The 72,089-nt window shown below is 36.1% G+C and overlaps 1 protein-coding gene and 1 pseudogene across 1 annotated transcript; one reads left to right on the top strand and one right to left on the bottom strand.

Annotated features, from left to right (window-relative positions):
* Nucleotides 1-6,510: 6,510 nt before the first annotated feature.
* On the bottom strand, nucleotides 6,511-19,471 carry LOC139736265 (uncharacterized). The gene is made up of 7 exons (XM_071646996.1): nucleotides 19,236-19,471; nucleotides 14,303-14,614; nucleotides 12,816-12,944; nucleotides 12,196-12,264; nucleotides 11,140-11,316; nucleotides 9,691-9,852; nucleotides 6,511-6,743 (listed from the first exon to the last, which is right to left on the bottom strand). The coding sequence occupies exons 1-7, from the start codon at nucleotides 19,312-19,314 to the stop codon at nucleotides 6,511-6,513; spliced, it is 1,161 nt and encodes a 386-aa protein (XP_071503097.1). The 5' UTR covers nucleotides 19,315-19,471.
* Nucleotides 19,472-22,407: 2,936 nt separating this feature from the next.
* On the top strand, nucleotides 22,408-25,721 carry LOC139736266 (elongation factor 1-alpha 1 pseudogene; annotated as a pseudogene).
* The last annotated feature ends 46,368 nt before the right edge of the window (nucleotides 25,722-72,089 follow it).

Genomic DNA, 72,089 nt, shown 5'->3' on the forward strand with positions numbered 1-72,089 from the left:
TGATCTTGAACTTTAACATTGGAAACAGTGGTAGTCTTTACTTGTTCCTTGTGGAAAAAGGCATCCAAAATGTACAAACAATAACTTGATGAAAATAATCGAAACGCGTGAGCAATTATAGATCGATATGCATTAAACATAATCGATTTACATTCAACAACATATTTTATAATGTGTTTCATCCAATGTCAAATATCAACTTATATGATGAATAGTGAAGAACAAAATCAACAACTGAGCTATTATTTTCTTCTTCATAGACAATGACAATGACATCAGTTGGCCGCATCTTGGTTTGTTTTTTGTTTTGTTTTGTTTTGTTTTTGTTTTTTGTTTTTTTTAAACTGAACTTCTTCCCCATAGAGCACTATTGATCAGCAGAGTATCATTTATTTCCGCTTCTGACGAATTAAACAACATACCAGCTTACATTTAAATCAGATTCTAAAAATTTTGTATAAGATAAACAAACGGCTGATGTTTTTGACGATCGGGACAAATTCAATTGGTCTGGATTTTCCTAAACTACCAGTAGATAATGTATACAGAATGAATTCTTTATTTCTGTCAAGACAGTGTCCGTGCACAGTTATAAATCACTCAGGAATGTCCCGTTTGCACTCTTGTAAACTTGTGAACCCTTTCATTGTAGTTTGACACAAGAATTTTCCTCCAGATGTACATTCCTCCTTCATGTCTCACCTTCACAAACTATCTGTACGTAAATGCATAGACGTTCGAAGGGGCTTGTCAGCATGACTCTGTAAAACAACCAATCTAATTTTTTACCTTAACTGTTAGAACACCTCGTTCGTATGCTATTATTGGAGTAATTATATTTCTGTTATTACCATATAAGCGCCTTGTCTTCTTTTATAATCATTGTTATTTCATATTACGCATACGAATTTACCTCACCAACGTTAAGTGTAGGAGGATTCCATTTACTTTTGTAGACATAAATTTAGCGAGACTACATGATGTAACATTTGTTCTATTGTATAACATAAAAATTCTTTATCTTTGTCAAGACTGTGTCCGTGCACAGTTAAAAATCACTCAAGAATGTTCCGTTTGCACTCTTGTAAACTTGTGAACCCTTTCATTGTAGTTTGACACAAGAATTTTCCTCCAGATGTACATTCCTCCTTCATGTCTCACCTTCACAAACTATCTCTACGTAAATGCATAGATGTTCGAAGGGGCTTGTCAGCATGACTCTGTAAAACAACCAATCTAATTTTTTTTTAACCTTAACTGTTAGAACACCTCGTTCGTATGCTATTATTGGAGTAATTATATTTCTGTCATTACCATATAAGCGCTTTGTCTTCTTTTATAATCATTGTTATTTCATATTACGCATACGAATTTACCTTACCAACGTTAAGTGTAGGAGGATTCCATTTACTTTTGTAGACATAAATTTAGCGAGACTATATGATGTAACATTTGTTCTATTGTATAACGTAAAAATGTATCAGTATCATTATTGTTATTATCAACTCACATGCACTGCACACCCCCACACATGCACACACTCACATTTACATTCACGCACAGACATTGCAACGTACTACACAAAATACATGGCCCCAGAACAACCATTCTCAACTTTCCACTCAAATCCTCATAATGACTCATAACAACGATCATCCTGACCAGGGTATCATAAGTAATCATAGTAAATACTACACTATTTCGGACTTCAATAATATGTTCAAATCTTCACTTGATTCCACTGCAAGTCATGTTAATAATTCCCGTAGTAATTCCACAAATAGGAATGATGACATTAATTATAACCCCATTAAAGATTTTAGCTTATTCCACTGGAATGCTAGAAGCTTAAATAAAAATTTTGATTCATTTGAACTACTTCTTCTTTCTTTACAAAATTTTCCCTTTTCCGTAATCGGTATAACTGAAACTTGGCTAGGGCACATGTCTCCAAATTTGTTTAGCCTTGATAGATATAAAATATTTCGCTCTGATCGTAAGAGAGGTAGAGGGGGAGGGGTAGCCCTATATATATATAACGAATTGCGAGTAAAAATAAGAACTGATATTGATATTGAAGGTTGTGAAAGCCTGTTTGTGGAAATCATCAATGATAAAATGAAAAATAAGATAATTGGTTTTATATACAGGCCACCAAGTCATAAAACCGAAACGTTTTTAGAAAATTTTGATGAATGCCTCAACACGATTACACAAGAAAATAAGGAAATTTATATTATGGGCGACTATAATATTGACATGACGAAAATATATACTTTAGCGGTAAAATCAAAAACTATTCTTTTTTCATATGCTTTCCATTCCCATATTGATAACCCAACAAGAATATCCCAAACATCTAAAACCTTGTTGGATAATATTTTTTCTAATAACTTTTCTGTAAATAAATTCATTAATGGTATCTTATATTATGATATATCTGATCATTTACCGATATTCATTATTCTTCATTATTCTGAAAACGTCAAAAGTATTTCAAAACCCAGGCCAGTAATGTACAGAAAAGAATCAGACGAGAATATTGAATTACTTAATCTTGATTTAGTGAAGGAAGAATGGCAAGAAGTGTATCTTCAAAATAACGCCGATAAAGCTTATGATATTTTCCTAGATAAACTTTTATATTATTATCGAAAAAACATTCCTTTAGTTAAGAAAAAAACACGTGGAAAGAACAAACATCCCTGGATTACAAAAGGAATCATCAATTCAATAAAAACCCGTAATAAATTGTATAAACTGGCGATTACTACCCACAATATAAAACAGTTTACAGATTACAAAAAGTATAGAAATATACTCAGTAATTTGATTCGTATTTCTCGTAAAATGTATTATTCCGATAAGTTTGATAATCAAAAGGATAACGTAAATGGCTTATGGGAAACTATATATGAAATAACAGGTAAAAATAATAAGGAAACATCGTCCGTTTTTTATAATGACAACAAAGAACTCACAAACCCTGATGAAATATCTGATGCTTTTAACTCATACTTCGTAAATATTGGCCCCCAATTAGCTTCAAAAATAAAAAACAAACATGTTCATTCAAACTTTACTGAATTTCTTCCACCAAACTGCGACAAATCCCTTTTCTGTACCCCAACAGATGAGGAAGAAATACTGGAGATTGTTAACAGATTAAAGCCAAGTAGATCTAGTGGCCATGATGAAATAAGTGTTTATATACTGAAGAAAATCATCAAACAAATAACCACACCTTTATCTTACATTTTCAATCTTTCACTGTCTTCTGGAATATGCCCAAACTCATTAAAAATTGCGAAAGTAGTTCCAATTTTCAAAAGAAAAGACGACCCTTCTCTTTTAACAAATTATAGACCAATATCTTTATTACCTAGTATTTCTAAGATTCTGGAAAAAAATTATTCATAAACGCCTGTACATTTTTCTTCATGTGAATGACCTACTTATACCTAATCAGTTTGGATTTAGAAAAGACCATTCCACCGATTTAGCTATAATTCAATTGTTAGATAAGATTACTGAATCTTTTGCAAATAAAAAACATTTTATAGGAATTTTCATGGATTTATCAAAGGCTTTTGATACCATAGATCATGATATATTAATTTACAAATTAAAAAGATATGGTATTCGTGGTTTAGCACTTTCTTGGATTATTGATTATTTATCCAACAGAAAGCAATATGTACTATTTAAGTCATCTAAACTTTCAAACTGCTGTTTTTATGTATAAATATACATTTAATTGTCTTCCAAAAATTTTTGATGGCTTCTTCACTCCAAATTCCACCGTTCATTCATATCCAACACGTCAGTCGTCCGATTACCATCTCGAAAACCCCAGAATCATTTTAGCTCAAAAATCATTAAAACACAATGGACCAGATATTTGGAATTCTTTACCCCCTAATGTAAAACAATGTACGTCGTTGAACAGTTTCAAACGAGAACTAAAAAAACACCCTCATAATCCAGTATACTTCTGACACATAAATATTCATACCACCTGGTCAACAAACACCCTAAACAATGAGTTCACGGCCATAACTGAAGTAACATTCACCTCATCACACTGATACACAAAATAACACTCAACGTACAAACCAAGATTCATCCCAACACAATGCACACTGCAATGCACCGCACTTCCTTCGCACAATTACTTCCCACTCAGTGAGTGGCAAGATTTTCTTTATGTATCTCTTCGTTGTGCCCTTTGCACAATTACCCCCCACTCAGTGAGTGGCAAGATTTTCTTTATGTATCTCTTTACCTGGGGCCATCTTCCTCGTCAAGCTTAGCTTATGATGATGGTCCCCTGCATTTCATTTTTATCATTTCCTATTGCTTCCTTTCATATATGATATTCGTTCTTGAAAAAAAAAAGAAAATGTATGTAAGATCCAAACGTTACGAATATTAGCTGTGTAAATGACTATGTAAGTATTTTGTTGATTTGTTGATTTGTATTGATTTTGAAATGCAGAAATAAAAACTGAACTGAACTGAACTGAACTGAACTGAACAAGTTAAACGTATCATAAATGAAATCATTCAAAAAAAAACATGAAGAGAAAACATAAGAAACAAAACTGGGCATGAAGTATGTTCTGTCAGAAGGCATACTATATCGTAAACCTAACAAGACAAATACTTGGAAGAAATAATGTGTATATGAGGCAGTCCGAAACAGCTACGTAGGTTTCAATGTCATACTTTCAAGGATATGTGCTAATACAGGACTGTCACACATTTAACCTTGAAGTTGCGTGCCCACATACATTAACAAAAACTCTACGGTCTGTGCTTGTTTGAAGTTGTACCTATAATTATGTATGAGATGTACAATATAGGATATTGATATATGTGCACTACGATAATACAATACAAATCTAATGAGGGTGTATACCAACATCTAACCTACCTTAAAAAGGAGAACCAAATAACAATTAAAAAAAACTAAATACGATGCCCCGTACACTCAACATATTAAAGTAATACACATAAAATTGCATAGCAAATTTTGAATCCCCATGGGAAAACATTCATGCTTGCATTTGATAAAGGTGCTCCCTGCCAAGGTCATACTTGTGTGATTCTAAATCATGAATGTGCATCGATCTATATTCACACAGCGCACGCGAAAATATTTTGGCACTCAAATTCAGAATCTGAGCAATCAATTTTATCTATGGAACCTCTATTTCGTTTCCGCCTAATCAAAGTCATGCATGAACATTCAATTTCCAAATGCGAACATTGCATTTTCTACACGTGCATCACATTTGCACGATAGTCCTCGTTGAGCTTGTCTGGGCGTTCAATTTCATTTTCAGGTGATCGACTTTGTCTAATCAATAAGTGCATGGAATAGATTTTTGAAGAAGGTGAAATGGGATAAGGATAGGGGAGGGGAGGAGTATTCACAACCCAGAAAGCTTGCATAATATTGCTTAAATGTACTATAATTATGGTATTGTGTTCATGTATTCCAGGTCTTTCATTTCAAGAAATATTGAGTTGTAAAGTCGACCTGCAACAACAAGCTGTGTGTATTGTATACTCCTTGATGACACCGAATGCACTAAAAAAGATACACCACCCAATCACACAATGTATCAGTTTCAGGACAAACTGACATACGATGATCTCACATAGTCCTGCAAAAGGAATTCAATAAGATTACAATGAATATCATGCAAGGCGTATCTAATGTTCAAGTACCTGAATCAATTGTGTTGGTGATGCGATAATGAGACCACCTGTTCCTAATACTATTTGCTTGTATAGCATGCAATGTGCTAGAAAATGATAATGATGTCCTGGAGAGAACCACAAAAGGGTCTTTGGACGGGTGATTTTACCAGAACTTTGTCATTTTTGCATGGATAAGTTGAGAGAAACCTTTTATGTGAGTGAATTGTGACCCAAATACAGTGGTGGCGTTTTATTTTAATATTTTTTTCTTCATTCTTTTAACCATTCCTATTATGGTTTCGTGTTTATGGAGGGACAACATGTTTCAGTGTCGAGTTTCTTTCTTGTTGTTGATTCACCCATTTGAAGGCAAAATTTGCGATTTGACTTGACTTTTATTTTTGTGATGATAAATCTCCGTACGACATGATTCTGTCTCGTTTCATTTTTCTTCCCTGATTCAGAGAAATGCAACTGTGTGGACATCTGTCAGAGATTTCACGATAAAAGCGGTTTGGAAATGACAGAGAAAACACATAATAGCTGAAAATTATCTTTACCTATTCTCATGAACACATATTAAGCATGATTTTCTTTTTTCAATGGGTAGGGTAAAATATACTTTTCTTCGTATGACTTAATCAGTACATTGTAGTTGGATGCTATAGCAAACAGATGTGAATACTAAATGAGGATTACCATGGAATAATCTCTTTGATAAACAACGTGGAAAATGAGAAGTCATGGGAAAATATTCTCACACTCTTTTGTGTGAATTAACTTTTAGCCGTAACGATTGAGTTAGCCACCCGCTTTCTGGCGGTATTTGATAGTCTCATCACAAATCTGCAGGGCCGACCATAGAAACTGTAGATACTTCACGTCCTTTTCTAAGTCCTCCTCATTATCCGTAGTGGTGTAGTTATCAAACATCCAGATTCTCTTCTTGCCTCTGAACCTTGATATCTGATTTCGAACAGTCTTCGGATCGGCGATATCATCTTTGTGGGTTAGCACAGTCAGTGAATTTGTGCCTGAAAAGAAATACGATAAAAAAGTAGAAAAGACAAAATGCAGACTTTGACAATCTAATACTAGCCGATAAGTGAGAAATCACATATTCCATCCAAATATCAACGTGGGATACAATCCTCAGATTATTCCCTCTCTAATTATGCGACCAATATTTTGCTACGCCTATGTAACAAAGGATAAAACCCTCAAGAACTAATAGAAAGTGTCACTGTCGACTATAAAAGAGGAGTACGCTTGTCAGAGAGTGGTCACAGATTAATTCTATTTTGTAAGACATGCATGACTGTACTTTAAAGAAAGAGAAGGTTCCACCAATATGTGTGTAATTTATTCACAAAGAAGGATTTTAAAAATGTAGTTCCTATAGTGTTCTGAAAGACGATGGAATTTTACAACTCAAAATGTACATCGAAATATCCTTTGTATTTCTGTTTTGCTATCTCCATTGTCATGGCGACTGCGTTACATGAATTATGCGCATTCAGTCAGTCAATTGAACACCGCTCTAGAGAAATCAAGCCGGATGCCCCGTAAATCTTGTGTACGTGTGCATTTCAGTGCTCTTATGTTTGTCTCAGTGACATCATTTTGCATCCAATAACGTATTTACTTCATTTGTTCATTGTGATTTTACACACCATTTATTATCTTTCTCCATTCTTGATTTTTTATTGATATTGACTTAATCCATTTGGTTAATTTAAATTGGAATATGTATACATCGACAGTAATGTGCAACTGATAAATTTCCTTTGCAATTATGTGTGAATAATAGTATTTTTTTTTTGGGGGGGGGATAAAAATCAGGAGATATTTTCATATCTAAAGCCAATTTATTATGTCTGATTCTGTGAAGAAAGCAGATGCCATCTCTTTGGTTCCATTTTTGTTTTTTACTTTTACGTTAACAGCCACTAAATAATGTGAAAGACCTTATGACTAAAGATGTAAGAGACTCTGCGTATATGTACATACCGAGATGTTGCTTTGCCATGTTGCAGAACTTTTTAATGAACGTCCTTCCATCTTCTCCAATGTCTGGTCTGGAAGTATAAAAAAAATATTATTTTACATTTGCTAGATACTCAGCATAAGTTGTGTCTTGTGATAAACACATGACATCACTGGACTGACAGCCCATACAGTTTCCACGCATTAGTACATGTTGTTAGCATTTAAGACCTTACAGACATTTAATATTTGTCTAATGTTGCCCCAAGGAAAGGTTGACTAGCCTGCATTCATTTTAATATAACGTAAGCATAGTTTACAATGAGTTCCAATTGCCCTGGGCAAGTAAAAGAGTTTTTCACATCTTACTTTGCTGCCAGACATCTTTGATACCAATGGTAGCATAAAGGAGCCACTTGTCCGCAGACCGTTTATTAGAATACGTATGATAATGAGTTCTTTTGTCTCTGTTTCTTTAAGCTTGCAATGGTCTTGCACTCGTTTTCATCATTATTATGATATGAATTATTATTGTGGTGAATTTATTCAATAAAAATCAAATATTACACGGACTCTGTCAAATGACCTTCATTATGAGAAGATGTCATTGTAACAAAACCAAGTCGTATGTTAAGTCTCTATGTTATGCAAACTAAAGGAAGAAAAGCATAGGGACATTGACAAAGTAGCCCGTCATTCATGGAGAAAGTATCGTGCAACGTCTGCATTTTATTTTGGAGTCTTGTTTCTCTTATATTCCAATAATCATCGTATGATACAAATTATTCTAACTGACCTGACAACACAAAGGCATACAAGACTTTCTTCCACAAAGATAATATCTCCGGGGAGAGATATATTCAAAACAATGTCGCAGAAAACAAATAAACAGTAAAATGGTGACGAATTGTGTCAGATTAAGTGACGTCGTGCGAGGCGATGTCATTATAGGTATCCAGGTCACCTCACAATCAAATGTGATTATTAATTATGAAACTACTATCTGCAACCACTAGTAATGTTAAGAACTGCATTGACATCCTCTCACAACAGAACCCCTTCCCAAGTCCAAGTGCTTTATTACGTAGTTACAGTAAACTTAAACATATTAAGTTATTAATTAATGTAACATGATGTATTAACCCGGTATCATAAAGAAGGAAACTTCTTACTTTGGATAATAGACAAATACAGCACAGTGACATTCTTCTTCTTTTCTTTTGACGCCAACTTCCAGATGATTTACTCGGAATATTCCATCTGGAAAAAAAGGAAAATACAGAGATAAAATAAGTAGACCTAATCCTATTTTATGGCAGGACTGTACCTTGACTATCTTATAGACAGCAATAATGATGTCGCAAACTAAATCGTTGTCATGACAATTGTGGAAAATCTCCAGAAATGAAATATATGCATGATGTACCTAGTGGACAATCTTTATTCCACTACCTGTGTAGAACATCACAAAAATATTGTTCTATTGAAGCTACAGTGTATAATGAAACAAATAAATGCAGAAAGATTTAAACGAAAAAAAAAAAACAACAACAACAACACACACACATGTAGAGCGTCCGTAAATTCTAAATAAAGGGGGGGGGGGGACTTGCAACGGAGACTCCATGTGGCCAAAATAAAAAAAAAAAAATCGTGGGATTCGGACGGCATACAAAAACAGATAATACATTCTTGCGGGAAACAGTGGCACAGTACCATAAAGCTGCACTATTAACAGACATTGGTAGAATTGAGGTAACTAAAGTAGATACAAAAGGAAATGGGGAAAATTGGGTAGACGAAAAGTGAAATTCCAATAGTTGACAAAATCCTTTGTTGATTAAGTTGCTATAGTACATTATTTCACTGACTATAGTACTTAAAGGTAACGATTATATTTATTTAAGGAATACGTACCACAGGGCTTTTGTTTGTTTTTTTGATTGAAGTTGTGCCTTCAAGAATAATTATTTTATTTTCAAGTTGTGTACTTACTGCACTCCTCCTTTAGGCGTTCCAAAGTGTCAGATGAGAAATCCTGTATACCACATGTGTCAATCAAGTCGATTCTCTCTGCTAATATGTGGTGGAAGCGGCGACGGGTCCTCCTTCCTCCGTCTTCTTCAATTCCTTCTTTAGTCACGGTGGAATAATTCCCTGTTAGTGGATAAAGGGACACAGAAGGCTCATGATATAGTACATTCAATATTAAAGTGGAAGAGAGATCGCCCTTTACCTTTCTTTCTCGTTTTTTTTTTTGTTTCCATCTTTTTCAACCATCATGACTTCGAAGTCTAGCTTACAGTTGGCATACATACAAAGAGGGTAAGTTGGTATGAGTCTTAGTCGGTAAGTTGTTCGTCTGATTGAACTACCATCTTGTATTGCGACGTGGTTGCAGATAAGGAAGACTGTATTCTGTTGGTGTGGTTGAGTATATTAATTATTTAATTGCCTTCATGCCTCACTTGCCAATAACGTGTTCACTTCCTTGCAGCCCGGCAAAGAAAACAAGAAAAGGAGTATTGGATGTTGTACAAGCAATATCGGATTGGTGTAAAAGTGTCCTTGTTACCGAGTGTTTTCTTTCTTTTTATGCTTTTTTTACGAGGCAAAGTGTATGTCAAGGAAAATAAATGTAATAATAGCATAATTACAATTCTAATAGTTATGACTTATAGCACGTAATGTAATATTTCTGTTCCTAGTTGCATCTAATATCTAACGGAGTGAACTATGCCGCATCGGTTAACGTTTAACATTGCTTTATGATCTTATCTACTAACCTAAAATCCTACACAAGAGCACATACGATGTAAGAAAAAAATAAACTGCGCACACCAAAGCTATACCGATCGATTTTTTTTTCTTTTGGAGGGGGGGGGGGGGTGGGTGGGGTAATGAGATGAAAAAAAAAGTTATATTTAACGTGGCATTATTTTGCCTATCAAAATAATCAATAATTTGATGTACTGTCATCCTTTTACTATTTACTGTTTGTTTGTTTTTTGCCTGTTGTTGTACACGGGAGAGCAGGGGCCATTTCATGAAGGGTTTTATCATTTTTTTTTTTTCTGACAAACTGTTATAAGCTACTGAAATCCTTGCATCTGGCTGGATGAGGGCAAATTTGTCCTACAAGTTTTTCGGACAAAACGCTTCTGAAATGCCCCCAAGAACTGATTACTTTTGAAACGGATGCTGGGACAGAATATGACTTTTTCAATGAAAACATGATAGTCTGTGATATCACCCTAAGTTTTATAAATGATCACCATGCACAAGCGAAAAATGCCAAAACAGTTTTGCTGTACGACATAAAACGGTATAAAACTCATCAAGATGAGCGCACATGACGTGAAATGAAAAAAAAGAACATTAGCGCTCCCGTTGTTTTTCAAAGTGTGACAAAATTCGATTGACAAACGATTAACAAACAATTACCATTCAGGGCGAAGTTGAGCGAATTGATGAGACATGATTTGCCAGCAGCAATTTCACCGAAGAAGCTGATGTTCACCTTCGATGGTGCATCGAAACGCTTATCATACCGTGCCTTTCCTGGTTGGTAACCCCTGATTTTCTGTCGAAGTTCGTCTCGTTGTTTCCGCAAACTGTTCACTATGAGCAACAAAAAAAAAAAAAAAAATCATGATGAATAATATTCAAGTCTAAATACTGCCAATTATTGCAGATCGTTAGGGACAATGAAGCATTACGAAATCGTTTTGCTCTTATCGTGAAGTTACGATTGTCGTTGATTTCTCACATTTCATTTTAATGTTTTTCTTGATCATGAAAGTGCATTTAAGCTGACAAAGAAATAAAGTGAGAAACACAATTCCAGTTGAAGTAAACCCAGAAACATCCCTTCCTCTCAACATATCTTAAAATGCTTTTCATAGACAATTTTTTCCTTGATTCGGTTGTAGATTTTTATGTGGTATCCATTTAAATATATCCTCCGGATGAAAGTATAGAGTTAATAATTATCATTCTGAAAATGTACTGAAATAACAGAAATTGGATATCATTGACAAAAGATTCAGGTATCCTATAAGATTATGATTTCAAGCCTACCATTCAGAAATAATGAACACGTTGAAATGAGAGAATATTATATTTGTGTGTGTGTGTGTGTGTGTGTGTGTGTGTGCCAGCGTGTTATTTTTTATATCATATACAATGAGAGAAATAAAGAGAGAGAGAGAGAGAGAGAGAGAGAGAGAGAGAGTTTAGCTTCCTAATGCCTAAAGCTGTAGAAAATATTGGGTGCTCCCATTGCTAGATGGGAAGAGTGCAACTGTTTGTAATGTCACAGTGTAGACAACAGCATAAAGAGAACTCTACGAATCGTTGTATTCTTTCACATTTATCACATCTATGAAGATAAATCATTAAGTCAGATGAAATACTGTACTAAATTCTAGAGCAATTGTATTAGTGCCCAATCCCCTTCTTTGACTCAAATCCTATATTTAGTTAACTTTTTTCTCATACACAATTCTGCTTCCACGTCAGCCGGATCTGGTTTGGGTGGTCTCCGCCAGCAGGGATTCCAGCCACATCCTGTAAAATGATACAAAGGTGAAACATTTTAATGTATAAGATTGTGTTCAATCTGTTATTGGGAGCTGCGCGTTTAATGTTGACTCTAGAGGGGGCCTTCCTGACAGCACTGCTGTTATGTGGAAGAATTCACTTCCGCATTGTTACATTCTTTCTAATAGTAAATGGAAAACGTGTAGGGTATGAGAAAACGTTTCTTGTGTGCGTTTGTGTGAGCTTAATTTTGTAGTGGGGAGCACGATTTATGTGTTGACTCTAGCGGAGGCCTATCTGACCGTACTGCATGTATAATTATGTGCGATAATCCACTTTCACGATGTTACAAAAGTAGAAAGGCTGATGACGTATTCAAGTTTATCGTGTACACTATAGTGCATTGCCTATTGATTTTAAATCATGTATGTTCATGTTGAAATTGTGAGAAAATATTTATGCAGAACACTTTGTTTCAGAATAATCATGCCTAAAACAATTCGAAGGAACTGATTTGTTTGATAATTATATCGTTATTCTTCTTGATATTTGTTGCAATAAATGCTAATTATCAATACCTTTCACAGGTAGGTAGTCCGGATAATACTTTTGAAGGATCTTTCCAACAAGGCAAAACAGAGTGACAAGGGCAACAGTAACACCGATGACTAGTCCAATGATGAGACCAGAATAGTCATGTTGTCTTGCTGTATTTTGTAATGGGTAAAGTAAAGAACGAAATTAGTAATATTGCATCTTCATTCAGTTTCTTTTGCCGTGCTACACAAATACTGCAAAATGTTATGTTTACATCGTGAAACTCACCATCCAAGCTTTGATATGTATTGAACAGAGTAAACTCCATGGTTACTCAAGTTTGTGTTTTTTTTTTCATTCCTGAGGAAAACCCCGTAAGAATTTTGCAAAACCCTCACTTGGATAATTATGTAGAGTCTTCTAGTACAAACCTTGTAACAAATCTGCGTATTTACTTAACAGCTCTCCCAAGAAATTTTTGTTTCTTTGTTTAAAAATACTATCCAGAGATTCGGGTTTTCTATGGAAGAACGTTTGAGAAATTGTATTTTTTATCTTGTCCTGTCCCTTTGTCTCTTGGTTAATATCGTTTTAAAGGGAGCATTTTACCTTCATTGCTTGCATCTGAAGGCTGTGAAGAGAGGCCGATTTAAAATCGAAAATTTATATCCTACCTCAGAACTATTCCCAGTTAAATGAACGACTGATCATTCGCCAAACTGAACGAAATGCCATTGTCTTCAGCTTTTTGCAAGCTGAAAGACAGCCACTAAACCGTGCATCACAAAACGAACAAAAAGTGGCACACACTGATTTTGCGTGAGGACTGAAAATAAGTGAAATGGGTCAACCTAGCCGAACTTGACTTTTTTCATATTTTCTGAAAGAACAATTCTTCTTCTACATTATGCTAAAAATTGGGATCATAAAACGGGCAGGAAAGTGTGTTTTCTTAGCAGTGTATCTCGATAATTTTTGGTAGAATAATGTGATTAGGTGTGTCTTTAGAGTCCCCTTTCCATTTCTGAAAAACCTTGTACACACTCTTCAATTTCAACTGTAATAACTTTTGAAAGGATAATGCTACTGCTTTGAAAGTAAGCATGAATTATGAACGGAATATGTTAACTAGGCATGCTCAATTTCAACGTAATTTAATAATCTTTTCATTGTTGTTACTCCGGTGGTTTACTTCCTGTTTTTTTTTTTTTGTTGTTGTCCCATTCATCGTACAGCCAACACGGCTTGGTAAAGATTAAGCGCTTGAATTGACACTGTGCTTCAGACATGTCAGAGCCTCTTTTCTCAGTTCACACTTTTCCTGAGTTTGTGCTTTCTTTCCAATATTTAGATTTGAGTTATACACCATTTTAAAGCTTAAAGTCTGCTCTTTCAGAATATGGTCTTAACTAAAAATTCATGTCTGGCGACTTTTTGTTTGTTTTGTGGTGCAGGTACACATATGTAAAATCTCTTTTTCCACAAACCCCTCATGATTATGACATGATGCCATTTTTTTTTTACTCACGTGTAACCGTCAGGAAGGTGGAATTCGAGAAAACCTCAAAATTTTCCAGCAAAATTTGGCAGTGGTAGCGACCCTCATCTGCCATTTGCAAGTCGGTGATGACGAGACTAAAATTCCTGTTCATTTCGAAGCGTTCGTCCTTGCTTACAAAATTCCCATCGAAGTATGATGCCTTCCTCATCTGTAAATGCTGATGTGAGCTGTTCTCCTTGACCCAGATTGCAGCGAGTGGCTCCTCTTTGAAGTGACATGGAAGTCGGGTGTCTTCCCTTGTCCATACCTGGAATTTGGGAGTGGTTGTTACCATAGAGGCTAGAAGATAGGAAATAAAGAAAAAAATCCTTTTCAGGGATGGCTTTTGCAAGTACATTCAATAATATAATGAGAGCTTCAGCTGTTTAAAATGAAAAAAAAAACAACAAACTATTTATGCGCCTGAACTCCTTGCCTGAAATTAAGCAAAAAAAATCTATGTTTACAGCCTTTTCTTATTTTTTTTTCGAATTCCTCGAGTTTCAAAAAATGGGTAGGTTAAAGGAAAAGTACAGTATTGGTGGAGGCCAGGATTAGGCATTTAACTTTTTTGTGAGGTACCAAGAAACTACTTATGAAATAGTACAAAGCATACCTTTCTAAGACGAATTCAAAGTTTATTTGCTGAAAATTGGTTTTCGAATAGCTGAGACAACCAAAAACAAAGTGATATAGAGCGATCATAATAAGATATGGGTCCCACACTTTATTAGGATTGCTCTATTTTGCGTATCTCGGTCATTTCAAAACCAATTCTCATCAAATAAACTTTGAATTCCTCTTAGAATCACATGCTCTTTCTTATTTCATAAGAGGTTTGTAATTATCTCACCCAATAATGTTAGAAACCTGATGTTACGTCTCAATGGAACATATACTTTCCCTTTAAGCATTATTTTGAACGTAATCTAGAGTTTATGTATTGAAGTGAAGTGGCAATGGCAGCTATTCAAACACTGTTTAAATTGTTTGATTCCGAGGGTTTGCTTTGAAACACAACAATAGTACTGACTGACAAAGAAAACGAGACGTTGATTCCTCTCCGTGATTTTTATAGTTCACCGTGATGAAATCACAGAAAAGTAAAGTAAAAAATCGAAGTAAGATATCGCTACCACTTTCAATAATTGTTATCTTGACAATGCAATCACCTGACAACTGAACTGTTCTTACCTACTGCGATGTTCAATACTGATATCACTTTTTAAAACATCCGTATCTATTATACATGTGACTGCTTCACTTCAAACAGCCTAGTTAGCACATTTATAACATCTAGAATATCAGGATGCAAAACGATTCCATGTAAAAAGAAAAAAAAAACAGAATTACGAAACACAACAAAACACCAAAGCAAAGAGAACATAATCCATAGCAGCAAAACAAAAAGAAGCAACAAGAAAAAAAAAATGTCCAATGATGCACTCTCACCTGCAATCTTATCACACCACACGCCGTAATCTTCAAACATCTTGAAAAAAAAAAAACACCTTTAGAATGATATAATAAACATTGCTTTTGAAACCAATCTCAACCTAACATTATTATGTTACATTGTTTGATAACTTCCATTTTGCCTACCTGAATAAAAGCCTACCTGCCTAATGCACTTGTTACAGGAAAAGGACCACGTGCGTGTTCAATGCCTTCAATTTGACCTCAAATTAATTGATTAAGTGTTGTGTTGGTATGTTCATTCCAGAGCAGATGCAATATGCGTCTTAAACCACGTTTGTGTACGATCATTTCGTAATGTTCTGTACTAAGTGTAAACTCCCGCCTTATTCATCACGTTCATAAAGTGCAAGGTTCAAAGTGCGTTTTAAAATCGCAACTGCCTCAGCGCTGCCTCTTATAATCTCAATAGAACAAGCGATTAAATGCTTCGGTGACTGTGTGTATTATTATAATTGCATTCAATATGTCGCCAGACATATACCAGACAGGACCCATAACAAATATAGAAATAGGGCCTAACTACATGATTGTTCTCTCTCTCCCTCTCTCTCTCTCTCTCTCTCTCTCTCTTAAAACGTATGAGGAGTAGCCTCAAATGCACATGCACGTTGGCACGTTTGATCATCTCATATCATACTACACAGTAATTGACTTCTGTGTGGTAATTACAGAGATTTACGAACTTGAACATGCATAACATTCACGCATTCTGTCTGCTTTGCTTAAAAAAACCCCTACAGACTTGAGAAAAAGATTTCTAGAATTAGTGTATATTCCACATGTTTTTTTTCATTTCTTTTTGTTTTATACTCCCACTCTAGAGCAACTAATATTTTTGTGAGAGAGCATCACAGTTTCAAATTTTCTAACATGATGTACAAAATGTCAACTACATTCACGCTATTCCTAGACAGACAGACAGACACAAACACACACACACACACACGCACACACACTTAAAAAATACACCTACTTCCATGATGCTTCTTGCTTTATCAGATACAGCCAGGTTCTGTCGTCCCTATCATCTCATCAGAGTTTGGTACATGATTTTTTTGGTTTACTATGACAGTTTATTTCTTTGTTGCTGTTGTTGTTGTTTTCATTTTTTATTATAAGATACATACACAAGCGAATATAACATTACTTACCCCTAGCACTGTCTGCGAGCCATGAGACATAAAGATGTCATCTTGATAAAAAAAAAATCATGTGCCCGTTTTATAAGATATTACTGCAACATCGTATAAGGTGTTTGCATTAATTCATGCTATTCTTAGGAGCATCACATATTGCAGCAGAACTTTGAGAATAAATCCATGAATCTGACCAATTTAGAGATAAACTTAGGATGATGTAATGAAAAATATATGACTCACGATATAAATAGTTATCTAAGAACTTAACCTTTCAATGGGGAAAAGAATGGGTGTTGTGATTCCCCCTCTCAATTGTTATTCTGGATTATGTTGAATACTTTTGTTTTTTTTTCACAGACTAAAAAAATGTTTTAGGGTGTTAGGGAGCACATCCTCAACGTTTAGCAGCCCTTTGTAAGGTTGAGCTTCAGTGGTAATCTCAAGAAGCAACGCAAAATAGAATCTAAAATGGATAGATCCTATTTTGTGGTTTACATTATTGTACATGTAAGCAGCTTAAGCGGGAAATAATTTATAAAAATAATGACTTATCCTTCCAACTTGCACAAGAAGATCACCATGATGTCATATCTAACGAACTCTCTAGAATATGAGACAACTTTTTTGAATCTAGTATTCGACATATTCTTTATATTTTGTTAACGAATTTACAACTCCTTCAACTCAGGTTGACTAAAAATGTTACCCTACACAAGCACGTTTTTCAAGACTGCATAAATCCAACCTTACTTATTATGTCGTTTTTACCCGTTTTCAAAGCATACATTTCAACAACATGTCGGATCAAAGTTTTTGTGTATTTCAGAGCCTGAAACTATGTAGCAACGTTTTGTACTACAGTATGTACTTGGCAAAACATGCGAACACGACGCCCTTGTTCCACCACAGAAACTGCTCTATCTGGTTCCTGTGTGGAGCGCATTCAGTAAGGGCCTACAATCTTTGCACAATGCACATGAGCATATCCGCATCGTACGTTATGCAATTTTGATAGGAACAATCCTTGTAAATGTTTACGTACTTTTTTAAGGAAGGCGTTGCTATCATTTGTATTATGCAGACTGGAAATTTACTCAGCTGACAACAGAATTAAATTGTATCACAGGAATTTTGCAGAATATTCAAATTTATTCCATTCCACGTAATAATCAGTCTCGATGTCCTAACTTAAACGGAATACCTTGTAACATAGCACGAAATTGAATATGTTCTTACATCAATTACACTTACGCTTATCCTAGAAATTAGAAATAATGATCATCGATAGAATTCTGAAACCAAACAAGGAACATAAATTTGTGTTTTTGGATGAATTTGGACATGCAAACCAAGGAATCACTGCTCAATCAGCCTAAGCGAAAGGAGAGTTTTGCACATACTGCCTTACCGTCACATTTGTGCAAAATGAGTGGAAAATTGTTTATGCGTTTGAAACAACGTATGACGTGTAAAATAATCTGTCTTTGTGAAGCAAATATAAATTACCGAAATTCGTTATAGTCACCTTAGATTGACAGGTTTATATTCATTACATCTTTTGTTTAGTGTTTAGAGATAAATAAGGCTAATACCGACAGTGATAACACAAACATTAACTGATGATTCTAATAAAAACCTTCCGAAATTTAGAGTCAGATTGTTCTGATTTATGTCTCAGCTCTCCCTCCATCAATCCTTTTCACAACGCCAGTTCTGTTACTCTCGAAGATGTTACATACCACTGGTCTGATTTCTATCTTTAATTTTTGTTTGGTGACAATTAAGTCAATAATGTTTGCTTCTACTACCACTATCAGTTGACACAGATCAAAATATGACAGATTGTGGCATTACTAAGTGAACCCGCTGTTAACGTTGTAGAGCTAAAGTTTGAGAAATTGTCTCACCTCAACTCCCCTTTATTCTGGTTTTATGTAATTCTCGTAATTTCTATAATTTTTATATGTCTCCAAAATAACATGACATAGAGAGAGAGAGAGAGAGAGAGAGAGAGAGAGAAAGAGAGGGAGAGAGAGAGGGAGAGAGGAAGAGAGGGAGAGAGAGAGAGAGAGTGAGAAACAATGCATACACCCATTTCTACCTCGTGCACAGAAACAGTTGTAAGGGGAATGATAATTCCAAAGCTAATAGGCACCATTTTCTCTTTCGTTATATCTAATTTATAATACTGTATGGCCATCAAAATATGCCAAACGTTCTTTCGTGTAAGCAACGACACAAATCTTTACCTTGTCTTATAGTATGTATAGTACATATCAATTATAAAGGTTACCGTCACTTACCTTCTGTAACGTGTAGGTAGACTACAGAAGGAATCACTACTGATTGCAGCAGAAGAAGCTTAGTGCAGTATTTATCCATCACAAGATGATTTCCTTTTTCATTTGTCAAAATTAGTATCTTTAATTTTCCCTACACAACCTACAGAGCGTCGACTTTCTGCTGACATCGGTATACATACATACATACGTAAACAGTCCGTCAACTGATCAGTTCTCTCTTACGCATGCAGACCCACATTGTGCATAAACTGCTACGCGTTGTGCTGCCTTGTGGTTGAGTGGTTCTGCGTAAGCCCTATGAATGGATTGTGGTTGCACTACTTTAGTGATACCGGTATGAAGAAACTGTATTTAGTGCGTGGAACGTATGGTTATGTGCACATCTTACTACTGGCGGAGTGATGCATATTGAGATCATCTCTACCTCATCGTGATTTCATATTCAGCCTTTATGAACGTGCATATTATTACTCCAAAACAATTTTAACTATTTTCTTTTGGATTCGTATTTACACTTTAATGTACATATTTGCATAATACGTAAATGTAGGTACAAAGTACTCTGATTGAGCTTGACAGCTCTACTGCGTTTCATTTTGCATATGAATATGACTTGGTCTCTTATACAAGAATCGACGCCATTGAGCCATTGCATGATACAGACTCGTTGTTATTTATGTTGTTTGCATGTGTTAAATGCGTTTCATTCTGGTATGCATTTATACACACATGAACACATTTAAATGGCTGAATTTTAAACAGGCGTCTTCCTTCTGTTTGTTTGGTCATAATTTAATCTTATCCACATAGAATAATTGGATATGCTGGTTAATTATGTGTTGCTACTGAAGGTTAATTGTGGTGGACACACTAATGAGGGCAGTGTCCGACTTTGAGTTTTTGTTTTGAGACTTTGTCACCTAAATGAGAGACGCTGTAAAATCCCAAGTCATTTTGCTTTACTATATAGTCGGGTACCTAAGGGGGGGGGGGGGTCACCGTGCTTCCCCCAGGACTCCTCGAAACTTACATTTTCAGGATCCTCATGACATACCAAAACATAATCAAGATGTTAACAGGAACGAAAAGTGGCTGTTCTAGGTGAAATTTAATGTATTCTATTGTTTTTTATAATTTCTTATGTATTTCTTTGTTTTTTAACTTTTTCAACTTTTGCTTTTTCTTTGTTTTTCGATCAGAAATTGTCACTGACCACTTTTCTACCATAATTAGCACAAGACTAATCAATGAAAGTGATTACTGTAAAAACAATCAGGTTTTCATGACCTTCATGACAGAGCACCTGTTTTCCATAGGATGTACACAAAAGCACAAAATTGTGCCCGTTTTGAGACGACATTCCGTTTGAAAAATGGGCGTGACTTCGCACAAGTATGCGAGGAAGTTGCAAATTTGGTCTCGAAAGTTGCGTGAGACTTGAACAAAACAAATTCAAGTAAGTTTCGAGGAGTCGGGGGGGGGGGGTGCACAGTGACCCCCCCCCCCCCCTTAGGTACCCTACTATGTAGACCCTACATGTACGCACATACATACATATATATATATATATATATATATATATATATATATATATATATATATATGTAGCACACCCTGTTGTCGTGGAAACAGAAGAAATACATTTATGTCAAACGCACCCACGAAGTTAAGCGACTGGTTTATCAAAAAGAAAGATATGGATAAATACTAATAGTAAAGTATACCACCTCCTTAAGAATGAGATTATGTGAAAATTGATTTTTTTTCATGCAACATTTACCCTTTAAGGACGGGGGGGGGATCCGTCCCCCCCCCCCTCAAAGTTTCGCGCTATAAATCTGTCCCGAGGCTTCTTGACTTTGTTTGTTCAAGTCTCGCACAACTTTTGAGACCAAATTTGCAACATCCGCGTATACTTTTGCGAAGTTACGCCCATTATTGAAACGGAATGTCCCCGCAAAACGGGCGCAATTTTGTGATTTTGTGTACATTTCCTATGGAAAACAGGTGCTCTGTCATGAAGGTCATGAAAACCTGATTATTTCTACAATTAATCACTTTCATTGATTAGTTTTGTGCTAATTATGGTAGAAAAGTGGTCAGTGACAATTTCCAATAGAAAAACAAAGAAAAAACAAAAGTTGAAAAAAGTTGAAAAAGTTAAAGACAAAGAAATACATAACAATTTATGAAAAACAATAGAATACATTAAATTTCACCTAGAACAGCCATTTTTCGTTCCCGTTAACATCTTCATTATGTTTTGGTATGTCATGAGGATCCTGAAAATGTAAGTTTCGAGGAGTCCTGGGGGGATGCACGGTGACCCCCCCCCCCCCCCCTTAGGTACCCGACTAATACTGTAGTGATAGTGATAGCGATGTAAGAGGAAATTTAACATGTGGATGCCATGGCAAGATCACAACATTATCTTGGAACTTTGTGTATGGTTATGCGAAAGAAACATAATAAGTGATTTCATTATTACATCACTACAGAATGCTTCCCACCTTCCTCATGCACCCACAAAAACCTGAAAAACACAAGAACAAAGCAAGATAAAGCAAAAGAAAACACCAATAAACACAAAATAAAAAAAGATACCATTAGCAAAATGACAAACATGAATTTACTCATATCGATAGCTGCATCAAAGAAAATGCAGTACAAACACACAAATACTCATTCTCGCTGCATCTTTCTAACTGCTAGAGATATCTTTTCTGATTATTCTGTATTCTTCCTTGAGGGTCTGTGGTGATGTTGTCGTTTCTTTGTTTCACTGACTCAACATTGTTTTTTTTTTCATTCATTTGATATAGAGGTATGCGAAAGTGAACGAGTTAAACATTCTCATAATATGTCACTACCATACAAACATTGATAGTATTAGCCGTTCAACTGTGTGAAGTAAATGATGTGATGACGTACGACATTACAATTCTTTTCTACATATGGAATATCATTTCCTCACACCCCACCTATTCCTCCCCCCACCACAAAAAAAAGACAAAAAAAGAGAAATGTATAATTGCACCGGAATTTTCTACTGCACTTATTTATCAAGAATTAGGTAATGAGGTATGTAAACGCGATCCCATATCTTCGTATGACGGGTATTACATTTCCTGTTTCGCACCGAGCTAATATGCAGACCCCAAGCACCGCCACGATGGAGAGGTGAAATCTTTTGAAATATACTACGAAATGATGAAGCTTTGCATGGCAACAATGTGGGGATTAGTGTTTAAAGAAAAAGCGTTTTTAAAACGTTTGTGAGATCCACCCTCCCACATGCCCCAATTCTTTCACAGTACATGGAAATCACCCTCTTTTGTATCTTATCTGACAAGCCAAAATACTTTGAATCTTTCTGGAAAAAATATAAGGGAGTGGCCTTAAATCAAAGATTTTAATCTTAGTTGCCCACTCGAGCCACAAACAGATAGCCTTTATGGATAGTTGGTGTGTGTGTGTGTGTGTGTGTGTGTGTGTGTGTGTGTGTGTGTGTCTGGCTGATGTTTAACCCACGCTTGTTCACTTTCGATCACAGTGTGTCCTTTACACTTGTATGTAATTATTTTCTTATACTGCACTCTCATACTCTCCTGTCTGTTGTCTTCATGACAGTAAAAAATGAAAGAAAAGAAAATGTCTTAAAACAACGAAATCTAATTTTCACGATCTCATTCTGTGCTTAATGCCAGAAACTGACTTCACCAATTAATCGCTGTTATCATTGACATCGCCAGCAAGACATATACATTTGTCTTCCGCACTCTGCATACAGATCAGTGAGGAAGCATCGTGGTGAGATCCACGCCTGGTACTCTCCAGTACTCAACTACCACACCGCCAACGGCGTAGCCAGGATTTCATCTTAGGGGGGGGGGCGGTTAGTCTGCGAGGGAGCGAAGCGACGGAGTCCGAGCGAGCGGAGCGAGCGAGGGGGGGGGGGAGGGTGTGGGAGGGGGTGTCCCCCCTCCCACGGTAAGAACTTTTTGCATTTTGATGTTGTAAATGGTGCAATTTGATGCATGTTTTTGCGCGTTTTATCGACGTGAAACATTCCCACTTGTTTATGGTAGCAGTTTATTTTGATGTAGATTATTATTGAACAATTTGCCTATAAAAGGGTATAATTTAGATACACTTCTTGTATTAATTTTTTCACTGAATATCATGAACGCGACTGAACCCGAGTGAGCGGAGCAAGCGAGGCGGGGGGGGGGGGGAGGGTGTGGGAGGGGGGTGTCCCCCCTCCCACGGTAAGAACTTTTTGCATTTTGATGTTGTAAATGGTGCAATTTGATGCATGTTTTTGCGCGTTTTATCGACGTGAAACAGTCCCACTTGTTTATGGTAGCAGTTTATTTCGATGTAGATTATTATTGAACAATTTGCCTATTTAGATACACTTCATGTATTAATTCTTTTCACTGAATATCATGAACGCGACTAAACCCGAGCGAGCGGAGCGAGCGAGGGGGTAGGGGAGGGTGTGGGAGGGGGGTGTAAGAACTTTTTGCATTTTGATGTTGCATATGGTGCAATTTGATGCATGTTTTTGCGCGTTTTATCGACGTTAAACAGTCCCACTTGTTTAAGGTAGCAGTATATTTTAGTGTTGATTATTACTGAACAATTTGCCTATAAAATGGTATAATTTAAACACACTTCTTGTATTAATTCTTTTCACTGAATATCATGAACGCGACTGAACCCGAGCGAGCGGAGCGAGCGAAGGGGGAGGGGAGGGTGTGGGAGGGGGGTGTCCCCCCCCCCCTCCCACGATAAGAACTTTTTGCATTTATATATTGCAAATGGTGCAATTTGATGCATGTTTCTGCGCGTTTTATCGACGTGAAACAGTCCCGCTTGTTTAAGGTAGCAGTATATTTTAGTGTAGATTATTATTGAACAATAAATTTACCTATAAAATGATATAATTCAAATACACTTCTTGTATTAATTCTTTTCACTGAATATCATGAACTCGACTGTACCCGAGTGAGTGGAGCGAGCGAGGGGGGAGGGGAGGGTGTGGGAGGGGGGTGTCCCCCCTCCCACGGTGAGAACTTTTTGCATTTTGATGTTGCAAATGGTGCAATTTGATGCATGTTTTTGCGTGTTTTAACGAGTTGAAACAGTCCCACTTGTTTAAGGTTGCAGTATATTTTAGTGTAGATTATTATTGAACAATTTGCCTATAAAATGGTATAATTTAAATACACTAGTCTTCTTGTATTAATTCTTACACTGAATATCATGAACGCTGTCTGTTCAGCAATCAAACAGAAAAACCATGCACACATAGGGGCATATCCCCTGCCACACGAAGGTGATTTTGCGTGTTCAGACCTGAAATTCAGCGATCTGGTGCGAATTTTTGGTGCAATACTTTTTCATCGAAGTGTTAAAATCACGGAATTTAGCTCTTATTCCCAATGTGCACCATCTGTATGTATGTATAAAGTCTAGTGAGGTAGAGCTTAGGGGAAGGGGGATTCCCCCTCCCGCTCGTGGAGCTTTTGCGTTTTTAGAATTGAAATAAAGCGATCTGGGTATAGCCACAGTCTACTTCTATGCATGGCGGGGGGGGGGGGCGAGCAGGGAGAAGGCGTGGGCGAGTGTTATCTCCACCCTTCCCTTCCGATGGAGCTTTTGCCTTTTTAAGGTTGAAATTGAGTTATCTCGTATACGCATATTTGATGAAATCAACATTTGGGAAATCGCCAAAAAAACTGATGGGGGGGGGGGCTGAGGGGAGAAAGGGTCGATGAAAAGGGGAAACTCCCCTTATACTTGAGGGAACCTTTGAGTTTTCGGAATATAAGTGATAAGTCTTGTGCAATCAGAATTATTCATAATTTTTTGTAAATCTAAAAAGTGTACTTAGCTAGGGAAAGAGGCACAGAGGGGGAGGGTTTGGGAGGGGGATACACCCTCCCAAGCACGAGAGATTTTGCATATTTTGAATTGAAATTCAACGGTCTGGTGCACACTTTGAGTGAAATATTCAATAAAAATATCTTATTTGATGAAAGGTTGCAAAGGAGACCCGCTTCATGTGCATGCATACAGTATACACGCATTTTTTTTTCCGCCTCCCAAATCCCCGGTCCAAATCTTAGGGGGGGCGACCGCCCCCATCGCCCCCCCCCCCCCCCCGGCTACGCCAGTGCACACCGCCCACTTCGCCTGTAAATTTGACACTGTAAACTGGAAAAAAAAATCGACCGGCGGTCGGGGATGAAAATGGAGGACCACCCAAACATGGTCAAGAGTGGTGATGCCTGCTTGGTCAAATTCGTGCCCTAGAAGCCGATGAGCGTGGAGTCCTTCGCTGACATTCAGCCGCTGGGACGTTTCGCCGTCCGCGACATAAAGCAGACTGTAGCCGTTGGCGTGATTAAAGCTGTGGAAAAGGACGACGGCTCTGGTGGCAAAGTCACCAAATCTGCTCAGAAGTCTCAGGAGAAATAACTTTGTAATAACATCATGTAAGCTCAAGGCCATACCAATTCACAGCAGAGATGTCTCATATCTCAGGTGTTAATGAAACATTATTTTTGTGCTTGTAGATTTTGAAAATAGAACACCAGAAAGATCACAATTTTTAAAATAGTTTTTGAAGTTAAACTACGCGTACACGAGATCAGAAATGCGTCGGTACACGGCATCGCGATAACATAATTCTTAAAAGTTCCCAAACAAAACCCCACTTTTGACTCGGTGTTACAAAAGTAGTTCAGATTTCTCTAGATTTCTTAATGTATATCAAATTATATAGTTCTCCCCCAGCCAAATCGCGACTTTTCGTTATTTTTCTTATCATCAGTATTAGTTGTAACTTTCCTCAAGATACCTTGGTGAAGATTTCAAATATATTCTCTAGAAGTCTTGATCCTTTAAAACATTCTTTCAACGCGCATTTTCTCACGGAGATGTCCATTTCAATGTGCTGATCATAAGAACAGACCTTAGTCGACTTTACCTAGTATGTGTGTCATGCATGTTAAACGTGTAAAGTTATGAGAAGTCAAATGACACAGCGTTTGCATATTGGAGAGATCGATGATGCAAATCACAGTTGACATATGCTGAGCTATTCAACACGACATGATTAATCGTTAACCCAGAGACAACGAACTTGTATACGTACAAAATAAATGAATGAAACTGGTCATAAATGCGTTTCCTGCTGGTGTTTCTCTATGAAGTAAATGTAACCTAACTTGCAAAGGTCAAACTAGTATCTAACGTCTAACCCATCAAGTCTTCAAATCCATTTTTTTTTTCTTTTTCAGGTGGAGGTGGTTTTGTGCCGTATTTTCTTTTAGAATTCATTATCTAGGTGAGAATTTTGAACGATGTACAATTGCTAATTTTCGTACCTTATGACATTCTTTTCCTTAGAACACGCCAGGATGATCTTAGAAACCAAATTTTTCCATGTCATCTCAAAGATTGGTAAATTTCCTTTCAGGAAATATATGGTTTGGTTAACTTTTGCCTGATATTTTTCATTTCACAAGAACTAAAAGCGTAAAAATACGGTAAAACGCTACTTTCACAATAATTTTTGTTTTTCAAACTATTGATGTGCAGTTTTTATGGTACGTGGCATCTAATATCTGACCATGGTCTGGATCTGACATATCATAGGTATGTACCACAAAATTATAAGAACTTTATGAGCACGTATGAAATTACAGAGAACAGTCTTGAACAGACGAACGTCCGTGATGCTTTTATTTCTATCGCTGCTGCAAATTCTACTTTGTTGTCCCAACTGTAACGTATACGAAAATTTGGTGTTCCACCTAATGAACATATCCTGCAAAAATTGTACGTCTGCTGGCTGTACATGGGACGTAATATTCTTTTATGCAAAATCATACTCAGTTTTCGTCACGGACGTGCTTCCGCTATTTTCTAATAAAGATCGTAACCCATGAAACGTTATTGGCGATATTATTCTGAGTCGTAATCAACTAAGATCTAGCCACACGATAATATGTTTGTTTTGAGTTTCTGTCCATCCTTTGTCAAATAGGAACCGAAATTATATTTTTAGACGAACATCCGAGAAAAAAAGAACGTCCGTGATGATTAAAACGTTTTCGAGTGGGACACCATCTTGCTTTGATGGCGAAGGTGCATTTTACCTTTGGCTCTCTAGCCGAGGAGCTGCATGTCATTTTTGGACTGAGGTACGTCCGCAGTTTTTGGACCATGCAATTCACCAAAAACCAAGCAAATGATTAATATTTTCTCTGAAAATTCACCTCCTGATCCCCCTCTGAGCAATTCAAATGTTGTAAGGATGTCAAATCTCTTATAATTTGCATTGACAATACCTTTTCAATTTTTTGAAAAAGTTAGGAAGGCTAGGTACTCCCTGCCGATTAGTTATCCGTCCTGGAACATGACCCTAGTAGTTGAACGAACGTCCGTGACGTATGCAATCCCTCCGATAGGGATAACTTGTCCCGAAAGTGTCCTGTATTCTTTATAACTTTTGGCCCTAATAGCGACAAATAAAGTTTTAGAAAGTAAACAATGAGTTTAGAGCAGTAGTTTCAGAATTTTTAAGGTGTTATGTGATCATGATGAACAAACAGTTGAACATTTACTCACAATTTTACGCTTGTTTTCCCTCTAATTATACAAAAACAGCTAAACACTGAAAACAAAGTTATAGGAAAATTGAATTTTGCGTAATCTGTAATTTCTGTGCATTTAAATGTCTTTCTAATGAGGATCTGGAGACAATTTGTACTGTTACAGGTTCTGAAAGTTTCGCTCACGGACGTTCTGTCCGAGAAAGGAAATTTCTGATAATTACAAATATATCACTGCACATAAAGTTAATGTTAGTTGAAAATATCACCAAATCACCGAGCCGCTCATACCCAAAAGTGAATAACGTTCAGCACTCAATTTACCTGTAATAACAAACGGAAAACGTTTTGGTCACGAATGTTCGTTGGTAGAATAAGTCAATGGATTACATAGTAGGAGAAAGAGGATCAGTGCCACTTTTTAGTGACAGGTGCTCCAAGTGTTTATCTTTTGAGTATGGTAGCTACCGTCTCAAACAGAACACATCCAGTTTTGGTCTCCATAATGGACGTTCGCTGTAATTGTCATGATATTAAATGTCTTAATTCATTCTTGTTTTTCTCTTCATGACAATTTTTCTCTCATTCCCTCAATAGCCTGAACATGCTGCGACAGAAAAAAAAAAAACGAAAACAAATCCGAAAAGTGCTACGCAATCACATTCAGGATAATGACGGAAGAAGTCTGTAATGGGCATGTGTTGAATAAGAAACGGAAAAGTTTCAAAAGGACGTGGAAGCAGTTGAATGAAAGTGACTGAGAAACAGAGAAGGGATCGAGCTCCAACACACAGAGAAAAGAATTGCCAGTGCACTCCCGTTATACCAAATTCCTCTGGAGAAGTTTTTGTTTGTTTGTTCATGTTTTTTATTCATCGAAATGCCGCCACAAGCGAACAAAAATAATGCAGTATACAATTATTGTCTGATGAAAACACACAAATCCTCCTTTTATCATCACATGGTGTTGTTTTATACTCATCAATGAAAAGCTATGTTCATTTGTAATTCTTTCCCAGATTTTTTTTTTTCATTTTACATAATAAGAGACAGAGAGATCGTCAATTTGTTTGTGCTTACTTTGAAAACACATGTTAAAAAAAGTAATGATTAAGAATAGGTTTAAGGTTGCACTTTGAAAAACAAAAGTTTGTTATTCCGAAAATGAAAAAAACACAATTTAGTCAATTCAGGGGGTTTATTATTAGAAATGTTCTTCGAAAAATATATATTAAAGATCATTGTTTTTAGGTCCGTTCTTCTAAAAGTGGAATGGGCCTGATATTCGTTTAGGTGAAAACGGTTATTATGAGGTTTTAAAATTTGGAGGATTTTAGTTGTTAACTTGTTTCTCCACATTTGGATAAGCGAACATGATTTTTCATGTTCCAATTAATAAACCTTTCGATTAGCCTTCGGAGATTCCTATCATTTACCGAATAAAAAAGCTTCATAATTATACGAACTCTATCAATTTTCGTATTGACAAACTGTATGAATAACGAGCCTCCGAAATGACGCGCTACAAAATGTTTGTTATAACAAACCATTGTATCATATCGAAGTCACAAACATCCATCCAAGTTATATGGACTTATTGTGTCTTGTTATGGCGGAACTTCGCAGTATCGAACCTATTATCATTTCTGACTAATATACTAACACAAATTCTCCTAGGTAACAGTGTGTAACACAAGGAGCAAACACAGAGGGATTTCTTCCTAACGTATTCGTTTGCCCTCCCCAGCTAAACTTCGTATTTCTATAACGGAGCACATTTCTGTTGTTTTTCTATATTAATTCTTTGTCATAATTTTAGCTGTGACCATGTTCGTTACAAGCAAATTTTGCATTGTAGACTTTATATAACAAGTTTAGGACCTGAATATTTACTTCATGATAACGAAATTTTGATAAATATATTCGTTCTCAAGGATGGACTACGCCACTGAGATTACACGTACGTTTGTACGTTCATTTACAAGAGATGGAAAAATTGTTTTCTTTGATTCCTCAGTATGAGAAGATAAACAAGCTTATATAATTGAGAATTGGTAATATCTATTCAGGATTTTGCAGAGGAGTTTGTTCTCGACATGAAATTGCTGTTTGTTGTGAGTAGAATGCGTTTCCAACTCAAGAGAGCGGCATTGTTCAATATCTTGTTTGTTCCGAACGTCCGTGAGCTACATGCGAACCTCCGTGATGAAAACTTTGCTATGTTGTTGGGTTATAGAGACTGCCCAGATCAGATACATCCTAAAAAGGTATGTTATTATTTGGGAGTGAGGATTAAATTATGGGATAGTGAAATAAGAGGTCAAAATATTGACTTTCTGTAAAATGCGCGTAAAGTGGAGTAAGTGCTTAGCGGAAGAGCAATATTTCCACAGAAACGACGAATCTAGTTATATCATCAGTTGTCTACCACTACGTACAGGTTAAGAGTACAAGCTTAATATTCTGCAAGCACGTACTGTCCCTTAAGATATTTCGTTAGGATTGTGAATTGAATCAGATCTTTGCAAACTATGTTAAATGGTATTCAAATGTATGTGCAGTACTATTCCTCACGGACGTTCGCTGCTCTGGACATGGTTAACTTCCTCGGTGAATAAAAACATGTTCCTCTGGGAAAATCCTAGTATAATTGGGTTCATATAAAAGCTTGAGTTATACTCTTTCAGGTAAGATGAATGATTTGGAGAATTTCCTACTTTTTAAATTTTGCCTTGTTTTGGCTCAATTGTACATCTTTCAAGATTCTGACCCATCTATTGATAGTGTTTCACAGGACTGACTGGTGGTGCTTGATAGCACTTGACATTGCGTCGCAATATCCATGGGCATCAACCACAGTGTGTACATTTATACTGTACAGTGTACCTGTACAGTACTAGTCCTATCGATTAATGATCTTGGTAGGGTGACACACCTGGGATTAGCACAACTTAGCAGGATTAGATCGCTAAGTAGGCATCCGTAAATACATAGTGGATAGAATAACAGAAAAAGACGATTGAACATGAATTGACCATTCTCATGAGCGAATCTTGGCGCTATGTCAAACACCAATGGAGAGTCATCTTGGTTGTAGAGAGTTACTAAGTCACACATTCACTGATCTAAATGTAATACGGAATTTTACTTTGGGAAATAGTAATCACATGAGTAAAATAAGTTTTGTATATTTATGATAATAATTTTACATGTATATGTATAGAAATAAAATATGTCCCCCCCTAAAAATTAAAAACTGGATCTCTGCATTGTTAACTTTGCAAAATTATTAAACCTTAATGCTACTTCTGCATGTTAGAAAATAACATCTCTGCTATATTTTGCAGTAAATCCTATTCAATTTGATTAAGTGGTCACAGAGAAAAGGAGATTGTTGTGAACCATGTCATGTGTCTGTTCCTTCCATGTTAAGCACTTGGATGCTCTCGGAACTTCATATGTGTGTACACAATGGACAGAGATTGGAGGGAAGGGTTCCTGACATGCTCTACAAAGATCCTCATTTCACTTTGATGACCACAGAAGCAAATCGGATGGGGCTTTCTGTAAGATGTGGATTATAAATTATACAATGTAGTTTCATACCCTGGATTTGAACTTGAATTGATTCAATATTTTTCAAGTTATCGTTGCGGTGGGTTACGTTGTATTTTTTTGAGGGGGATATACGGTATGTAGGCCATAATAATAATAATAATAATAATAATGATAATAATAATAATAATAATAATAATAATAATAATTATATATATATATATATATATATATATATATATATATATATATATATCCCTTTTGCCCGAGTTCACAGTGCAATTCATAATGGTTCAGTTCATTTATCTTACCGAAGAGAAACTAGTTTTACCAGGCGGAAACGCCCTTACTGTGACCGTTATCGTACAAAACAGCTGAGATATGAGTGTATGCAATTGTAGTTAAACAATGAAATTCAATGAGTTGACAGGGGATAGGGTTAACAGACGCGACGGATATTTGTTAATGCTTTCCCTCATTGTAACTCAGGCATACAGAAGATCAGTAGGATATCGAGATTCTGGTGACAATCTAAACAGACAAATACACACAAACACGCACACGTTCACAGACAAACACAAATTTGACATTATGTGCGTTTAGAACGAATATCAAATTATCTCAAGAAGGTGTGTCAATTGACCGGGTTGTATATAAGCATAACATTGATATTATAATTTATCACATTATTGGAACAGTGACTACGACTCTTTCTTTACCAAAACTAACGCCTACATGACATGACTATTTAGTGGCGTTTTTTCTATGTGTAAAACTGTAAATTTGACATAATTCTACATTTAAGCGTAATCGAGGAAGGTAGCGTTTGTAACGTGCTGGTGTAATGGTACATTGCTGGGATCCTATTTTTTATGTAAATTGATCTTAGGCATTGCGTGTAACCCAAGGCTCTAATTAGTCTTTACTTACTCTCTTTTTCGCTTTGATGGTATATGCGTATGCCAGTTGTTTGGAAAACCACGTTCGATCAGCCAATGGTATTGTTCACGTTCCTTTTCATCGCATTGCGTGATTTGTTGCGTGTATAATTTGTGTTTGATTGCGTACGACAATACTGAAATCGTGCAGACATATCTTGGTGCAAACAGAAAATATTTATTGTTAAAGAAGAAGTTTTGTCACAAAACGGCAGGCAGTGTCGATATAAAAACAACACACATGCTTGGAAAATAGTTATAAAATGAAAAATAGGTTTATAACTTATTATATACACCTTTACAAAGCCTTTAGTTATTTATAATAAGGAAAATTTGCACACGGTTTATTTCATCACACTCGAACTTAGTGCAATGTTGGGAGCACAGACACGCTCCACCATTTTTCACTTCCATACTTCCGCCGCGTTGTAATTGATCACTGAATATTAGCATTCTTTTGTTAATTGCCCATAGCTTTTGAATCAGTCATGTGCACCTAATGGGGGATGATGGACGAGAGCTATGGTAATTTTGCATACTTTACAGTGGTAACAAGCAATGCAGATTTAGTAATTTAAAGCCAGTGTATTCTTAGGTCTGCAGGTCTTGTCTGTCTTGGATCTTGCTCAGGTGCAAAATTGCCTGCTTCCCACTTTTTGTAAGGTGCTGAATACGGAGAGAAAAAAAGGGGGAAAATGATAGAACAAAACGTACAGAGTGCAACGAATTGAGGTGAGAGTTCATAAATCGTACTGGCTTCACAAAAAAAAAAACTGTCTTGAAAGAAAGAAAAAGAAAGACAATACAAACACGTTATCTGTTAATTGCATTTGCTGCAGGAAAATAATAGCCACTGGTTTTCATTTCAAGATTTGCAGGGCATTGTTATGTTCAAAGCAACATATTAAATTTTTCATCAAACTTTCTCTGACAATCGATATTAATAGGCACCAATTCTGGGAAGCTCGTATCAATCAAAAGTCGCGCGTGTGTGTGTGTGTGTGTGTGTGAGAACGGGAGAGAGAAAGAGAAAGACAGAGGGAGAGAAAGCAATGTTCTGAATAATACATGATTCTGCAGTCGTACATGTTACCACGTTGTACAGTTGAAGAGCGATCTTAGATTTTGTTCCTTCTGACTTCTTGAATGTGACTTTCCCGAAGCCAAGGTCGTTTTGCGATTTTTTTTTTCTCTACCCCAGTGTAAGCAGCAATGTGACTGGCAAGGACTCACACGGAATGCATCTTTTAGCATGAATTGTGTGAACCCTTTACTCAGTGCATTGCTAGTCGTGCACGTGATAATAAATTATTACATACATAGATATGTTATTGTTTATATCATGAAGATAGTCGAGATTTTATTTCTTTTTTTGTTTAATAGCTTTTGATTAAAATGAAACTGTTGTCCTCGTTACATTTATTCCAACCTGTTTGTCCACATCCCCCTTTTTATGCAAATATTGATTCCCCATTTTTTGTTTATGTAAAAAGAAAATATATATCGGCTTGTGCTATTTGTCTTTTACAGAACTTTTTTTTTCAATCATCCAAACAAAGGCTCATGGTGTTTCATCGCAAACGTTTGGTATGGGCTTGGAATGTTGTTAACAGAAAAAAAAACAAACACCCAGTCAAAGTATATTGGGTATTGACCGATCACAGTCAAAGATGGTCAGTTGGGCCTATAGAACTCTGGGTAAATTTTATCCGACCCAAGTGGTGAAACGGGCAAAAGAAGGAAAGAAAAGAAAAGACATATATATATATATATATATATATATATATATATATATATATATTATACACGTATATGTATCGCAAGGAAGGGAAAACTGACCAGAAACAAATAACAAATAGCCAGAACCGGTCTAGTAATCCGGAGGTCTCGGATTCGAATCCCGATGAAAACCCATTTTCTTTACTCAAAGTTCTCACTATATATATATATATATATGAATATATTATATCCTACGAAAGAGTGAAAGTCTCCCATGTCATTGCATGTTCAAAATATTGCGTGCTCCGTATTTCAATGCTTGCTACACAAATTTTCATTAATCCATAACGGATTTGAGAAAAAGAGCCTGCTCATCAACATCATTACTCGAAATCATTGACATTGCCTTGGGGAAAATGAATAAGCTATTTACAACATTATACACCTAAACAGAAACATGCGAAGCAATACCCTTTTGCATAGGGACTTTTAAAGGAATATTTTCTGAATGATGTAATATGACTGTCATAGGTTTATTCTTAGGCAAGTCACCGATATCTGAACATCCAGTCGCACCTTTTCAGTGCCTCCCAGAGGAATTCTAGATACTCAATGTCTTTCTCAACGTCTTCCTCATAGTTTGCTTGGGTATAGTTTTTAAACATCAGGATTGCAGGCTTGTTATCCCACCATCGGAAGAGACTGTAGATATCCTGACGAACGGCCTTCACATCAGGATATTCGTTCTTGTGGGTTACAAAGATGATCGGACCAGCTAAATACGAAAAAAAAAAAGAAACAAACAAACAACAATAATATAACCGCCACCTGACCGCGCTAGGTCTTTATGGTTTAAATCATATGGCTGATATCTGAAAGTTGATACGGGTTAACCAACATGCCCACCACAAACACGTGGGATATCATCTCGAGATTGTTTTCACCACTGCAACTCCATGATAATAAGCATGTTATATTTCTTTATGTTTTGTCTCTCGACAGGCATGCATGTGATGGAAATGCAACCTACTGAGTCGTGGAGTCGTAAGAGACACTGTTTACAAATACTCCAAGAATTGCTTTGGACCTTCAAGAAACACGCATGAAATAACTGGAATCAAATCAAGCAGTTCTGGGTGGAAATGAATGGAGAACTATAGTCAGAGGGAAACAATCGTGTTTAAGTGATAAAGAGAGAACTTGCGCTTTCGATTGGTATTTATCAATGAATTCATTCAATTGTTGTTTATTCATGACATTATCAAAGTTCAGGACAATATGAACTGAATACAGGTCCCAAAATTAAATACGCACAAAACTGGAGTGATGTAATATTTTACATCCATATTACATTTAAGCATAATAACCTTACAATATATTTACTACACAAAATCAACAAAATAAACATTGTCCCGCTCATGCTTCAACAACAAATCCTAGAAAGTTTATAGCGACCAGAAACGACGCAAATGATACCAGACTTTTGTTTCCCTTGCTGTCATGTGAGTGGTGGCCACAAATCTGCTTCCCTGCAAAATGCTTACCCCAACCAACACAATAATTTGTTGCCGAACTCAGTTACACTGTATACTATATCTCTCTTTTTCTTTTCTATCAACTTGTCCCCATTCCGGTATCTCCTTCTTGGTTCCTTAGATAGTGTCTGTCTTGTTGTGTTCCTCTTGTGTTGTCTTCGTCGGCTAAGTGATACTGAACATATTTGCATGATCAAGTTTTATTTTTTTTTTTCGAATCTGTGTGTATGTGTTTTGTTTCTTTCAGTTGAAAATAAAGGAACATTGTAAGAAACAATAACTTGCAGTGGCCGCTTATATTGATTATGGTCTCCTCCACCTGTAGGCTCCCTATATACCTGAAGACAAGATATAGGACCCCTATAATTATATACGTATTATTTACGTAATCATACATATTTCTTTTGAGTACTCTAGTCTGTATGTTAAACGTGTGAGCATTGTTGTTTTTGCCATAATGATTTGTAAAAGTTGAGAAAAACAAACCCACTGAAATTCAAACTAAATCTGAAACTGTTTATCACCTTCCACATTGTGAATAACCTATACATGGCGTCAATATATTAGACTTTGAATATCATCGGTGCATGGAAACTAAATCATAACGCACTCGGAACGCACATCATCTAGTTACGCATAAGACGTAATACAACCAAAATGGTTCGTTAATGCATTTCCTTCGTTACGCAAAATAACGCTTCAGAGAGGGCCGGAATGTGTTCACAGCATGTCAACTATTGGCAACATGTCAAGACCTTTATGAAGCATGCCTGTATTAGATATCGCCCTCTACGTTATCCCGAATGACTTGTAAAGACGGAAATCAGATCTGACGTGATAAGTATTCTAGATTCAAGATTATTTTTCTTTTTTTTTCATTTCCATAAAATAAAGAGTAGTACACTTCATGATCTCACAATCACTTTTGATATTAGCGTAAAGTATAGTCACGGATATTATGTCAAGTTTTAAATTTTTGACATACATAGTTGGTGGCTATGTTTGTACTATACATTTAGAGTTGTAACAAATAACGATCTAAACATTTTTGCATGGATGTGTAAAAACACCAAACAAGAGGAAAACATACAACATAGCACATTTTCACCTTTTTCTAACACTTTTCGGGTTCCCTGATCTAATATAGAACAGTTACAACTGAATTTGTACAAATTGGTAAAGTTATATATCAAATGCTAGGGGTATTTTTGAGGTCATAGTCCCTTATCTCTGAATGATACTAGGCATCTAAAAAAAAAGTTCGTTTTAATACGTGAGTTATAAACATGTGTACAATATCACGTTCGAAAAAAGTACACTTGCAACCCACACCATAGCAAGATATTTGTACGGACTGTTCTACATGAGGTTTTTGTCCTAAAGCTCATCCCAGCGCGCTATGCTCAACTTGGTTTCTACTTTGTCCATTAATTTTGGCTACCAAACGTGCGGCCTTATGCAGACATGTGAAGATATCCAAAGTGTTACTAACACCTATTATGTTCTATCAAGCCATGTGTAATTATCATTTTATGGTATTGGACCTTTCCCAATGCTACAGACGCTGTAATCTCCCCCCCCCCCAACAAAAAAAAAAAACATTCTTTTGTAGCACGTCGAATATCATCGGCAGTAAAACTAAGTAATGTTCTGCTTATTATGTGAATTATTTAGACACACAACATCCGAATCTGATTTAGTTGATGGAGTACCAGTTACACATGCAACTCCCTATGATAATTTCGCAGCCGATAATTTGAATTCATCAGCTCCTGAATTTACTTATGATTTTGATAATTCAATTCAGAACCCGCTATGTAATTATATAACCGTTAATGAATGAAAAGATATGTATCATAGTTTTTCTAAAGACACGTTTTCTTTGCTGCATCTAAACATAAGGAGTTTAAATAAGCATTTTGATGAGTTACAGTTTTTATTAGAATCTGATCACACTCAATCATGCTCTGTCATTGGTCTGAGTGAAACTTGGCTAACCGCGTCGTCTGAAAACTCTTTTGATATCGACGGATATAATATGTATGTTAATAATAGATCTGACAGGAGTGGAGGTGGCGTTGCATTTTATGTCTCAAGTTCTTTTAAATGTGTTATTCACAGCGATATCTGCAGAATGGATAGCACTGTTGAATCTCTTTTCATTGAACTTAGTATTCCAGGATGTAAGAATGTGGTAGTTGGAATTATATATTGACCTCCCAATTCAAATATTGTAGATTTTTTTTTTACTTATATTTCAGATTTGGCAAAAAATCCAGTAATTCGAAACAAGGACTGTTTTTTTACTTGGCGATTACAACATTGATTTGTTGAAATCAGGAAATGATCATTCTTCAAGTGAGTTTCTCGAAACGCTTTTGTCTTCTTCCTTTCTGCCCCTCATTTCCAAACCGACTCGGGTTACAGATCATTCGGCTACTCTCATTGATAATATGTTTTGTAATGTTTTACCCCTCCCTGACTCTTTCATAATTCTTTCAGATATAACGGATCATTTTCCAATAATGACTTACTTTACTTTGAGAACGCTTGTTTCCTTTATTTAAACGTAGAGTGTCCCCTGAAAAGTTGGCCAGTCTTGATGCCGCTCTTGATAATGCAGATTGGTCACGAGTATATGACAGTGACGATGTTAATTTGTCTTTTGACAATTTTATGAATATTTTGAATTGTTTTTTGGATGATATAATTCCTAAACAAAAGAAAAGAATGGATTATAAGAAGACTCCTAGGTTACCGTGGATAACTAAATCAATTCTTCGCTCAATTAACAGAAAAAATCGTTTATATTATAAATATAAAATGGAAAATACTGATCAATCGAAAAGGAAATACACATCTTATAAAAATACACTAATCAGAATTTTACGTTTTGAGAAGAAAAATTATTACTCACGACAGTTGTCAAAATTTCAGTTTGATATTAAAAATACCTGGAAAGTTTTAAACCGGGCGATGAATATACAGAGCAAAAAAGTAGAGATTGATCAAATTAAATCGGATGATAATTTGATTAACAATTCTGTTGATATTGCCAATGTTTTTAACTCTTATTTTTCTCAGATAGGTGAATCGCTTGCTCAAGATATCCCGGCCACAAAACAAAATTTTACTGAATTTTTAGGTCAATGTAACCCAAATTCTCTTTTTTTTATTCCAACGAATAGGTATGAAATTATTGATATTGTTTCTTCTGTTAAAAATAAGCGCAGTTCCGGTTATGATGGTATTGATAATTGTATTCTTAAAGGCGTCATATCTGCAATTGCAGACCCTTTGACTCAGATCTTTAATTTTTCAATTTCTCATGGTATATTTCCTGATAAAATGAAATTGGCGAAAGTAATACCATTATAAAAGAAGGGTGACAAACTGGATATGAGTAATTATCGCCCAATTTCTTTATTATCTTCATTGTCTAAAGTATTAGAAAAATAATTTATATTAGAATTATTAAATTTTTTAATTTGCATAAAATTTTTACAAAATCTCAGTTTGGATTTCGAGAAAAACATAGCACTATTCACGCAATTCTTCATTTCGTTGATAACGTGGTTAACGCAATTGACAACCACGCTCATTTAATTAGTATTTTTTTGGACTTCTCCAAGGCCTTCGATACAATCAATCATAACATTTTAGTTTATAAGTTATCGCATTATGGAATACGTGGGAAGGCCTTGGAGTGGTTTAAGAGTTACTTAGGTAATAGGAAACAGTTTGTTACTATTAAAGATAATAATTCAGCTATAAGAGATGTCAAGTGTGGTGTTCCACAGGGAAGTCTTTTAGGACCGTTGTTATTCATAGTATATATCAATGACTTTTCTTCTGTTTCTGAAACACTTTCTTTTATTCATTTTGCAGATGATACCACTGTTATTTTTGCTCACAATGATGTTGATATTTTAGTCCAAAAAGTTAACACAGAACTATTAAAAGTTACTAATTGGGTCAGGGCTAATAAATTATCATTGAATGTTCAAAAAACAAAATATATGCTTTTCAGTAATACTGTCGAGGTATTAAATTCTAACATAGTTTTAGATGATATTAATTTAGAAAGTGTATTAGATTTTACATTTCTTGGTATAATTGTTGACAATAAACTGTCTTGGAAAACACATATTGATCATATCTGTACAATTATTTCACGTAATATAGGTGTTTTAAACAGATTGAAAATTTATATTCCTCAAAAGTCATTACTCATGTTATACTCCACTTTGATACTGCCTTATTTGAATTATGGAATTTTGGCTTGGGGTAATACTCATCAGACCCTCTTGAATAGAGTGTTGTTACTGCAGAAAAAAGCCCTCCGTATTATTTGTCATTCTCCTGCACGTTCACATACACATTTACTGTTTGCGTCTAATAAGTTACTAAAAATAAATGAGTTGTTTTTATTCAACTTAGGTCAATTTATGTACATGTTTAATAACAGTTCACTTCCATCTATTTTTGATTCAATGTTCCTTAAAAACCAATCATTTCACTCCTATCCCACCCGAGGTTCAAATGAATTTCATTTACCTTTTTTCCGAACAATTTTAGGGAAAAATTCATTTATCTACACTGGTCCAAACTATTGGAATTCTCTGAACCACGATATAAAAACAGCTCCCTCTTTGTATTCATTTAAACTGAAATTAAAAGCTTTTCTTTTGCGCTTTTACAATAACATTTGTCATGAATCGGACTAGTTTTACACGTTATTCGTTATGATGCCCCTTTCATAAAATCCGCATAGTTGTTTACACATTGTCGCTCGTACTGGCTGACCACCGCAAGTCCGTGAATAAAGTTTTGGGTTAAGTTAGTCATGCAGTTGATGAATTTTTCTTCGGGATCTGCACTTTATACGCTTATATAATGAGGGATGTTTATTTATTTTTTTTTGTTGTTTTTTTTTTTTTCGTCTGGTCTTGTCTCTGTCTTGTTTTTGTTTTCCATCGTCCAGCCCTCGTGTATCGTTATCTCCGTTGTGCTAGTCTTACTTCCTGTCGTAGTCTGTCTTTTGCGTTTAACTATAGCCTCGTCGATGTCCCAGTGTCGTTTTATGTCCGTTTATATGCTAATGTTGTCATTTTGTGTTTTTTTTTCCTTTTCTGTCTGACTCTTTATGGGCTTCCATTTCTATTTCTATCTTGTCAATGTTTTTAACATTTTTTCCTCTCTATTTTTTTTTCTGCTGTTACAACTATTTTCGCTGTTGTTGCTTCAGACATTTTCGTTGCTGTCCTGATGCCGATAATTGTTACCAATATTTTCACTGATTCTTTTTCTCCTGAGGGGCCCACACTCTACAAGCTTCGTCTTTTCAGTGGGCCCCTCCGTTTTTCGCCTTGTGTACGTTGATATTCCACTTTACTTTAATTTACTTTAGGCATTGTAATGTATCTTTACTGCAAGTATACAAGTACTGTTTTACTCTGTTAAACTCATTTTGCTTGTTTGTTTGTTTGTTTGTTTGTTTGTTTGTTTTTTTGGTACGATTCTTATCACTGAAGAAAGAGTGATGTATGTTATGTCATTTTTTTTTTACTGTCGAGAAACGGAATAAATTTGAATTTGAATTTGAATTTGAATTTGAAAGATTGATTTCATTCATATTGGAAACTAGCTGACCATAGGATGGAATCTGGGGTTAACAGATTAAGTAAAAACAGTTGGTGATATCAACAATCTTAATAGAATGTAAAATCGTTGACTAAATCATACAATTATGTAATAGAGAGAGAGAATGTGAAATAGAGAGAGAGAGAGAGAGAGATTTCTATCAAAGCGAAAATGCATAGTATTCTTGGTCACTTTCTGGGTCTTTTGTGAAGTTTGTGTCGCACATAGTGAATTATTCCTCTGGAGGGAATAATCTCTATTTTTGCAGTGTATAGAAGAAAAAGAAGTATCTGAGTTGGAATGCGACTAAACAACCAATTTGTTCTTATGCGACTTCTCGGACTGATAGGTGTAACTCCCTCCTTTGCGTTGTTTTTTTTATAGACCATTTTGACCTTTTTTTGAAATTTCAACATAAAGATACCGTATGGTGGTCAAGTGGAATAGAACGTGAAATGTCTACAAAGATTATAATCTACAAATTACAACATAAATCACCAGTGTCTGTTTAGGTGTGTATAAAATTGAAGAAGGTATGCCATTGAGGGTCTTTATTTTGATCCTAAAAATACTCCAATACCAAAAGAAATATATACACAGAGTAATAAAAATGCGATGGTAGAGCTTTTGTTCGTCTTGTACCATGCTTTAGTACAGAGAACGAATTTCAAAACTCAATTTAAATATTATGTACGTGGTTGCCACAACTATAGAAAAATACCCATTTGCTTGATCCAGTTGATATGCTGTATATCTTTGAACTGTTTCATGCTTTAGCAGATTCAGCTGTTTATCTAGATTCTGATGCTTAACATTTTGTAAATATTTGAATACTGATTAAGGTGTGTGCCAATAGGAATTTAAGGCATTAGAGAGAGAGAGAGAGAGAGAGAGAGAGAGAGAGAGAGATCCTTACTCATGAATTCTAAGATTTATGGCTGACGAGATACAGGAGACTGCGTACTTACCGTTATAGGAATACAAGTCATAGGGAGAGCCACCTCTTTGGTAGTACACCATGTGGGAGAATTTTTTAATGGAATTAATCGCCTCTTCTCTTCTGTCTGGTCTGAAAGTAAAGTATCAAGGCACATGAACAGGTGTTGTAAATGTATGTAGTTAGATTGTTACTTTTTCGTAGATACTGAGGTCATCGAGTTACTGAGTCAATTGAGTGGATTGGCAACAACAACTTCCTGCAGAGTCAGACAGCCCCTCACACACCTATACAAATGTATCCACACACTTATCTTTTCTTTTTTTTTTTTTATTCTGAGACGGAAAATACATTTGAGATCTGGAAAAGCCAATTATCATCTGAAAAGTCGTCGTTACCCGAACCCTTTCTTCCTCTGATGACGAACAGGTAACTGTCCATATCTTATTTCCCGGCGTCCAATGAAGAAAGCACAACAGAAGGCAGTGGATACTCTGTCAACAGTGACGAGGAAGAAGAGGAAGCAGCCCCCTCTGCTCCGAGTAAACTTGTTCTTTTTTGCTTTGTTTCGATCTTTTCAGAAATTATAATTAAGGATTATTCATTTGCGGGATTTTTAATACAGTAGTTTGCCATTACGGATTACATGGTTTTACAAATATGACCGCCCAGCTCAAATACGTATATCAAAGTACTAGGTTCTAAGCTTGAAAAAATTAATTGACTTATTAGAATTGGACCCTCCTAACCCATTCAAAGGGGACCAGGCCTACTGCTTTCTTAGCATCTCTCATCGTTTGTATTGGAAGCAATTATAAGGCAAATGTATTTTCAGCTGGTGTGATCGTATTCCACGACGGCTAGCAGTCAAATAAGAAAACTCGAAAGTCGGCTTCCAGTTTATAATCTTGTCCTATTTCTTCATACTTTCCGAGTATCTAACTTATGTTGTCGGCAAGTCATCCTGATTGTTCTTGTTCATGATTTTACCACTCCAGGGGCCAGTTGCATAAAAATTACAATTATGGTAACTTTGCCAACCAATGGTAACTACCATGGCGACAATACTCAACAGCCAATCAAAATCGAGAATTCCATGGAAGTTACCATTGGATGGCAAAGGTACCATAAATTGTAGCTTTTATGCAACGGGCCCCTGGTGTAATCTTAGATATGCCCGCACTGTACGGCTACAATTAGTATTTTCCGGGGTATTTTGCGCTCTTCCTGATAATTCGGAGTACACTCCTAGGAATGTTTGTAGTCAGTCCGCAGAGATTCCTAGGAATGTCCCAAGACAAGCCGATTCGCACACTTTTCCCAGTATGACGCGGAAAAATGCCGAAATGATAGAATTTGATTCTGCAACCCTTCCTAGGCTTGTCCGCGCCCTAGTAGACGTCAGTCAGCCTCAAGGGAATGCCTTTTAGTTTTCAACAAGAGGCTTGCAATACACTTCTTTTTATTACATAAAAGTAAAAGAAGTTGAAAGGAAATAAAAATGAGGTACTTCCAAACCAATACAGTAAAGAAACATTCTCAGAATAAGTTACAATGTGAAACGTGTAATGTGTAAAAGACACACTAAATTTGATTGCAAACCTTGTTTTAGAGGTGTCTTGGGATTTTAAAGGGTTAGGGAAATCTGTTCGAATTTCTTTATTTTCAAATTTTTCTTGAATTATCAAGGTTGTAAAAATATGTACATTTCGTCTCCCGGATACATTGGTCCGAGTGAATGATCAGGGAGATGAGTGTCTTTTCCACCTCCGTGGTGTCAACTAAATCTGCGTTTTTCGTTTGAAATCGAAAATGGCTGTTTTCGACATTTTCCTGACATTAAATGAAACAATTGCCATTGCACATAGGTAGCAAAGCCTCCGTACACCGAGTACGGTAACGGCAACCGTCCGGTTTTTGATTTGGTGTGCCAAAAGAAACCATGTTTTGTTCCGTTACAATAGCACTTCCCCATCAATATTTTTGTTACAAAATTAATCTTCAACTAGTGATTTTGTTGCTCTTGATTTTGAGATAAGAATACAATTTTTTGACGATTTTGTAGCCGACATGGTTCTTTCTGGGGCGCCATAGCAAAAGAACCGGACAGTTCCCGTTACCTTGTTTGGTGTGAGGAGATGAAAAGAAGGTTGGCAGCTATAGTGAAATTTCACTGCGTTTGAAGGTTGATATGAAATTGATATGTTTTGTGAAAATGTTAATGAAAATCTGCATGATATAAATTGAGCAACTTTACACACATGCACACACACACAAACACACTATATTTTCTCTTTATTTTTGTTCGAGTTTTGTACTTTTCACGAACAGCTGCATCACCGGCTGTTATCACACAACACGTGACTATCTCATCTTGTTCATATATGATAATATGATAATGGGTGGAAGTTGAGGCAATAATGTTATCACTTTAAAAAATCTCATTAGCCTGCATTGCACAGACATTAATACTACAACATTTGAAGTCACATGTCTTTTTTGAATGATTGTAAAAAGTGTCGTCCTAATCATTCATATACTTCTTTATTTTCTTTTCTTGTATTAGGTAGACTGAAGACGAATAGTGGGATTTGACATCATTAGCTCACCTTACGTGCTAACATACCTAAGAGTTGTGTAAAAACATACCAGAATTTGACATTCAAGATCAATATCTACCTTGGCTATATTCTCCGATTCTGTTTAATTGATGCTACTCAAATACATTCAGCGTAAGCATGTAGTGGCATTTCACTGTATAATGCCGATCATTTAATGCACTATTTCCAGAGGAAGAAGACTGCACACAGGTAAATTGGAACATTGTGTAATGAATCTCTCACCTGTGATGATAGACAAATACAGCGCAATGGCATTCCTCATCCTTTCTCTTGACACCTGTCCTACCATTAACACGGAATATACCACCTGGAAAAAGGCAAAGAAGAAATGAATTAATTGTTATGCTTAATAAAAGCAGTTTCATAGATTTCACTGTTGGTATGTGGTTTTATCATCATGATAACGAAAACAACTAGTGCAGTGCTTCAGAGTTTAGAGCTGGCTGCAACTTTGATACACCATGTCAATTTTAGAGAAAGTTTGAGGGCACTGGACCCGAGTGCTAAAATATTGAAAGCTTTTGCATACTCATTATTTGTTTCTTACTGTTAATTTTTTGAATAAGAAGAATTATTTTCGAACTACCTGATTGAACACATTGCCAAGCTTCTTTGAAAGGTTTGCGCTTTTCATTTAGACATTTGATATGATTATGACTAAAAAGAAATGACCGTCTTCAGAGCAATCCGGTTATCCTATCGTAGTAGAAAAAAACTAAACTTGCATTAATGTCGTTGTTTCTTAGTTGATGGTAAAACAGACTTGCTCTTTTTTGTTTCTATAATCTAATTATCTCTTAACCAAAGGGTCGACGAGTTTGTTACGACTGCCACATAGGTAAAAATATATATATATGTGACAGTGCACCTCAAAACGAACATAAAGTCGCACACACTGATTTTGCGTGAGGACCGAAAATAAGTGAAATGGGCCAACCTAGCCGAACTTGACTTTTTCATATTTTCTGAAAGAGCGGGTCTTCTTTTACATTATGCTAAAATTTGGTATCATAAAACGGGCAGGAAAGTGTGTTTTTTTAGCAGTTTATCTCGAACATTTTTGGTAGAATATTGTGATTAGGTGTGTCTTTAGAATCCCTTTTTCATTTCTGAAAAACCTTGTCCACACTCTTCACTTTCAACTCTAATAACTGTTGAAAGGAGAATGCTACTGCTTTGAAAGTTGGCATTGATTATAGACAGAATGTGTTAACGAGGCATGCTTAATTTCACTTTAATCTGATAATCCCTTCATTGTTGTTACTCTGGTGGTTTACTCCCTGTTTTTTGTCCCATTCATCGCACAGCCTGCACGGTTTGGTAAAGATTAAGCGCTTGAATAGACACTGTACTTTAGAGCCTCTTTTCTCATTTCACACTTTTCCTGAGTTTGTGCTTTCTTTCCAATATTTAGATAGGTTAGGAGAGTCCATTTGATTTGAGTTATACATCATTTAAAAGCTTAAAGTCTGCTCTTTCAGAATATGGTCTTAACTAAAAATTCATGTTTGGCGACTTTTTGTTTGCTTTGAGGTGCAGGGTCACACACACACACACACACACACACACACACATATATATATATATATATACATATATATATATATATATATATATATATATATATATATAAACCCTCATTAGACTTATAGCACTTTCAACGGTTCATGTAAGTAATGTGGTCAAATTCTATGTTTCGTCATTTTAAAAGAAATAAAAACATTCACGCAAGGTCTGATTTCATCGGTATTCAAGTTCAGGTTACTTTCATTGGATTGTTTGTTTGTTCGTTTGTTTTAAGAGAATATCGAAAACGTATGAAAACATAATGCACACGTCTCCTGAATAAATAACCAAATATAAGTATTTGACAGTACAATACATAATTGACAATGCACTAATGTCATGTTTTCTACGTATTTGACAACAATCTATAATGGAAATATAACTTTAGAGTCTTAAGCAAATTAGTCTGACTGTGAATGAAAGTATAATAGAGTGTTTTCACTCTTTTCAGTCATAACGACCAAGATTGAATAGAACAGTATCATAATAAAAATGATATATCCACATGTTAAAATATCGCTGTAAATAGAATGAAGCAGCAGAAAACGCAAGAAACAAGAAAGATGGGAGAGAAGGGAATGTAGAAAAAAGGTGGAACATGAGTGACCAATGATTGTACATTGGTAGTTCAGTTCAGTTCAGTTCAGTTTTTATTTCTGCATTTCAAAATCAATACAAATCAACAAATCAACAAAATACTTACATAGTCATTTACACAGCTAATATTCGTAACGTTTGGATCTTACATACATTTTCTTTTTTTTTTCAAGAACGAATATCATATATGAAAGGAAGCAATAGGAACTGATAAAAATGAAATGCAGGGGACCATCATCATAAGCTAAGCTTGACGAGGATGATGGCCCCAGGTAAAGAGATACATAAAGAAAATCTTGCCACTCACTGAGTGGGGGGTAATTGTGCAATGGGCTCAACGAAGAGATACATAAAGAAAATCTTGCCACTCACTGAGTGGGAAGTAATTGTGCGAAGGGCGTGCGGTGCAGTGCGGTGTGCATTGTGTTGGGATGAATCTTGGTTTGTACGTTGAGTGTTATTTTGTGTATCAGTGTGATGAGGTGAATGTTACTTCAGTTATGGCCGTGAACTCATTGTTTAGGGTGTTTGTTGACCAGGTGGTATGGATATTTATGTGTCAGAAGTATACTGGATTATGAGGGTGTTTTTTAGTTCTCGTTTGCAAATGTTCAACGACGTACGTTGTTTTAAATTAGGGGGTAAAGAATTCCAAATATCTGGTCCATTGTGCTTTAATGATTTTTGAGCTAAAATGATTCTGGGGTTTTCGAGATGGTAATCGGACGACTGACGTGTTGGATATGAATGAACGGTGAAATTTGGAGTGAAGAAGCCATCAAAAATTTTTGGAAGACAATTAAATGTATATTTATACATAAAAACAGCAGTTTGAAAGGTGTGAAGATCCTCAATTTTCAATGTTTTTAGTTGACGAAATAGGGGATTGGATGGGGATAAGTAACGGGAATTGGTAATCAAACGTACAGCACGTTTTTGGAGAGTAAAAATTGGATTAATTTTAGTTGAGCCACAGTTTCCCCAAGCGATATTGCAGTATGTGATATGTGGTAAGATCAATGCATTGTATAGAATAGTCAGGGAATTTTGAGAAATGAAGTTTTTCAGTCGATATAAAATTCCTACAGTTCTTGAGACAGACGTGTGGATATTATGAATATGATCGTTCCAAGTTAAACTCGAGTCAATTGTGATTCCTAAGAATTTAGTAAATCTTACTTCAGTTAAAGATAATCCATCAATATTGATATTATAACTGCTGTTAATGTTCTGTGAAGCAGTAGGTTTGAAACGTATAAAATTTGTTTTAGAGACATTAAGGGATAATTTATTACATATAAACCATCGGGAGACTTTGTCTATTTCCGTGTTCAGAGTATTAAACAGTGTTTCAAGGTTCTCATGGGAGTAAAAAATATTAGTATCATCCGCAAAAAGTATAAATTTAAGAGTTTTTGATGTATTTATTATATCATTAATATATACAAGGAACAGTAGGGGGCCAAGAATTGATCCCCGGGGAACAACACATACAATAATAGAATTCGGAGATTTAGATGACTTAAATAGTACATATTGCTTTCTGTTGGATAAATAATCAATAATCCAAGAAAGTGCTAAACCACGAATACCATATCTTTTTAATTTTTAAATTAATATATCATGATCTATGGTATCAAAAGCCTTTGATAAATCCATGAAAATTCCTATAAAATGTTTTTTATTTGCAAAAGATTCAGTAATCTTATCAATTGAATTATAGCTAAATCGGTGGAATGGCCCTTTCTAAATCCAAACTGATTAGATATAAGTAGGTCATTTACATGAAGAAAAATGTACAGGCGTTTATGAATAATATTTTCCAGAATTTTAGAAATACTAGGTAATAACGATATTGGTCTATAATTTGTTAAAAGAGAAGGGTCGTCTTTTCTTTTGAAAATTGGAACTACTTTCGCAATTTTTAATGAGTTTGGGCATATTCCAGAAGACAGTGAAAGATTGAAAATGTAAGATAAAGGTGTGGTTATTTGTTTGATGATTTTCTTCAGTATATAAACACTTATTTCATCATGGCCACTAGATCTACTTGGCTTTAATCTGTTAACAATCTCCAGTATTTCTTCCTCATCTGTTGGGGTAAAGAAAAGGGATTTGTCGCAGTTTGGTGGAAGAAATTCAGTAAAGTTTGAATGAACATGTTTGTTTTTTTTATTTTTGAAGCTAATTGGGGGCCAATATTTACGAAGTATGAGTTAAAAGCATCAGATATTTCATCAGGGTTTATGAGTTCTTTGTTGTCATTATAAAAAACGGACGATGTTTCCTTATTATTTTTACCTGTTATTTCATATATAGTTTCCCATAAACCATTTACGTTGTCCTTTTGATTATCAAACTTATCAGAATAATACATTTTACGAGAAATACGAATCAAATTACTGAGTATATTTCTATACTTTTTGTAATCTGTAAAATGTTTTGTATTGTGGGTACTAATCGCCAGTTTATACAATTTATTACGGGTTTTTATTGAATTGATGATTCCCTTTGTAATCCAGGGATGTTTGTTCTTTCTGCGTGTTTTTTTCTTAACTAAAGGAATGTTTTTTCGATAATAATATAAAAGTTTATCTAGGAAAATATCATAAGCTTTATCGGCGTTATTTTGAAGATACACTTCTCGCCATTCTTCCTTCACTAAATCAAGATTAAGTAATTCAATATTCTCGTCTGATTCTTTTCTGTACATTATCGTTCTGGGTTTTGAAATACTTTTGACGTTTTCAGAATAACGAAGAATAATGAATATCGGTAAATGATCAGATATATCATAATATAAAATACCATTAATGAATTTATTTACAGAAAAGTTATTAGAAAAAATATTATCCAACAAGGTTTTAGATGTTTGGGATATTCTTGTTGGGTTATCAATATGGGAATGGAAAGCATATGAAAAAAGAATAGTTTGTAATTTTACCGCTAAAGTATCTATTTTCGTCATGTCAATATTATAGTCGCCCATAATATAAATTTCCTTATTTTCTTGTGTAATCGTGTTGAGGCATTCATCAAAATTTTCTAAAAAACATTTCGGTTATCTTATTTTTTATTTTATCATTAATGATTTCCACAAACAGGCTTTCACAACCTTCAATATCAATATCAGTTCTTATTTTTACTCGCAATTCGTTATATGTGACCGTGCACCTCAAAACGAACATAAAGTCGCACACACTGATTTTGCGTGAGGACTGAAAATAAGTGAAATGGGTCAACCTAGCCGAACTTGACTTTTTCATATTTTCTGAAAGAGCGGGTCTTCTTTTACATTATGCTAAAATTTGGTATCATAAAACAGGCAGGAAAGTGTGTTTTTTTTTAGCAGTTTATCTCGAACATTTTTGGTAGAATAGTGTGATTAGGTGTGTCTTTAGAATCCTTTTTCATTTCTGAAAAACCTTGTCCACACTCTTCACTTTCAACTCTAATAACTTTTGAATGGATAGTGCTACTGCTTTGAAAGTTGACATTAATTATGGACAGAATGCATTAATGAGGCATGCTTAATGTCAGTTTAATCTAATAATCCCTTCATTGTTGTTGCTCTGGTGGTTTACTTCCTGTTTTTTGTCCCATTCATCGCACAGCCAGCACGGTGTGGTAAAGATTAAGCGCTTGAATAGACACTGTACTTCAGTGCCTCTTTTCTCAGTTCACACTTTTCCTAAGTTTGTGCTTTCTTTCCAATATTTAGATAGGTTAGGAGAGTCCATTTGATTTGAGTTATACATCATTTTAAAGCTTAAAGTCTGCTCTTTTAGAATATGGTCTTAACTAGAAATTCATGTCTGGTGACTTTTTGTTTGTTTTGAGGTGCAGGGTCACATATATATATAGGGCTACCCCTCCCCCTCTACCTAGTGATTAGGTAAAAAGCACCCCATAGTCGGTGACGGTGACTGGATGGAAGGGATGTATTTTTGTAGGCTACAACTGGGTAATTATAAGATCAACTTCCTGTTGCATAACTTTTACTCACTAAGTTCATCCTCAAGGCGTTGTAAAGTCTCGGAAGAGAAGTCCGTAATGCCGCAAGTCTCGACCAAATCGATTCTGTCAGTTAATATGTGGTGGGTCCTTCCTCCTATGTGCTTTGCATACCCTTCTTCAGCTAGGATGGGATATTCTCCTGTACATTTAAAAGGACCACAAATATTGATAAGTTCAGCGACTTGCGAATAAGGCTCTCGTACTTCCCCCTCTCTCTCCCTCTCTCTCACCCTCTAACTCTCACTTTAATGACATATGTGACCGTGCACCTCAAAACGAACATAAAGTCGCACACACTGATTTTGCGTGAGGACTGAAAATGAGTGAAAGGGGTCAACCTAGCCGAACTTGACTTTTTCATATTTTCTGAAAGAGCGGGTCTTCTTTTACATTATGCTAAAATTTGGTATCACAAAACGGGCAGGAAAGTGTGTTTTTTAGCAGTTTATCTCGAACATTTTTGGTAGAATAGTGTGATTTGGTGTGTCTTTAGAATCCCTTTTTCATTTCTGAAAAAACCTTGTCCACACTCTTCACTTTCAACCCTAATAACTTTTGAAAGGATAATGCTACTGCTTTGAAAGTTGGCATTAATTTTTAATATTCGGTTCGATGCTCTCGTAGAGTAAAGACGTATGTCTTAGCCAGCTCTTGGACTACACAGTTATGCGTGGAATACACACTTGACCCTAAGTGAAATTTCAAGTCATGAGTTTTGGAAAAAGTGGCTACAACCTCCGATATCAACCTGACACCAGAAAACTCAACAGGAAACCCTCAAACTCGAGTACAATGTCACTGAATTCTGCATCGACTTCAAGTGGAAAGCCTCCGCGGCACCCATCTTCCTCCACCACTTCGCGGGAATCCGAGCACGTGATAAGCCCGGGACAATTGACCCCGCCAAATGCTGACCGATCTACGTCTACCTACATGGCGGGTATTGCGGAGCTAAAAGACATGTTCACCGGACTTTCAACTCAGGTAACAACCAAGCTTGATTACGTTATTACAGAACTGAACACCATCAAGAAAGAGCTAGCTGCAACTAAGAAAACTGTAACAGATTTGGAGACCAGTGTAACGTTCGCAACTGATAAGATAGCGGAGGTTGAAAACAAGGCCATTCCTGAAATCTACGAGAAAATTAAGAAAGAAAAGGAGGAACTGGACACCAAATTAACTCTCCTGGAGATTCATGAAAGAAAACAAAACCTCCTTGTATATGGAGTACCCGAAAATAGGAATGAAAACATTTTCGCTGTAGTTCAGGATCTGCTCTGTCATTTTCTGAATTTTTCACAAGAGGAGGCAGCAAAAATTCAGATAGCAAACGCTCACAGGCTACCGGCGTCATTCAAACGACGAGGACCACAGTCGGCTGGTGCACGCGAAAACGTGCCCGATCCAATCATCATTCGTTTCGTCAAAATGACCGACCGTGACCGCCTCCTCAATGCCTTCGAAAGCCGTCCCCGACAAGCCAACATAACTCATAGTGAAGGCCGTATACCAGCTGAACTGTCAATCCCTAAACCCACGACTTCCGCCGCACCCAGTGCTGATACCGGCGCTCAATCCAACGAGGCCATGGATTCCACCGGCGAATCGACGACCCTAGGTGCCCAAAACGATGTTCCTGGAGCCTCTTAGCCATCCTGGCGGACCGTTGTCATGACCAACCTCGCGGTACGCGACTTCGCCCGAGTCACCATTCGGACGGATCTTCCGCCGGCTCTTAAGAGGGAGAGGGGTCATCTGGCATCCATTTCTTATAAACTACGCCGGGATCAAAAAGTTGCTACAAGACTCCGATTAGTCGGGGCAAAGATGACACTCCAAACCAGAGAATTCAGCAGAGATGGAAATCAGCGTACGCCATGGACCACCTGGACAGATTCAGAATAGGAAACTCATTCATCAACACTAGACGAGCTTTAGGCAAGTTAATAATTATTCTTTAGAATTCAGTAAGGTAACAGAAATGGTACGTTTTCAATTATGCATGTTATTTTCATACATACCAGTATATACCTCCACCTCAGTACGAAATTTCATAAGATGACGATAGTAGATTGGACATTATTTGTCCTTATCATAAGAGATAACCGGTGTTTAAAGTTTGTAATATGATGTTTAATAATAGGACAGTAGGATGTTTTAAAACATTCATCAGTATCATGTTACGATGTAACTTGTGTGTGAATGTGTTGGTGTAGAGTTTGCCCGTTTTCAAGGGCAAATTCAGCCTTAATTCATACCTAGCATAAAGCAGTTGCCTGAGAGTTTGCCTATGAAAATCACACAAAGAAGCTGCACACAAAATTTACCCACAGAAAATAAATAGGTAACTTCTTTTTTTCTTTTTCCTGTTAGAATTATCATTTTCAAGTGTGAGCTTAGACTCGAGTTCAATCTATCACTTGCTATACAGCTCATCTGATTGATATACCCGTGTTGTTTTTCATTCAAACTGACCGAGCCGCAAGATATTTTCCCGTACTCAATTGAGTCTCTTTTATTCCTTTTTTTCTTTCTTCATCCCTTCACCTGTATGTGAAACATTATGGTGTTATACTGTGTAAATCCCTCGTGAAGTCAGTCAGCCTTTCTCCATGGATTTAATCACCCATGGCCGTGTTTGCACTGTGTACACAAATCTGTTTACAATGCTACATTGTGACACCCAAGTGTAATATACACAATGATGTGGTGACTGGGTACGTCACACATACCAGTGGAAGGCTGATCAACTCAGTACGAAATTTCATGGATGCTAATGGTAGATTGGATATCGTTTCGACTGATTACAAGAGATAACTGGTATTTTAAAAAATATTCAACATAATGTTATTAATAGGATAGTAGGATATTTTAAAACATTCAATCAGTACCACGTTGTGACCGTGTGTGTGTTGGCGAATGGTTTGCCCACTTTTCATGGGCATAAACCCGGCGCTAATACATACATTAACGTAAAGCATTTATCAATATTATGATAATGGGCTTGCCCATGAAGACGGGCAAAGCAGCTGCACACAGAGTTTGCCCATGGGAAATAAGTATAGAACTTTTTTCTTTCCCCTTCCTGCTAAAACATCATTTACAAACGTGTGCTCAGATTAGACTTCAAACTACGCTTACATATAGTTGCTAAGAAGAAGCTCATTGGATTAATATACCTGTGTTGTTGTTCTGTCAAACTGAACGAGCCACTCTCAATATTGCAAGTTATGAAGTCTCTATTTTTTTTCTTTTCATTGATTAACACACGTCGAGATTAATTTCCTTTCCAGATGTGTATTTACAAGAGATAACTGGTATTCAAAATTTGTAACATGATCCTATTACTAGGATAAACAAAGTAGGATATTTTAAAACATTCAATCAGTATCATGTTACGTTGTAACTGGTGTGTGTTTTGGCACAGATTTTTGCCTACTTTTCATGATCAAAGTCAGCGCTTAAACATTCACAACAAAAAGCAGTTACCTGCATATGATAAAGAAATTGCCCATGAAAACGGGCAAAGCAGCTGCACACAGAATTTGCCCACAGAAAACAAGTATGTAACTCCTTTTTTTCTTTTCCTGTTTGGATATCATATTCAGGTGTGTGCTTAGACTCGAGTTCAAACTACGCTCTGACCGAGCCGCTCTCAATATCGCAAGTTATTTCCCCATACTCAATTAAGTTCTTTTCTTTTTTTCATACCTTCACCTGTATGTGAAACATTATGGTGTTATACTGTGTAAATTCCTCGTGATGTCCTTCAGCCTTTATCCATGGATTGAATTGCCCATGACCGTGTTTGCACTGTGTACACAAAACTGTTTATGCTACATTGTGACTCCCAAGTGTAATATACACATGTGGTGTCTGGGTACGTCACACATACCAGTGGAAGGCTTCATCAACTCAGTACGAAATTTCATGGATGCTAATGGTAGATTGGATATCGTTTCGACTGATTACAAGAGATAACCGGTATTTTAAAAAATATTCAACATAATGTTATTAATAGGATAGTAGGATATTTTAAAACATTCAATCAGTACTATGTTGTATCAACATTATGATAATGGGCTTGCCCATGTAAACGGGCAAAGTAGCTGCACACAGAGTTTGCCCACGGGAAATAAGTATATAACTCTTTTCTTTCTCTTTCCTGCTAGAATATCATTTACAAACGTGTGCTTAGATTAGACTTCAAACCACGCTCATTTGCTATTAAAGATGAAGCTCATTTGATTGATATACATGTGTTGTTGTTCTGTCAAACTGAACGAGCCTCTCTCAATATTGCAAGTTATGAAGTCTCTCGTTTGTTTTTTTTCTTTTCATTTGATTAACTCACGTCGAGATTAATTTCCTTTTCTGATGTGTACTTACAAGAGATAACCGGTATTCAAAATTTGTAACATGATCCTATCATCAGGATAGTAGGATATTTTAAAACATTCAATCAGTATCATGTTACGTTGTAACTGGTGTGTGTTTTGGCACAGATTTTTGCCTACTGCTCATGATCAAAGTCAGCGCTTAAACATTCACAACAAAAAGCAATTACCTGCATATACACAGAGTTTGCCCATTAAAACGGGCAAGGCAGCTGCACACAGAGTTTGCCCACGGAAAACAAGTATGTAACTCCTTTTTTTTCTTTTCCTGTTTGGATATCATTTTCAGGTGTGTGCTTAGACTCGAGTTCAAACTACGCTCTGACCGAGCCGCTCTCAATATCGCAAGTTATTTCCCCATACTCAATTCAGTTCTTTTCTTTTTTTTATACCTTCACCTGTATGTGAAACATTATGGTGTTATACTGTGTAAATTCCTCGTGATGTCAGTCAGCCTTTCTCCATGGATTGAATTGCTCATGACTGTGTTTGCACTGTGTACACAAAACTGTTTATGCTACATTGTGACACCCAAGGTAGTGTAATACACATGTGGTGACTGTGTACGTCACACATACTGGTGGAACGCTTCATCACCTCAGTACGTAATTTCATGGATGTTAATGGTAGATTGGTTATTGTTTCTACTAATTACAAGAGATAACCGGTACTTAAAAAAAAAGAAAGAAAAAGAATTGTAATATGATGCTATTATGCTAAGATAAAGCTTATTTTGATTAATATTCCTGTGTTGCTGTTCATTCAAACTGAACGAGCCACTCTCAATATTGCAAAGTTATGAAGAATATTATTTTTATATTTTTTTTCCTTTTCATTTGATTTTCTCACGTTGAGACTAATTTCTTCTCAGACGTGTTATGAATGTACGACCGCTCTGTATTAAGGTTGACTTATCAATGATTTATTATGATAGTCTGCCAAAGATTTGGAAGCCCATATTTTCCCGTATTCAATTGTTGTTGTTTTTTTTTCTCATCCTTTCAACTTATTTGAAACATAAAATGGTTGAACAGAGATTTTCAGTTTTGAAATTGACACATGGACCAAAATGCTCAATGCTGTGTTATACTGTGTAAATTCCCTACGATTAACAGTCTGTAAATTGTCTGTGAATTCTTCATGATGTCAGTCTGTAATTTCTCCATGGATTGAATTGTGCACTAAGCTGATGTTTATGCTACTTGTGACACCCAGGTGTAATAGGCATGATGACTGTGTATGTCATACATACCAATGCATACCCTCACCTCAGTACGAAATTTCATGGATGCTGATAGTAGATTAGACATTGGACATTGTTTTTCCTTTAATACAAGAAATAACCGGTATTTAAAATTTGTAATATGATGGTATTGATAGGAAAGTAGGATATATAAAACATTCAATCAGTATTATGTTACGTTGTAACTTGTATGTGTGTTGGCGCAGATTTTGCCTACTTTTCATGGGCAAAGTCAGCGCTAATACATTCCAAACACAAAGCAGTTGTCAGCATATGATAAAGAGTTTGCCTACGAAAACGGGCAGGTCAGCTGCACACAGAGTTTGTCCACGGAAAATAAGACTTAGTAGGTAATTCTTTTTTCCCATTCTCCCTGTTAGAATATCATTTTCAGGTGTGTGCTTAGACTCGAGCTCAAACCACGCTCACTTGCTAAGATGAACCTCATTTGATTAATACACTTGCGTTGTTGTTCTTCACTCAACTGAACGAACCACCCTTAATACCACAAGTTATGAGGCCCTTTAATGTTTTTATTTGTTTATTCCTTCATCTGTATGTGAAATAGTATGATGGTAGAGAGTTGAGTAATGAATTTAAACACAAACTATAAATAATATAAAAGTGTTTAATTGATTTATCGTCTGTTGGGAGTGGGTGGGGCGTTGGGTTGTATTGAACACTATGAGTTTTGTGACAGCTTAGCTTCCTTGTCGTTCTCAACGGGCGATATTAAAGGGTCATTGTTTTACTCATTTGTATAGTATTTGTTTATGCAGGAATAATGTACATTCTTTATGATTTACCGTCTGTAACTTCCCTTTGGATTGAAAAACACATGCCTTAATGTCTGTGTTATATTGGGTCAATTCTTTATAATGCCAGTCTGAAATTTCTTCTTGAATTGTATCACCCATGACCGCGTTTTACTGTACACAAAGCTGTTTACGCTTATATAGTGACACCAAAGTGTAATTCACAGGTAATGACTGTAAATATCATACATACCAGTGCATTTTTTTTAACTCAGTATGAAATTTCACAGACGCTCATGGTAAATTGGACATTGTCTGTCCTTATCACTAGAGGTAAGCGGGAGTCAAAATTTCGTAACATGACGTTTTATAACAGGATAGTAGGATGATTTAAAACATACGTGTTTATACGGTTTACACAGAGCTGCATATTATGGTACTTGTGACACCTAGGTGTAATACATAGGTAATGATTGTGTTCTATTGTTTCATTAATGCAGTCCGAAGCGTGGCGCCTCCCTGTCACGTGGTTGTTTGTTGGCGCCTTTATTGAGGTACTGCTTGGCGGTCTCCTGCCTCATCGGCGGGGCGTGGCAGGGGGCACCACGCTGGTGGTTACTGACCTACGTTTCCCTATACAATTAACTCACTTTTTCTCATTCCTTCATCTGCGCGTTTATACTGTGTACACAAAGCTGAATATGCTATATTTGTGACACCCAAGTGTAATACACAGGTGATGATAGCGTTCTATTGTTTCATTGTATATTGCAGTCCGAAGCATGGCGCCTCCCCGTCACGTGGTTGTTTGTTGGCGCCTTCATTGAGGTACTGCTTGGCGATCCCTTGCCTCATCGGCGGGGCGTGGCAGGGGGCGCCATGCTGGTGGTTATTGACCGTTCGCGCTGTGACCATACAAAGGTGGGCATTCACCCATTCGCATTCAACCAGTGTTGTATCTATGTCATCCCATGTACATAAATTTGTGAATGTAAATCATTCAATTCAAGATGTCTGCATCTGGTATAGGAGAGGTGTTTTATTTTTTCCCTCTTTTTTTTTTCTATCACTCTCTGAAAATGGTTAATGTAATACTCATAAATGTCAAGGGACATTTTACCTAGTTTATTTTTTTCTTTTTCCTTCTGTAACCTGATTTCTTAACTGGTGTATTTTAATTACTATTATATAGTAGAGCAAGGCTGAAGACGCTCTTAGATAATTGAAGGGGTCGGTGCATTATAGTGCTAACCCACACAATGTTCATTTTGAGATAATCGCTTTTGAAAGTTTGAAAAAATCCATAAATCAGGTTAATGACTCGAGAAGGCCAATTTTTTCGTATATGAACCTTTACATACTCAAGATTGAATAGTGTCTTGGGAAAATTTACTACCCTGTTATTTTGGTGGATTCAAGAGGATTTTTCAAGTCACATTTTGAATTTGTGGCTTAGCACTTTATTGCAGCCAAATCCGTCGTGTATACAAATACTCTTTATTTTTTGAAAACTCACAAAATATCAATATCTCTTCGCTAAAAATGGAAAATTAATGTAATATTTGAGTTTCTCTCCTTTGTAACGTGAAATTAAAATAAGATATACTTGTTTTTAACTGTCTGTATTGTATAATCTCTGTGAATTATGAAGACAAACTTTGCATATATTTCAGACGCACACACGCGCACAGAATCAATCATTGTACGCATAAAGACATCTTGAAATATGGATATTAAACAATTTCAACAATTCAAGTTTTAAAAGACAAAGCATTCAGTGTCATACAACATAATAATATGATTTGTTGGGGGGTGGGGGGAGGGAGGGGTTATATCTCATTGAGGATTTTACATCTTCCGTGTACCTAAAAGCAGGGAAAGAGTCCCTTCTTCAGCATTATGCATATAACGCATTTTAAATTCAGGGTATCTAGATCAGAGAAAATAAAGAAAAATGGTAGATATCAACATTATTCCAGAGAGTATCATGTCTTTTGTTAAAGGGAATAAAATACCATAGATTAGACATTAAGGCCTTGTTTAGCTAGATTGGTTTTCTTATTTAGGGTATCAAAATCACCAATAGTACTCTAAAATCCTTCTTTGTATGACAACGAATTTACAAAAAAAAAGGAGTGTTGCATGAGAATTATGACTGTACATGCCTCAATGAATCCTCCTCCTCCATGTTCGTTGGTAAATGCAGGCTGTGTGAAATTATGCAGGAAAGTTCTCATCATAAAATGAATGACTAACTCTTAATGCCCAAAAATCCATGAAAAGAACAGTTTTAAAAATTGGGAAAAATCTCTTTGGAAGTCTGAACACTTATAGATTTCTTATATTCGGATAGACCATACATGCTGAAATCCAATGTGCTGAATAAGACCGAAGTAGTCTACGTATTATACCAAGTTGGTGTGTTTATACACATACATTTTACCCCATATGCACGTTTTCAGACTACATTTGGATCTTGAAGATCATTTGGGAACAAGAAAAAAATTAATCTTGAAAACAACCCTGTGAAAAAAAAATAACTCTGAAATTTGTAACAGAATACAGCAAATACATTTTCTTTCCAACATGGAGACTTCTTCATAAAAATGCATGATAAATACCGAGTTTAAAGGGTAAATTCAGTAGTGGAAAAAAGGGAGCTATTGACTCACAATTAAATTACGTTAAAAAAACACTATACTATCAGCATTGATGCTTTAAATTCCGCTTTGATTGCTTTCAACGTTTATTGATTTAAATTGAGAAACCGTATAGAGGTATCAACCACGTGGAACTATGAATTTTATACGACAGCGTTAGATTTGAAAAATAATGTTTGCAGTTCTATCATAAATGTAACATCCTTTCAAAGGATGTTAAACATGTAAGTATCGTGTCTCGGTTATGTAAGAAACTACAGGGAAGCACAGCTGTATTGACAGCGGCAGGATTTTTTTCTTTGAAAATTTGAGGTAAATTAATCGGTATTAAAAATGCATTTTGTTTTCATCCATTTTCTACTGTCTATAGCTAATCCCCCTAGATATGGCTGTGAAAGCATAGCAAAATTGCATTTTATTCAAAAGAAGTTACAAATTAATCAATGACAATTTCAAATGTTGTTTCACTAGTGATCTAACTCTGTAAGAATTACTAACAGATAAGGCACATGTCCAAACATCCAGCTATCCGTACATTTTTTTTTTACCCATATTTTTATGAACGTTTTCAGATCACACTTGCATCGGGAAAAAATCTTAAATTTAGAGACAATACACTTATCATAATAAGCCATTTTGATGAAAAAAACACACATAACAAATAAAGATTTATATTTTGAATATATTTCATCAGTTATTTAACTACTGATTAATTTTGAGGAAGCTTTCCTTTTGAAGCGAAATGTCAGCATGAATAAAGTGCTAACCCACTAATGAAATTTAAAGGTGCTGGGACAGACCATGAATGTTGATTAATTTTCTTATAGGTCATAATGCACAATGCTAAAATACTCCTAAAACCAGTGATTGTGGTATTTTCTTGATAAGTTCAACAAAAATAATAAACTGGCGAAAAATGTCATGATCAGCAGAATTAGCATGAAAATAATGCTAACCCCGACAGTACAAAAATTAACAAAAAATACTCATTAAATGCTTAAAATTTCATTAATGTTTATCTCATCTCCATTTTCATTACTGGCAGAAGAGTACAAGTTATGTTATGAATCAGAATCACTCATTTTTGTAGATGAAAAAGTTTCCTTACTGTTCAGATTTAGATATTTTTATGACACCCTTCTGTCTGCTACCATGGAGGTCGCCATCTTGAAAAGTGTGGCTTAGCATTATATTCCTGCCTATAAGATGTGATTAATTTTCGGGGCAAAAAGATGCCTGCATTAAAAACCCATTTATTGCTTAAATTTCAAGATTACATTTTTAGAGATTATAGAGAAGTGATTCAGGATGGTGTAAATGCATGTAACTCATTTTTCGCCAAAGTGTGGGTTAACACTATAATGCACCGACCCCTTCAATTGTTAAAACGTTATTCTGTAATATATGTGGTACCTCGTGTATGGGATTAATGTTACATTGACTCTGTTTCCAACTAAGATGTAGCATTTTCTTTCTTTTTAGTCTCGTACATCACAGACATTCTAGATGTCAAAATCCCCTGTGCTGCACTCGACAGGTGCCCTCGTGGACACAAGCAATGGCAATCACGCTCACCCTGTACTACACAATCCAATAGACACTGCATTCAATTCAATTACTGATGATGATTTTTTCGATACGGTAGGACCTTCTTTGGCAGAAAGAGAAGTAAATATTGATCAGAATAATATGTTTTTCGAAAATTGTGTTTCAGATAGTTTTAATACATCGTCGAAAGAATTTCATTATGACTTTGATATAGAAAACCAATTGCAAAGCCCATCTTCGGAATATCTTACTCTCAACCAGTTTAATAATGTTGTCAAGGAATATGATCACACCATTTTTTCACTTATACATCTTAATATTAGGAGTATTAATAAACATTTTGAAGAACTGAGGTTACTTTTAGATGATCCCATCAGGAAAAAATTTTCAATAATAGGTTTAACCGAAACCTGGCTTTCCAATGATTTAAGTCTTCCTTTCGCCCTCGACGGATATGATTTTGTAGTTAATAACAGGCAAATTAGGGCGGGTGGGGGCGTTGCTTTATATGTTTCACAAAAGTATGATTATATAGTTCGTGAAGAGCTCAACTGTATGACGGAAGTTATTGAATCTCTTTTCATTGAAATTACAGTCCCTGGCAGTAGAAATATAATCATAGGTGTAATGTATAGACCACCCAGTGCGAATATGAAATCATTTTTGGAATATTTTGCGAATCTAATGAAGGATCCAGTTTTTATTCATAAAAAATGTTTCATAATGGGAGATTTTAATATAGATTTATTGAAACAAAATATAATCTCACACGATTTTTTGGAAATATTTCTATCTGCTTCTTTCTTACCTTTGATATCTAAGCCCACGCGTATAGTTAATGAATCCGCCTCCCTTATTGATAATATTTTTTCTAATATTCTGCCGTCTCCTGATTCTCTTATATTACTTTCAGATATTACAGATCACTTCCCCATTTCGACTAGTTTCTTTTTAAATGATATCATTGATAATAAATCTAGTTCTTTATTTAGACGAAGAATTACACATGAAAATGTAGCCAGTCTGGGTGCTAGTTTAGACAGGACAGACTGGTCGTCTATTTTTGACTCAAATGATGTGAATTTGTCATTTGAATATTTTATGCATATTTTTATTCAACTCTTGGACATTCATATTCCAAAACGAAGAGAAAAGTCATCCAACTATAAAAAGGTACCCAGGTTACCTTGGATTTCTAAGTCACTTTTGCGTTCAATAAATAGAAAGAATAATTTATATTACAAATTTAAAATGAAACCTACTGAGCAATCAAAACTGAAATATACTAGTTATAAAAATACTTTGACGAAAATTATACGTATTGAAAAGAAAAAATATTATACTAAGCAGTTACAATTTTATAAGCATGATATGCAAAATACATGGAAAGTTTTAAAGCAAGCAATGAATATATCAAATAACAAGTCGAATATTACTAAAATTAGATCTGATGATAAAATTCATGAAGATCCTCATTATATTTGTAATATTCTAAATAATCATTTTTCTTCCATTGGGGAAAATCTTGCAAGCAAAATTCCATCTTCAAATAAACATTTTTCTGAATTTTTAGGTCCACCAAATTTAAACTCAATGTTTTTTAGTCCAACACATAGTCAGGAGATAATCAATATTGTTTCTGATTTTCGTTCCAAAAAAAAGTGCTGGACACGATGACATCAGTAATTTTCTGCTGAAGGGGGTAATATCTTCAATTGCGGATCCTTTATCTCATATATTCAATTTATCTCTTTTTTATGGTATTGTTCCTGAAAGTATGAAAATAGCAAAAGTCATCCCTTTGTTTAAAAAAGGTGACAAATTAGATGTTAATAATTATAGACCAATTTCTTTGTTATGTACATTGTCCAAAATTCTTGAAAAAATTGTTTACAAAAGAACTCTTACTTTTTTGAAATTCAATAATATACTCTCAAATACTCAGTTTGGTTTTAGAGAAAAACATAGCACCTCACATGCATTATTGAGTTTTGTTGAAAAAGTAGCACATGCTATCGACAAATCTTCACATCTCATAGGTTTGTTCCTGGACTTCTCCAAGGCCTTTGACACCATTAATCATGATATTTTACTTAATAAACTGCAACATTACGGAGTTCGTGGGAAGGCCTTGGAGTGGTTCAGGAGCTACCTCTTGAACAGGAAGCAATATGTCTCTTTAAATGGTTGCAATTCACAAATGTTAAATGTTAAATGTGGGGTCCCACAGGGAAGTTTATTAGGTCCGCTTGTTTCTTATTAATATGAATGATTTCTGTAAATCATCAGATATTCTTTCTTTCATTCTCTTTGCGGATGATTCAAATTTGTTTTTTTTTCGCATAATAATCCTTTTACCCTAGTAAAGACATTAAATTTTGAATTAGAAAAAGTTGCTCAATGGATAAAAGTTAATAAATTATCTCTCAATCTTCAAAAAACAAAATATATGCTTTTCAGCAACTCCATTGAGGCACTACCTGCTGATATTATTTTTGATGGCACACCACTGGAAAATGTTTCTTATATCAAATTTCTGGGAATAACAGTTGATAATAAGCTTTCATGGAAATTTCATATTGATAGTATATGTGACCGTGCACCTCAAAACGAACATAAAGTCGCACACACTGATTTTGCGTGAGGACTGAAAATAAGTAAAATGGGTCAACCTAGCCGAACTTGACGTTTTTATATTTTCTGAAAGAGTGGGTCTTCCTTTACATTATGTTAAAATTTGGTATCAGAAAAAGGGCAGGAAAGTGTGTTTTTTAGCAGTTTATCTGGAACATTTTTGGTAGAATAGTGTGATTAGGTGTGTCTTTAGAATCCCTTTTTCATTTCTGAAAAACCTTGTCCACACTCTTCACTTTCAACTCTAATAACTTTTGAAAGGATAGTGCTACTGCTTTGAAAGTTGGCATTAATTATGGACAGAATGTGTTAATGAGGCATGCTTAATTTCACTTTAATTTGATGATCCCTTCATTGTTGTTACTCTGGTGGTTTACTTCCTGTTTTTTGTCCCGTTCATCGCACAGCCAGCACGGTTTGGTAAAGATTAAGCGCTTGAATAGACACTGTACTTCAGAGCCTCTTTTCTCGGTTCACTCTTTTCCTGAGTTTGTGCTTTCTTTCCAATATTTAGATAGGTTAGGAGAGTCCATTTGATTTGAGTTATACATCATTTTAAAGCTTAAAGTCTGGTCTTTTAGAATGTGGTCTTAACTGAAAATTCATGTCTGGTGACTTTTTGTTTGTTTTGAGGTGCAGGGTCACATATGTAAGATTATTTCTCGAAACATCGGTATAATCAACAAGATTAAATTTTGTCTTCCTTTGTCGTCCCTGCTTACATTATATTCATCCCTCATATTGCCTTATTTAAATTACGGTATTCTTGTATGGGGAAATACATATCAAACTCTTTTGGATAAATTACTTCTGCTACAAAAGAAGTCACTGCGTATTATATGTCACACTGCATATTTGTCTCATACTGATCCGTTATTTTTTGAAAATAAAATATTTAAGATTAAAGATTTGTATTTGTTTAATTTAGGACAATTTATGTATAATTACAATAAAAATAATCTTCCATATATATTTGAATCAATGTTTTCAAAAAATCAATCTGTTCATAATTATCCTACAAGGCAATCCAACGAATTTCATTTACCATTTTTTAGGACTTTGCTGGCTCAGCAAACCTTCATCTACGAGGGGCCCAAGACACTTCCCAACGACATAATAACAGCACAAACTTTGAATTCTTTTAAGAACAAATTAAAATTCTTTCTGTTGAAATCTTATGATATACAACCAAATTAGTTTCGGTTTCATTCTCTCAATCAAGTCGTTTGTTTGTTTGTTTGTTTTTACAAGTATTAAGATATCACACAGAAATCATCTTTTAAGGAAAACAATCTGTCTAACATAAGTTTACCTCAGATATTTATTTTATTGTACCAGTAACAGTGAGTCTATTCTCTTTCTCTTTTTTTTTCTTATGTCCGTTCCTATGCATTCATACCGGCATATGCACCCAATCAATCGCAATTTCAAACCCGGGAGCGTTGTATTGTTTTGTTATTGCATTTTAATCATGAAGTACAGTATGCTTGTGTCCACGATGGCGCGTGTTGTACCATAGTCTCATTTCCCCCTTTTTTGTTCTTTTTTTGTTCTTTTTCTTCTTCTTTTTTCCCCTTCCTAAGTTAATTTCATGTCAGTTGACATTGGTTTCTTTGACTTTGTGTACGTATTTTTTGAGGGTCCCATACCCTACAAGCTTTGCTTTTTAAGTGGGACCCTCCATTTCCATTCTAATCTTTGTCTTAGGTATATACCTTAGAAACGAAATTCTGTTGTTACTCGTAACCACTTGTACGTTTTCTTTGAAATTGTTATAAATTTGTTCTGTAAATGTATTGTATATTTTTTTTTCTGTTTATTCAATGGAAATGGAAATAAAATTGAATTGAATTGAATTGAATTGAATTGAATTAATTATGGACAGAATGTGTTAATGAGGCATGCTTAATTTCAGTTCAATCTGATAATCCCTTCATTGTTGTTACTCTGGTGGTTTACTTCCTGTTTTTTGTCCCATTCATCGCACAGCCAGCACGGTTTGGTAAAGATTAAGCACTTGAATAGACACTGTACTTTAGAGCCTCTTTTCTCAGTTCACACTTTTCCTGAGTATGTGCTTTCTTTTCAATATTTAGATAGGTTAGGAGAGTCCATCTGATTTGAGTTATACATCATTTTAAAGCTTTAAGTCTGCTCTTTCAGAATATGGTCTTAACTAAAAATTCATGTCTGGCGACTTTTTGTTTGTTTTGAGGTGCAGTGTCACATATTACCACGTCTCCCCATCTCTTTTCTCAAGTCGATGTAGAGACATTTGTCAGTCAGTTGCAATAAAAAAAAAAAATCGACGCAAGAATGTCATTATTTGAATAAATACGCAGTAACCGCATCCTGTAAGATTTTAGATACAGCACTGTCTGTCGGACGGAAGCTAGATGGTCTCGTGGAGAAGACACCTGTCGTGTTCAGGAGGTCGTAGGTTTGAACCCTGCCCGAGTACGCATGCCCATGATTTTTTATGTTTAAATCATGTGATGGCCACTATCAAAAACATCGATGTAGGAAAATTTGTCAATCAGCAATAATAAAGTGTGTAAAGGCCGTGCCACACCTTTCCGCCCAAGCCTTGCGTGCAATTTGCGAAGAGAAATTTCTACTATCCGGAGGTTCCCGCAGATGACTCGCACATGACAACATCTAACACGTATCTCACCCGTAGTCGCCCGGAGGTGCGCAAGCAAATTCTTTTTTACCCGCAACCATGCTTAGGCCCTGTTACACCTTTCCGGGCAATCTATGCGGGCTTGTTATGTGTGGGGATTTTCCAGCATACCGGACAATTACTAGGGTGGACAAGTATTTTGGCGAGTTTTGCATGTGTCTTACTTGATGCAGGGATGTGTTCTACTTAAGTTCAACTTGCGGGTATTCTTTGTTACCTGCGTGCTAGGCATGTGGTGCCTGACAACTCAGTGAATGAATTCCTCTGGAAGAATGGCCGAAGTCCCACAGTATGTCATTATCTTGGTCGCATACGGGGACTGCGAAGTACCTGAGTGGGAGTTGCCTGCGAGGTGCTGTCGCTAAGGGCCTCCTAATGGCGTTCTGCGTGGACCTCTGCGGACATTCCTCGCCACTCGCGACTCTGTGGGCAATCCCCACGATCAAAACAACAAGAACAAGAACAATAACAACAACAACAAACAAACAACAACAACAAGAACAAGAACAACAACAACAAGAACAAGAACAACAACAACAACAACAACAACAACAAACGTTTTGTTCATGCTCAAAATTTGGCCGGGGGAATATCGGACTTGCGTGCGCACCTTCTGGCGAGATACACGCAAGGTATTGTCAGGTGCGGACCAACTGCCGAGAGCTCCAAGTGGCAAATTTGTTATCCCACAAATCAACCCGCAAGGCTTCTCCAGATACGGTATGACAAGGCCTTGAGCATGCTCAAAACTTGTTCCGAGTGAGTCGCGGGGGTTCGCCCGCAGAGGTACACGCAGAACACCAGTAGGAGACCCTTACTGGCAGCACCTCGCAGGCAACTCCAACGCAGGTACTTCGCAGTACCCGTAAGACGCTCGTAACAGAAAACGGATAGGTTTCAAAGCTCTCACGCATGTTACACGGAATACACGCAAGTAGCACGCGTCTAGCAGGTAAGACACATGTGCGACCAAAATTCTCACTAAGTTATTTTAACCAGCAGAAAGGCAGTAGCAGATCGCCGGATCCTCAGCATGCACGCAATTCGGTCCACGCTAGCAGAACTGACCAGCTACACGAGTATTGGCAGTATCGACACCATTCCTTGCCAGTAAAACTATTGTTTTATGCTCGTAGAATGTCCGCAGACGACACGTGCTTCCGGTGCATAGGCATGTAGATCCACGGGCAAACTACGTACTTCAAGCGGGTTAACTGCCTGTGAGTTGCGGCAGCAACGGGCATCCCACTGGTGTTCTGCATGAGCACCTCTGGGCAACTACGTGATACGTGATAGGTACTGTCAGGTGTGGGCCAACTGTGAGGAGATCCGGGTAGCAAAAATTTATCCCCGCAAGCCAACCCGAATGGCTTCCCCAGACACGAGGTAACAAGGCCTTGAGCATGCTAAAAACTTGCACCGGGTGAGTCGCAGGGGTTTGCCATCAGAGGTACTCGCAGAACACTAGTAGGATACCCTTAGCGCAAGTACTTTGCAGCTTTAACGCAGGTACTTCGCAGTCCCCGTATGTCGCTCGTAACTGAAAACGAATCGACGCGCGTCACAAAGAATACACGCAAGTAGCAGGTAAGTAGCACCCGTCTAGCAGGTAAGACGCAAGTGCGAAATTCACCAACATACTTGTCCGCAGCAGAAAATTCTCCTGCGTGCTGGAAAATCCCTACTTGCAACAAGTACCGGAAAGGTGTGCCCGGGCCACAAGTCACAGGCAGTTAACCAGCTGGAAGTACGCATAGGTTACCCGTACATCTATGCCTATGTGCCGGACACGAGTTTTTTTATGTCTGCAGACATAATGAGCATAATACGGGTGTTTTACTGGCAAGGAACGGTGTCAATACTGCCAACACTCGTACGTAGCTGGCCAGTTCTGTAAGCGTGGTGCGAGGTATTCGAGCAAAATGTTCAGAAACTTGTTAGTAATCGTATCGTACTATATGTGACACTGCATCACAAAACCAACAAAAAGTCGCCAGACATGGAATTGTACTTAAAGACAGATTCAGGGCAGACTCTAAGCTTCAAAATGATGTATAACTCAAATCAAGTGGACTCCCTAACCTATCTAAATACTAGGAAGAAAGCACACACTCTGGAAAAGTGTCAACGGAGAAAAGAGGCTCTTAAGCACAAGGTCTATTCAAGCGCCTAATCTTTACCAAGCCGTGATAGCTGTGCAATGAAAGGGACTGGAGCAACAACAATGACGAGATCATCAGATTAAGCTGAAATTGAGCATGTTCTATTAACATTCTGCCCATGATTAGTGCCAACTTTCAAAGCAGTAGAGTTATCATTTCAAAAGTTATTAGACTTGAAAGTGAAGGGTGCGCAAAGCATTTCAAACAATGAAAAGGAGACTCTAAGACATACCCGATCTTTCTATTCTCCCCCATAAAAGGGTTGTAGAAAAACTGCTGAAAACACACTTTCTCATCAATGTTATGATCCCAAACTAAAGAATAATGTAGAAGGATAGCACTTTCAGAAAATATGAAAAACTCAATATTGACTAGGTTGACACATTTCACCTTTTTTTTTTTTGAGTCCTCACGTAAAAGCAAGGGGTGCGACTTTTTGTTCGTTTTGTGATGCACGGTCACATGATTATAACGTAGTCTATGGAGGGGGGGGGGGAGGTGGGAGGGGAATATCTTTTCTCCTATGTGAGGTAGCTTTTGCATTTTTAAAATAGAAATTAAATGATCTCGTTCACATATATTTTGATCGACTTCTTTGGAAATTATCCAAAAATATGTAAATAATTATTAGGGAGAAGCTAAACTGGGGATGGTTTGTGTGAGGAATTCAGTATATATCTTCCGCACACGCAGAAACACATACACAAAACACATACAAGATATATATAGATATACCCATCCCCCAACTGTCTACACCCCAGCTACAAACTTAGACTCCCGCTGAAATCTTACCTGCATTTTTTTCTCAGTCTCTCTTGGTTTATGTGAACCAAGAATTAAAGTTTACGTTCCCTAGTCATTGAGTTAGCAAATAAACACGATGATTCAAACTATTCACAAGTAATAGAGTCGACGTACATGCAAAAGGCGTTGGTTTGATGAGCCAAAGAACATTTCAATATCTATCGTAATTTCAAAGTTCCTTCTCCGTTAGCGGACAGGGCTGCCCGGAGTGTTAAGAATAATCCAATAACAAGAAAGGCAATAAAATCATCTCCTTTACCGTTGAGAGCAAGGTTGAGCGAGTTGATAAGACAAGATTTGCCAGAAGCAATTTCTCCGAAGAAAATGATGTTCACCTTCGGTGGGGGATTACGTACATAACTATAATATGCCAATGCCTTTCCAGGTTCGTAATCTCTAATTTTCCTTCGGAGTTCGTCTCGTTTCTTCTGCAAACTGTCCACTGTATATAAAACAAATTATTGCATTAATGTTCCCAATCCAGATGCCTTTTATGTAAACGGAAGAGTCTCGGAATCTTCCTAATGAAAGTTGATTTACAGTTTCATAGCATTGGAAATTTTCAGCAATTAATGAAACAAATTGCTCGTTTAAATCTGTTGTCTGATCATGAAAGGGAATAAACCTAAAAAATACACGAAAAAATAGAGGAAATGACATGATGATAAATAAATCCCAATATATATATATATATATATATATATATATATATATATATATATATAATTTTGATAACTAATTTGCTAAGATATTTTTATATATAGGGTGGTGCGTTGAAAGATGACTACATGCACATACTTTAAACAACAATAAGGATAAATACGCAAGAATAATATAAGTGCCTTGTGGATGGCTAAAACGTAGCAGAGAACACACATGTGGCATGACCTTACACACCAATTTTAAGTAGTCCCCTCCTGAATTCAATGCTTTAGCTGCTTTCTTGTAATCTATACCCCATTTGTCTTTCACAAAGTTGGTGGTAAATCGTTTCGCTGCTGGTGTCAATTTTCCAGATTTGCTTTCCCGTTTCTTTTTGGTAAGAGACTGCCAGTGACGCCTGGCTCACTGCTTTTTCACGAAACCTTCCCTTTCATCATTTTTTTTTTGGCAACCTCTCTGGTGCTGTATCCATCCATCCGCAATGCAACGACACGTCTTCATTCGTTTATCGAAGCTTGCATACCTATATTTCTGTTTACCAGCCATTATGCACGAAAATCCTGGGTGCATTGAGATCCCGACTTTTAATATCAAGCAGGAAGTGCTTACATAGTCGCAAATCTCAAAATTTGCTCTATAATTGTAAATTTTTGTCCGATTTCATCCATTTAACTTTTTGCTTGGAGGCCACTTTTTTCCTATCTGAAAGGAGACATTTGCGCGAATGTCCCTATCCCAGGCTATAGGACAGAGGGTGACAAGCCACATTTATGGCCGCATGTCTTTCAAAGCACCACCCTATATGAATAAATAAATATCTAATAATGAACTATTAACCTGAATCTTTCCATTTTATATGCAATCATATCGGCCGTTCTGAGAAGTATCAGATATGCTCTATCATATGTGACCCTGCACCTCAAAACAAACAAAAAGTCGCCAGACATAAATTTTTAATTAAGACCATATTCTGAAAGAGCAGACTTTAAACTTTACAATGATGTATAACTCAAATCAAATGGATCCTCCTAACCTATCTAAATATTGGAAAGAAAGCACAAACTCAGGAAAAGTGTGAACTGAGAAAAGAGGCTCTGAAATACAATGTCTATTCAAGCGCTTAATCTTCACCAAACCGTGCTGGCTGTGCGATGAATGGGACAAAAAACAGGAAGTAAACCACCAGAGTAACAACAATGAAGGGATTATCAGATTAAACTGAATACTAAGCATGCCTCATTAACATATTCTGTCCATAATTAATGCCAACTTTCAAAGCAGTAGCACTATACCTTTTCAAAGTTATTGGAGTTGAAAGTGAAGAGGGTGGACAAGTTTTTTTCAGAAATGAAAAAGGGATTCTAAAGACACACTTCATCACAATATTCTACCAAAAATGTTTGAGATAAACTGCTAAAAAAACACACTTTCCTGCCCGTTTTATGATACCAAATTTTAGCATAATGTAAAAGAAGACCCGCTCTTTCAGAAAATATGAAAAAGTCAAGTTCGGCTAGGTTGACCCATTTCACTTATTTTCAGTCCTC

Source organism: Diadema antillarum, unplaced genomic scaffold (assembly GCF_040938485.1).
Source record: "Diadema antillarum isolate AM-2024a unplaced genomic scaffold, OU_Dant_1.0 seq00000635_RagTag, whole genome shotgun sequence".
In the NCBI taxonomy this organism is placed as follows: Eukaryota; Metazoa; Echinodermata; class Echinoidea; order Diadematoida; family Diadematidae; genus Diadema; species Diadema antillarum.

Excerpts from the sequence above, each read along its gene's own strand:
- LOC139736265 (XM_071646996.1), bottom strand. The coding sequence starts at position 19,314 with ATGGATAAATACTGCACTAAGCTTCTTCTGCTGCAATCAGTAGTGATT. Across the intron at positions 12,265-12,815 it reads GGACTACCTACCTGTGAAAG|GATGTGGCTGGAATCCCTGC; the intron begins GTATTGATAATT and ends ATCATTTTACAG. Across the intron at positions 11,317-12,195 it reads TGACGTGGAAGCAGAATTGT|TGAACAGTTTGCGGAAACAA; the intron begins GTATGAGAAAAA and ends TGTTGCTCATAG.